The sequence below is a fragment of the Neophocaena asiaeorientalis genome, unplaced genomic scaffold (assembly GCF_003031525.2).
Source record: "Neophocaena asiaeorientalis asiaeorientalis breed wild unplaced genomic scaffold, Neophocaena_asiaeorientalis_V1.1 scaffold404, whole genome shotgun sequence".
Taxonomy (NCBI): Eukaryota; Metazoa; Chordata; class Mammalia; order Artiodactyla; family Phocoenidae; genus Neophocaena; species Neophocaena asiaeorientalis.
Genome location: NW_020172589.1, coordinates 1153831 through 1225919, shown reverse-complemented (window position 1 = coordinate 1225919; position 72089 = coordinate 1153831). Strand labels below are relative to the sequence as shown.

Below are 72089 nucleotides of genomic sequence, written 5' to 3'. Positions count from 1 at the left end.
ACACCTAGAATCAAAAGAAGTGCGATTAGGAGAGAAAAGCCAACACTACAATGCTCTGCTATTTCTCCTCCTTGACAGTGGACTGGAAAGTTCGCCTGCTGTTTCCTGAGACTTTGCACACAGTGATGCAAATCACTGCACTCTCATTCACTTTCAGATCTCCAGACAGCCCCACAGGGACTGAGTACACTGAATTCAGTCAAACCGAGCTGGAGAGAGAAAGGAACTTGAAGTTCATTTTGTGAAGCAGTTTTAGTTTTTGTTTTTGTTATTTTTATAATCCTCTTTTTGCCCCCCAAATGAGATCTTATGCAAAACCCTACCATATAAAAGTATAACTGCTCCATGTGAAATAGGGGCTCCTGAGCAATGCCTGCTCATGTTCCTTAATGCCCAGCCCTGTACCCCACTGCTTGGAGTGCTTTGAGTTGGCTCCAAGTAAAGGCGCCATATGATATATTGCCAAATCGGGACACTTGAGCATGAAAAGAGACTCCATTAATAACTATGCTGTGACAACCAATGTAAACTGAGACTGCCCTGGGCAAATCAGGAAGTATGGAACCCTAGTTTTAAGGGATATAGTCTCGAAACTGTTGGCTCAGTCCAACCTCTGCATGTAAGAGATGAGGATTCTAGCCCCCTGACTTGCTCCATCAGGGGAAATTACCCCCTGATGAGAACCAGGAAACTACAAAGCAAGCAATCCATCCACTCTGTCTAATCCACTTCAAAATAAACCAACTGGGAAATAATTGAAGTTTTTTTAATAAAAACAGTTAATGTTGGGCATGCCAAACCTCTGTGATCTCAGTGCCTCCTTTGTGCTTTCTGCCAAAACTGTACCTCCTGTGCTACTCTTTACTTCACATTGTTCTTCAAATCAACACACCTCTTATACTCAGATATGTACTTTAGCTTCACCCAAAGCAATAAGATTTGTGATATCATGGGGCTTTTGTGCTGGTCATATTTTTTCTAATACTCATTAAAACACACAAATAACTATTAAGATGTTCATCTATGTGCCTCTAAAATTATCCATATTCCACCACTAGTTTGCCTACTGTACTTTGCAAAGCACTTATATTTAGTAAACAGAACTTTCTGAATTTTATTAGTTATTTTATACTTGTTGTTTCCTACAATTCTGGTCTATACTAGAATCAAGTATAAGACGACATCTGATTTAGCACAGCTTGAATGCTTTTTTTAATTTTAAATTTAACATAGTAATATGCAATCTTGTTCTGTAAAAAGCACTGTGATTTCTAGGAACTTCATTGTTTACACAAGATGGTCACTTTGCTCCATTCAATTCAGCCTTCCTAATGTGAGACTGGTTCAATTTTAATATATGTTTATAGATGCATTTGTGTACAGTTTGGTCATGCAAAAGATTCCTACCAGTTATTTTTAAAAGGCACATCTATCTCATGCGTCAGCCATAAAGCCAGTGACATTAAATGATTCTCTAAATATTTATTGAGCACCTGCCATATGCCAAGTCCTATCCAAACTGGGGAAAGTGAACAGCATACAGTTATGGCCTCAGGTTCCTTCGTGTTAGTGGGGGAGACAGGCAAGTAAACAGGCATTCATACTAAAAGATGCTATGCACTATACTCATGAAGGGTTTGGATATCCTCCTCTTGCTGATCAGCTTAGGAGGAATGAAGTCCTATGCTTGGAGCAGGTATAAAAATTATACTCAAAAAATCAAATGGCCAGGAATGGATTTTTTTTTTTTTTTGGCCACACTGTGCAGTGTGTGGGATCTTAGTTCCCCGACCAGGGATCAAACACGTACCCCCTGCAGTGGAAGCTTGGAGTCTTAACCACTGGACCACCAGGGAATTCCCTATTTTTCTAACAGAATTTAATTTTCTTTCTAAATGCTCGTCCCCTCCAAAAAACTTTTTTCAGAAATTTAATTTTTTTTTTAAACTTAGGAGTTTTTTTTTTACCACCAAGGTATAAGTTGAAGCAATGCATATTTCAATTTCCGTATCAGGACTATTCTACCCCACTCAGGGTTCTCCACTCCCCTTCTGTCCTGCAGTGGCATCTGGGAGAAAGCGGGGTAGCTCCCAAGCATGGCATCTTTGGGTTAGGGAGTGAGGAATATCAAATCTGGAGGCTGGAATCCAGAACCTAACTGACCTTCTTAGCCCCAGACTCTGGGCACCCTCCACTGGTATCAGCTGGATATGATTCCCCAAACTGGATTTGAGGTCATGGCACTGGCCTCCACTATTGATGTCCATTGACTATGGACTCTGATCATAAGATGTCTGTAGTCTAGGACCTTCTCAGCCCAACCACAGTCCCTCTGGTCTGTCAAAACACTCAGCTCTTTCACACTTCTCTCTGGGGCCCCAGGAAACTCTCACCAAGCTGAAGTGATCAGGGTTCCTCCCGCACCCACCCCACTCACCCAGGCATCTCCCTTTGGCATTGCTTCTCTACACTGTCCTGCCACATGGACATAAATGCTATGCACCTTGCCAAATATGAAGTTACATCCTTCCCATGCCACTTCCTAGCATCTATTACCTGCTATCTCCTAAACCTTTTGGGGTATTTCCACATGCCTCCCACCCCTGCCCTGGTATGGCAGGAGTTGCTCTTATTTCTTACTTCCATCCTTCTAATCCATGGTCGATAAATAATCTTTGCTGGGACTTTTCTGGCTTGGCTCTTTACATGTAAAATCCAGATTCAAAAAATATTTTTTCCCTCTCATGTTTTTTTTTTTTTCTTTTTGCAAATTAACAGTGTTTTCCTATCAGATTATGTATTATTTAACCATGGGCTATAAAAACTGTAGAAACTGTTAGGGGTAACTTGAGATAAAAAAAAAAAACTAGCTTAGTACTTTTAAAAATATTCTTCCCACAAGACATTCAAAATTATCAAAGTAGTTTTTGTCAGAGATCTGACTCATTCAAACCATCCTCCAGACATTCTACATTTGAAAAATTAAGGGAAAATGCAGAGTTAAGAAAATTAATATTTGTTGAATGTCAACAATACTTAGGGGATTCCCTGGTGGCGCAGTGGTTGAGAGTCCGCCTGCCGATGCAGGGGACATGGGTTTGTGCCCCGGTCCGGGAAGATCCCACATGCCGCGGAGCGGCTGGGCCCATGAGCCATGGCCGCTAAGCCTGCACATCCGGAGCCTGTGTTCCGCAATGGGAGAGGCCACAACAGTGAGAGGCCTGCGTACCACAAAAAAAAAAAAAAAACAACAAAAAACAATACTTAGGCACTGTGCTAGATATTTTACATTCTTTACTTTCTTTAAATCTTCATAATATGCCCTTAGTGTAGAAATCATTCCCAGTTTACAGAGGAAGAAAAAAAGTCTCAGAAGAGATTTAACTTTCTTAAGTGATCTAGCTAGAAGTAATAAAGCCAAGATTCACACTTGATGCACCTGGTCCCAAAATTCATTTGCTTTCTCCCTTTCCACAGTAAGAAAAATATTGTCAGCCTAATGACATAGGTTAAATTTCATGTCCTGCATGTATTATTTACGGCATAAGATGCCCCTTGCAATAATCAATGGACACAATCTATTTATGATTGTTTTTCCAGATTTGGAAGTAAGCATAACGTATTAACCTCAAATTTTAATGGTGGTTGATAGCTGTACCTTTGCTTTTCAGACCTACTTTTGGTCCTCCTCTTGACTGGTTTGATGCAGAATCCTTGGTTACCAACAAAGAACCAATTAACATTATTGGGAAAATTAAACCTGCTGTTTGGCAATCTGCTTTTCAACTGCTTTTTCCAGAACAGCATTACAGTGAAGAGAAGGCACTGCCTGTACACGTAAACATGGATTTCCTGAGTGGCCCCAACTCAGAGGAGAGGCTGTAAATGCTAGAGAGCAGACCTCTTCACTGAGTATGAGGAGCCCCTGGCTGGCCTGCAGAGAGCGTCATAACTGACATCCTGGCAATGGAGCCATGAGAGTCACCAGGGGTGAGGGCTGTGCAAGTAAATAAAATTTTCTCACCATGAAAATCCTCTCCAGCCCTGCAGGGAAGCCTGGGACACAGATACCCCCAACAAAGGTAACAGCATCACTGGAGTATTTCCTAAAGGCTCAGGAGCTGAGAATCCCCAGGCCACAGATAAAATAACCACTCCATAATTAATGATGTATAACTCATCCATTTCTAGAAAGAACCTGGGTGGCCAATGACAATATAGGTAAAGAGACAGGATTATATACAATGTTTTCTTCATGTATGGGTGCAATCCAAAATTTAAACTGACTCATATTTCATAAAATATACTTTTTAATAATATAAGTGATACATCATATATGTGTATACAGAAATAGATATAGATGTGGATATAGATATAGGTAGAGATTCGTACTTGCGTGTGCGTGTGTTTGTGTGATTATGGGAGTTAGTATAGTTTAGAGAAGAACACGAAAGAGGACTAAGATTTAAATTATAATCCTGGCTTTTCTAACAACACACTGCAAGTCATCGAACTTTTCTGGGCCTAAGTTTCTTCAGCTTTAAAGCAAAAAGACTTCTTTTAGCATCAGTTGGTACATATTAAGCATAAGATATGCCGCATGCTCTCATGACAAGCTACTTCATTCAGTTCTCCCAGAAAATTAGGTAAGATTGGCCTTTCATATGTTCCCAATGCACTTTCCTTCATAACACTTGTTGCAGGTGAAATAAAATAATACTTTCCATAATTGTATTGGTTAATATTGTTTCTTTGAATGCACTTTAATCTCCAAGAGGGCAGGGACCATGCCCTCTTGTTCCTCATTGTACACCTGTACCTGGTGCAGTATTGGCCCATGTTTTGCGAGGGATGAATTGACAGATAATAAAAGACAACCTGTGAGGAAGATATTAGTTCTGAAATTCTGAAAAAATGGCACCTTAACACATTAACTCTGATTCTCAAGGCTCTCACCATTCTTATAAGTCATCTGTGACCTCAACGGTCTAATCCAAAAGGCTTCCCAACTCAAATGGCCCCCTCAGCAGTTTCCACCACCAACCATTCCCCTCTTGACCTCAGTGATAAAGCTCCTTCACAGTCTTCCATCTGTGTCCCCAACCACTTCTCTGTTTCCTTCCTCAACTCTTCCCTCAGGCTTGCTCTACTTATGGTATTTCCTAAGATTCACCATCTCATCTTTTTGCCCTTCTCAACCTAGGCATCCCAGGGTGTGAGCATATTGTAATAAATATATCTGATTCATCCCAGTATATACAAGATATGCACCAAAGAGGAGTTCAGATGTTTCGGGGGGTAAATATTTGTCAAATGAGTGAACCTATAAATTGCCATGATTTTAACCATCATCCCTCAGTATTCCCACACACTGCCAGCTCTCTGCCTTTTCCTATACTCCAGGTTAGTGTTTATTCATTTCCTTGGGCTGTCATAACAAGTTACCACAAACTGGGTGGCTTAAAGTAACAGAACTTTATTCTCTCACAGTTCAGGAGGCCAGAAGTCTAAAATACCAAGGTGTTGGCAGGGTTGATTTCTTCTGGGGTCTAAGGGCAGTGTTTCACACCTCGTTCCTAGCTGCTGGTGATTGTCAGCAATCTGTGGTGTCCCATGACTTATAAATGCATCACTCCAAGTTCTCCCTCCATCTTCACATCACTTTCTTCTCTGTGTCTCCTTTTCTGTCTCTTATAAGGAAACTCTCATTGGACTTTGGGCTTACCTTAATCCAGTACGATCTCATTTCAACCTTCACCTTAATTACATCTTAAAAGATCTTTATTCCAAATAAGGTCATATTCTGAGGTTGCAGGTGGACATGAATTTGGGGGAGACACTATTCAACCCACCACAGTCTATCCTCTGGCCCCTCAAAATTCATGTGCATCACACATGCAAGATACATTCATTCCACCCCAACATCACCTAAAGTCTTAATCAATTCTAGCATCAACTCTAAGTCTCAAATCTCATCAATTCAAAAAGTCCCAAACCTCATGATCTAAATTATTCAAATCAAGCCTGAATGAGATTCTGGGTTTCATCCACCCAGGGACAAAATTTCTCTCTATCTGTGGTCTTGTGAAACTAGAACATAGGTTATATGCTTGGATCCAAAATGCAGGGACGGGGATAGGATAGACATTCCCATTCCCACTGGGGGAAATGGGAAGGAATAAAGTGGTCTCTGGTCCCAAGTGAGTCTGAAACCCAAGAGGCAAATTCCACTGGGTTTCAAGGCCTGTAAAAAATCCTCTCTGGTTTGATGTTTGATTAATTTGGTTTGATGTTTGACTACATAAAAATTTAAAATGTCTACACAGCAAAATAAGCTATGAGCAAAATTAAAAGACAAATGACACACTGGGAAAAATGCAACTCATATGATCAACCACATGTTGTTTCCTTAACATATAAAGAGCCTCTGAAAAATGATAAAGGACAACACTCATTACAAAAGTGGGCAAAGAAAGAATAGATGAAATATTCACAGAAAAGGAAATTCAAGTGGCTTTGATTATATGAAAAGATGACCCACGTTACTCGTAATGAGAAAAATACACGTCAAAACTTTGCCAAAATGAACAATGTGAGTTATACAACTTATCTGGAGGGTAATTTAACAGACTAACAAAATGACAAATCGGTGTACTTTTGACCCAGCAACTGCACTTCTGGGAATTTATCCTACAAATCAATTAACAGACTTACAAAATGACAAAAAAACAAGGTTAATTACTGCAGCACTGGTCATGAGAGCAAAATATTAGAAAATATATGAGTGAACATTAACAGGGAACTGCTTAAATAAATCATGGTATATTATGTAGCCACTAAAAAATAAACTCTTTATATAAAGATAAAAAATGTTCTCCAAGACGTATTGCTAAGTGAGGGGAACAAAGCAGTGTGCAGAATTCTGTGTATAGAGGGACTAAATAACATTCATATATTTGCACATACATGCATAATGTATCTCTGGAAGGCTGTCCAAGAAACCACTGACATTAGTTGCAGAGAACTGTTCGGCCAGGGGCCATGGTAAAAGGAGTGTTTTCACTCTAAACCTTTTTATACCTTCTGAATTTTGAGCACGGAAATTAGTTTATTTATCATGATTAATTAACTGGATTCATTAAAAAGTTATTAGAGACTAGTAGTTAAGCATGGCAAGTGGTGAATATGCTTTATCTCTATATCCTCCTGACACCTACTAAATAGATAAGACAAGATATTTTTTTAAAGTAGTAAGTCAAAAAGAAGAGAAGACAGTCTCCAACATGGGATGCCCACAAAATCTTGGAAGGAGGGGGCAGCTGCAGAACCAACCACCCAGGAATTGGGGTCCCAGGATTTCTGAGAGTGAGAATAGAGCAGAACTAAGACACATGTAGATTACCTGAAAAACTAATGGCAGCATAAGTAGGTTACGCAGAAATACTGAAGTAGATAATAGAGGTTACAGTTAGAAGAGTTGAAAGTGGTTGGCTCTGGGAATTGGAGCTAAGATATGAATATGTAGGGCAGAGAATGGTTATTTTTCATTAAAAACTATATATTGAATTATTTAAATATATGCATGCATTACTACTTTACTTATTTCCTTAATTATTAAGGAAATTAATTATTAAAGGAAAAGTGCCTTAAGAAGTTAGTGTTTGTATTATTCACAGTGTCATGCTAATATATTTGAACTTACAGTGACATGGTTGAGCCTTTACAAAACTAAAAATGACCAAAAGTGACCAGAAAGAAATAAAGAGGTGTAAACTTACTAAAAAACCAAGAGAAAATTGGAAAATTTTTTAAAGAACTCTTAATGTTATTACAAAAAGATAATTGGTGTTACAGGAAATTTTTCTTTCAAATTTTCATTTGGAAAACTCCCTGTTCATAAATAACAAGAAAATTGTTATAAGCAATTAGTTTTATTATGAGACTATTCTAAACTGAATCTGTGCAAATAAAATTCATCCATATAGTAAGAAAATTATTCCCATTATCTGTGATTAAATATAGTTTATCCTATCATAACAAAACTGGAAAAATTCAAAGAAAACTAACACAGTAAAGGAAAGCAGAAACCATCAAAAAGAGTTTTGATCAAATTCCCTATCAAATTTTGACAGAAATCAGACTGGTATTGGGAATAAAAGGAAAAATAAGATATGTTTTCTGTCCTCCAGGAATTCACTGTGATATTTTTATATTTAAAAAGGTAAAATGGATTATTATTTAACATGAGAAAGAACATTTGATAAAAATAATATTAAAATCATCCATTCATTGAGCAAATAACTTTGTGATGGGATGATGTCTGTGCGTCAGACACTCTTGGGTAGTGAATTGGGTAACGATGAGTAAGACACTGACCCTGAATTCAATAATCATGATTATCATCACAGTCATTATCATAATAGCTGATATTTCTTGAGCAATCCTTATGTACTAAAGCTAAAAACCTTACATGACAATAGTGACCAGAGAGAATCTGTAGTCAGGGAAAGGAGCTTCAAAGTTAGGAATTCTGCAAGTGGGGCAGTTACAGGTGAGGACGGGTACCAGATGGTACATGGCAACGCAATGCACTGTGACAAAATGGAAACCACCCAAATGTATACTGACAAAATGAAACTACCCAAATACCCCAAATTACAGTAAGATAAAAGTCTACCATGGCATATTAAGGCAATGAAATACTACGTAGCCATAAAAGAAAGAACTACAAGAGCCATAAAGATGCATATATAAAATAATGCCAACTGGAAAAAATAAAACAACAGATTGCATAAACCCACGTAGAGCTGCATAAAATCTGTTTGCACCTTGATAATGACAGGAAGATATCAAAGACAAGGGGTTAACAGCTTAATAGTTTCAAAAGAGTTTTTTTTTTTTAAATTGCCTCATAGTATTATGCAAGCATGCATTTTTTTTAAAGAAGGAAAAATATCTTCGATCACTCCCAAATTATCTCCTCTGCTGAATCAGAAGAGACCGGTCATAATTCTAAAGTTTCCAAAGGTAACTCGCTTTTCTTTCTTTACTCCTGGGCCCACAATTAGTTGTGCCTTATGCAAGTCTGAGGAAACATTTACAAATAAGATAGATCTAATAAACCTCTTTTCACCAAGTAAGTCTCAGTTCAGAAATGCCCAAAATTATCCGAAACAGTAAAGAACAATGAACACAGTTATTGCTTTATTTTACCTGGAATATCCATGGGGTCAATGAGTTTTTAGAGCTAGTAGATAGTCTAAAATTTTAGTATAGTGGATTTTAAATTCTGTCCCATATAGATGGCTTAGATATCACCTTTATGAGAACGGGGTGACAGGGTGGACAAGCAAACTCAGTTCCTTTGTCTCTACCTGCCTCCTATACTTCCCTCTGGTGCTTCAAACAATTCAACAGAGCAGTTTTGTTAATATCTGCTTCATATTCTGGGATTTCCAAACCTGGTAGCTTATAAGAATCAAATAAGAGGATTTTAAAACATACAAGAGTCCTGGAATGGACTCTTCACCCTGGACCTACTGAATCAGAACTTCTCATAACAGAGCCCAGCAATCAGTATCGTTTTAAAGTTCTTCATTTAATTCTGATGTGATCCGAATATAGAAAATCTCTCTACGGAGTACTGGAAAGAGAGGCATATAGCCTTTGCTGGAATGTTTCTAGTTATGGAGCTTCTTCCCCACAGAAAGCTTTTTTTTTGGCCATGCTGCACAGCTTGTGGAATCTTAGTTCCCTGACCAGGGATTGAACCTGGGCCCTTGGCAGTGAAAGCATGGAGTCTTAACCACTGTACAGCCACGGAATTCCCTAGAAAGCATTTTTAATTACTAAAAGAGAATTAACTTTCCATGGAGCTGAACTCACTCTCTTTTTGCCTTCTAATGCTATGCAGGAGCCAATGAGCTCCCTCATTCTCAGGACAGGTAACATGACAAAAGCTGGCTGCTCCCCACAGTACTGCTATCACTCTTTCTTCTGCTAACCAGTTTCATCCACTTTGCCATAATGGTCAACCACATTCAAAATCAGTCAATCATAATTCCTCAACATCTGGCCAGAGTTCGTGCCCCAAGCCAACCCAGTCTTCTCCAAGACTTTTAAAAACTAAAGCCAGAATTGAGACTCTTTTTTCTCTGAAGTCATAGGGCTAGGAAAGTACAGATCTAGGGCTACTGGTAGCCATGTCTTTGGCCTCATTGCAGTGGATGCTGTGATGGGCCACCAGACGTGCCACCAGACTCAGGATTGATACATTGCATTTACTCCCCCAAATGCCATGAGTTTTGCTTGCTGGAGGCTCACAGCTGAGTCTTTCCTCTGAGCTAAGGGGACTGTCTTGAGCATGATTATGCCCTCTCCAGGTGCAGACAGCCCACATCCAGGGACTGGCTAATATAGAGTAGAAACACCTGGCTCCTGTGCCTCCATCCAGGACAATTCTGAAGAGCTCTCCCAGCTCCAGACCCCCACGTGGTAGGTGGGCTAAGGCCATTGTTGTGAGAGCACTGCAGCCTAACTTTTCCCTCGACCCCACCCCACTTCCTTCACTTCTCCACAGCTGATGTTCTGAATAACTCTCCAAACAGATCTCCATCTTACAGTCTGTTTTCCCAGAAAACCCGGCCTATGTCACTGTGGAGGAATCCCAACTGTAGAAGGAGGAAATGGGGCTGAGCGGTGACAGCTGAGATGGGAGACACCCAGAGGGAACCCTAATAAAACTCTGGTTCCCCAGTTCTCTTCTCCCTGACTTTCCTATCCTGCACAATCACACGTGGTTCCAAATATCTCGCCATCCTGATCACGTGATGCTCAGACAAGCATATAATTGCCCATATGTAGATCTGCTAGGTTACAGTATGGAGAAATTTTACACTTATTGTACGTCTATTAATTTAGCCGAAGATTAGCTCAGCTTTTTAGCAGCCCAAAAATTTAGTTGGTGTATTAGAGCTTGTGTTTACCAAAGACTCCTACCTCACTTTCTGTCACTCCAGCAACCCTTCTCTGCATCCAAACATCGTTTACTCTTCTCAAAAAGCTGCCTCAGCTTTATGACTGGCAATATTTCTTATGCCTTCTAAACACATGCCCCATACATGAGTCAAGATTTGAAAGGGGTTTCGGGGAAACGGAGGTGGGGAGGTTGTGTTCTGAAGTTTATAATATGAAAGCAGTAAGTATTAGGAACACACTTGTTTCTAAAACTGCACATGCTGTTCATCCATCCTACGTTCAGTGCCCTTGAAAATTGTAGAGGACATCTCTTTTATGATGACTTGAAGTCCTTATAGTTCTTAACTGGAATCTTATTCAGATCTAATGTGTGCTGTGCATGTAACAAAAGTCCCAGAAACATTCACTTTTCCAGGAATATAGCTATATTTGACAATTAGATACCCTGGTGATCAAGTCCCACTGACAAAATTGAAGTGGTGACAGATTTGGGACAAGTTTATTTCTTTAATTTCTAATTATGAAATGTTTGGAGCTAAACGGGACTTTAGAGATCATCTAATACCTGAATGGCTGACACCCCCTGACACTCTTGCCCCTAGAGCCAGTGGTGGACATTGCTAATTGAACCTAGCTCTGCACACAGAGTCCCAGTGCTGTCACTTTCCTAGAGGGTCTTCTTCCCTGGAGCCCAAATCATGCCCCATAATTCTCAGCATGCCACATCAGACAGCAACTACCAATTAATTGGTTCTGGCAAACTGGATGAACTTTATTTTCTTTATCTCTCCCCATCACCCTGCTCTCTTCAAGTAGTGAAATCATTGACCCAAATTTATATAATGGTTAATAATTGAGCTTAAACTCCTGGTTCCCAATTCAATGTTCTCTCCATTTTCCCCCTTCTGAAAATTCTCCAATCTTTTCAACTATTATAAGCCTGCAAACTGGTCGGGTATGCAGAAATCTGGCCTAACTTCAACAGGCATGTCTTTCATTACTGAATGTCTACGTAGCTGCTCCTCATCATGCTCGTGATGCATATGGGAACACGGAGGCCATCTGGAGGAGAAGAAGTGGTGGAGCTAGGGCTCAGTATCCACAGGGCCTCACACACTTCAATAATAGTAATAAAATGCTAAGACAAATAGGAACATGCCCTGTACCCAGTGACTCACAGCTCTAAGCTAATCCTACAATGGCCCCACCTCACTATTAAAAACTTGAGAGAGGGGAAAATACAATTCCATATATGTCCATCTGTTTGGTAACCACAACAACCAGCCATAAATGGGAAATGACCCCTGATGAATGGTTTTGTTTCAGGCTGAAGCCATCCCTCTGGCTCCTGAGCCATCACCTGGGGGCTTAAAGAAGCAAGCAGCCCTTGGGGTATTTTGTTCCCCTGAAAATTCTAAATCTCTCTAGCACCAGCACCATTTTCCTCATGCCAGGAGAATGGCAGAGCTGTAGGGAGGATGGAAAATAACTCTCTGGCATGAGGTGCCCTGGGAGCCAGTCAAAAATTACAGGATGATGTGTCAGGGACCAGGAAAAGCTGGGTGTGATGATCATGTCATGTTCTTTTCCTTGGCACAGAAAGAACACACCTGAGTCTCCATTCCCCATCCCAGAGGGTCTGAATGCCAAAGAAGAATGAACCTTAAGGATGTCAGACACAATCCCATCACTTAACAGATGAGAATGAGGCACAGAGAGGGGAAGAGACCTGGCCAGGGGCACACAGCAAGTACAACTGATGTTTCCAAGAGCAAGTTTTTGAGGAGTAAAAAGAAAGGAGCTGGTAGCATGTAAACAATGGAAGCAATGATAAACTGAAATAATTCATCCAGTAAAACACCACTTGGTCTTCACAGAGCTGCTCTCCATGGAAAGCAGAAGTCCCATCCTTAACCCCTACTCCACTGATGGGTCTCCCTTCTTCCCCAGCTGACTCTTGCTGAGGCAAAACGCTAGCTACAAAGTGACTCACTTTGGAAACAGACTTTGTGACTCAGACTCTGCTTTCTAACCACTAGACCAAGCTCCTAAAATCTTTAGGGGATTTTACTACATCTATGAGAAGCTGGCAAGGGAGGGGCCCTCCTTGCATTAAAGATAAATAGGTGGTTTGTGGACCAATGAGAGACTGTATGAAATAAAAGATGAAGGAATTCATAATTAACTCAGTGTATTTTAGGCTAGGATCAATCTCAGATGCACTATGCCTTTTAATCCTCATAACAACTCCATTAGTAAAAATGATTATTATATGTTTTCAGAAGCTAAGGGATTAGAGATGAAAAGTAACTGGAAATGGAATTTCAAAGAGGTTAGGTGACTTGCCCAAGTAGGCAGAGCCAGGATTCCAAGCCAAGTCATCCTGGTTTCCTCTGTCCTCCATCCTTGCTTCCCAAACCCCACAACCTACTATAGCACTTTTTATGTGGTCAAGGCATAATCACGTCTCTTATTTTATCAACACAGCCGTTTTTTGAGGGGTGTTGGCAGAGTAGTTTTCACATTAAAAAAAAAAAAAAGATTTTGGAGGTAGAAAATTCATGGGGCCTTGAGGAAGTCACCTTCTGTATGTGGGCCTCAGTCTTCCTCATCTATAAGATGGGAGTAATAAATGCATCTACTTGATAGGTTTGCTTTAAAAATGAAATGAGATAATATAAGTGAAAAGTACTTTGTGTAAACTGGTGTCATTCAGTGAAAAGTGAATAACAGAATGAGAGAGATGGCAAAAGGACAAGCAAAAGGCTAACCCAATGAGCTGGGTCTAGAAAAAAAATCATTACTTGGCTTACAGCAAGTAATAATAGTGATATATAATATCTGCATAATGCCTAAAGTTCAACAGCTTATATAGAGTTTTTGGAACATAATTCTCTTTAAACCAATAACCAATAGCCATGGTTTGAATCTTTTTTTCCCTTTATTTGGTATAGCCATTTATAGTTCTCAGGATGTAATGTATACATTAGGGAAGTTACAACAGCCTATGTTAGAAACGTTACTTAATTCTAACAACACTCTTCTGAAGTGGGTGCTGGGTAGTTACGGAAACCAAGGCACAAGGATTCCTGGCCCCTGGCTCTACAGCCAGTGGTGGAGGAGCTGAGTTTGAATCTTGGTCTGTTCTGCCTCTCAGACCCACAGAGAGCCACAACTTCACTGCACCCTAAGCAGATCCAGATCTCAGAGTTACCCACTCAGGAAAGAGCAATGTTCAGCCTACAGGAGAGATACTGAAAACTCCTTCCCTGAACTCTAAAAGGCTGCCCTGGTGATGAGGACGAAAGCCTTCCATGTGTCTCCAGGCTTCACCTCAAATGACTTTCTCTGCCCCACTGTGAACAGATCCCCATGCTGTTCTGAGTCAGGCCTCCTTTTTCCTTCTCATTTTTCTACCCAACATATTTTCCCACAGTGATTTTTCTGGATGACTTCTTTCCTTCAATCCTCAACTCACCCCGCAGGACTCTGGCCTCTCCTTTCTCTCCAACGCCACTTCCCAGTTTTTCTCTCAGCCTATCACTTACTCCTGAGTTAACCCCAGCCTCACTCCTGCATGCATCATAGCCCTCCCTGTCCTTGGACAACTGGCAGCAAAAGGTTTGGGGAGTGGATTCTAGAGTCTGACTCTGAATCTAAATCTGATCTCTGCTCTTAGGTTTTGTGTGACCCTGGACAAACAACCTTTATTACTTGGCCTTTATGTAATCCTCAAAGAATTTGTCTCATAGAACCACCATGAGCATTAAATGAGATAATACTTGACAAGGGCATGTTACATGATACCTATTATCAATGTACTTTTATGCACATCTGATTTAATCACTGGTATTACCTTCCCCCCATCCCTCCTCCAATCTCTGGGAAACATCTCTTTTTTTCCTTAAGCCAAATCCTCCATTTCCTCATTCCTTCCAACCTTCCCTAGGAACTTAATCTCAGAGCTACTCTCCGTCTTCACAGTGCCATTTACTTCCTCTTCTACCCTACACTCACTCCTCCTCTTGGACCTCCATCTAGTTACAGACAGCACCACCCCTTCTGGTAGCCCAAGCTGAAAACCTGATAGTCCGTCTTCTTCCTTTGCCTCTACTTTAATCATTCATAGTCACCAAGACCCATGATTCTTCCCATACTGCCTCCCTGGCTTTATCTCTCCTTGCTTGTCTCACTATCCTCCTGGCTATCAATCCCCCTTCCTTTGTCACCACACCTCTCCCTTTTGGATCTTGCCCCTTTCCTCTCTATGTTCTCCATCGTTGGAGAGCCCTTTCCTCTCCCTGTATGTCAGGTAGTATTTATCCTTCAGAGCATAACTTATCCAGGCGTCTCAGCATTTACAGTCCATTTTCAAGTCTTCCCAGTTTTCAAATGATATTATACATTTATGCTTTCTCCCTGACTTACAATCATCTCAAGTACATATCTCATATGTATACATACCCACTTACAATGCCTTGTAGAGTACCAAATACAGGAAAAACCTCTGAAAATATGCATCGATTGCTTGGTAAAGGATCAGTCTGCAAACTTTAGGAAAAAGGAGGTATCTGAGTTAATAATTATATTAGCTAACGTTTTCTCCATCCTTATTATGTGCTAGGCAATGGAGTCAGTGCAGGAAAAACAATAAAATGAAAGAATAATATCTATGTGCCCAACACCTTACATGCATTGTTCATTTAATTTTCATAATAGCCATATGCAGCAAGTACTATCATTATACCCGTTTTGCAAAAGTGGTCAAGTGACTTGCCCACTGCCATACCAGAAATGAATATTAGAGCTGGGCACATTTCTGTTTACCAACGAATTCAACTCAATGTTTATTAAGGCCTCTCATCTCCTTTTTTTTCCGAAGGAAGTCAAGTGAATGTGTAGTCCAAGGTTTTCCAGCCTCAGTACCTTTAACCCACTGCCTGCAAATCAGAAAATGCCTAAAATTCAATACAAACAACAAAGAACACCTACAACTGTATTTAGGAGCCATTCAGACTGTATAGATTCTTCATAAAGAACAAAGTTGGCATGCTGAAGGTTAAAATTGCATTTCGCCGTGAAAAATAATAAAAAACATAATAAAGCTTTCATTACTGTCAAACTGAAATACTCTAAAGAAAGCTACGTATCTCAGAGTTTTAGCGAGTTGTGCTAATCAGAACTAGAAGGAATCAAGTTTCAGTGCCTTTTATTCTTAAGGTCCTGTGCTTGTGTCAGTGGGCTATGGAATGATAAATAAAATACTATTTCCTTTCTTCTCAAATTTATAGTCTAGTAGTTGGGTTACTGAGCTGAGTATAATAATAAAAATAGTCAGTCAGTCCCATTTATTAAAACAGCCCTATGGGAGAGAAACATAAATAGAGGCCCAGTTATTTCACTAAATCATGCAAACAACCAGAATTTTAACCTTGACTAAGCATTTTTATTTATTCACTTATTCCACAAATATTTCTTGAACTCCTACTATGTGCCAACCATTCTTCCAGGCTCTGGGGATAGAGTGATGAAGAAGGCAACCAAATTCCCTTCCCTTTTGGGCCTTACATTCTTGTGGGAGATAAAGACAAGAAATAAATAAACTAATGATTGTATGGCATAAGGGAGGTAGTGGTAAGACTATGGAGAAAAAGCAGCAGAGCATGGGGTCAGAAAGTAGCCCATGCGGGGAGTGGGGCTTGAGGTGCATAGGTCCAGGATGACCTCACTGTGAAGGTGATCTGTGAGAGAATCCTAAGCAAAGAGAGGGAGTGATCCACATGGGTTCTGGACTGAGAGCATCCCAGGTGAAAGGGAGAGCAAGTGCAAAGATCCCAAAACAAGAGTAAGCTGGCACGGTTGAAGGAAAGCCAGTGTGACTGGAAAGATGTAAGAAGGGGATGAAAATCAGGTTGGAGAAGCAGATGGGGCAGATCATGGGGCTCTAGGGAGGCTGTATTTTCTTCTGCATGTTTTGGGAAACCACTGAAGGATTCTGAGCAGAGAAATAACATATACAATCTGTACTTCTAAAAGACTAATGTATAACTGATTGTTATACAGGGCTGTCCATGAAAGACCAGGTGATTTCTTAAATAAAAATAAAGTTTTGTGGCTTGTCATGGTCCATCTGGGATGATTTCATTAAGGGATGAACATGGATCCTAGTGAGGAAAAGACATAAGAAGGAGGAAGCCATTCTTGGTGATGGCAAATATATACGTGGTGATGTAGGCAGAAGTCAGTAAGCTGTGTAACTTAGTATTTCCCAAAGAATCTTATGCTAACAGTAGTTTCAAGGTGTGTGAATAAATGTTACACAATAAAGAGTCGAGTCAGCCTAGAAAATGTTCCTTTTCCCTCTCTACTAGGGCCTTCTCTGAACCTTCAGGGTGGTCATTTGCAAGTAGATTCCAACAGGGCTGAAGTTGGCAGGGCTCCTCAACCTTATTCAACTGCAGGACTCTTCACATAAAACACACCTTGAGAAACCCCAGTGTAACAGCTTAAAACCAGCTAAGACCTATTTGGAGGGATGTAATGAGTAATAGCCCTTGAATCCAGGGATCAGGCATTTTGGGTTAATATGAGGCCAGTGTAAACTTACCAAAGTTCGTAACTAAGTTTATAACAAATAAAAACATAAGAAGGTCACTTTTTGTGTCCTGTTTAGAACTATAGGTAGAGCAAAGGTCTCCAAACATTCCAGGGAGTTTACAAGATGATCCACTGGAGCATGGGAAGAAAATATCATACCTGTTTATATTGTTTCAAAAAATCATGAAGAAATGAATACTTACTAAATGGATTGAAAGTGGCACATATGATTTATAAATATATACATTGCGTTTGGGTGGTCAAAAATGTTATGGTTAAGGACGTATGTCTGATCACAAAAAGCTTGGAGGTTGCTAGATTAGATGACCTGGAGAAGGAAATGTACAGTGCTTGCATCAAGATATGGTTGTGAAAGTAAAGAGGAAGGAATTAAATCAGGAACTTGATGGGAGTGGCATTAGGGAGGAGAGGGTGTTGGGGAGCTAGAGGTAGTCAGCAGCAGCAACTATGACACAACTGATATGGAGTGGAATGAATGGTGATGCCAACTCTAGGAGCTCTGGAGATGGCTGAAGTTTCTGTTGAGGAAACTGAGACAGAATAGAACAAGGGGGCCAATCAATCATTATGCAACCATATTGCAGCACTGATTGTAGTATTTAGCCTACTGTCCAGGACATGATAAGTGTTCAACACGTGTTGGCAAGATGAATGAATGAATCAGTGAATGAATCAGTGAATAAGTATATGCAGAGGACTCAGCAAAAGAATATACAGCAGGAAAATTTGGGCAAAATGAATATAATTTTCTAGATCAAGATCCCACGCTAACATTTCCTAAAAAAAAATCATAAAAATCTCTGATATTTTTTAATTTTTTTAACATGTGATCAACACTATTTCCAGAACAATCTCTTGAATGTATCTCTGTTTTTAAGAAAGCCTTTAAAAATTTTATGTCATATATATTCACTGTAGAAAAATCAGGACATTTAGATAAAACCAAAAAAAGGGGGGAGGGATAAAGCTTATCATATCACCACCCAGAGATAACCCATGCCTATTTTTACAAAAATAGGCTTACACTATATAAACTACTTTGTAATTTTCACTCAACAATATGTTCTGAACATCTATGTATGTCAATAAATATGCTTCTACGAAGTCATTTTCAACACATTCCGCCAAATGCAGCTATTACAACATGCTCAACCAATCTTCTATTATTATTCCAGAAAGCTCATTTTTGCTAGTGTGTTTCCATTATAAAGGTGCTGCAATAAATGCACAGCAACTACATCTTTGTCTGTATTCTTTATTAGTTCCCCAGACATAATACCTGGAGGCTGAATTACTGAGTCATTTTAAATGTCTTTGATATGCATTTTCAAATTGCCCTCTGGTAATTTTGAATGAGATTTCATAACTTACGTGAACTCTTTAGCTTAAACTGCACTTCCATCTATACTCAGACCTTACTTGATTTCTGCAGCAACCCCACGAGCAGGTCTTGTTGTCCCTATCATTTTCTGTGGAAAAAGAATTCCACACAAGTCATGAGCCTTTCTCAAGGTTACACTCACACTGAGCTTCCATGAGGGCCCTCTCCACATCACTGGATGAAATGTCAACATGTCAATGAAAAATACAGTACCCTGATCCGTACTTTCGTCTTCAACAGCAAAACACGCTAACTCAAGTTTCTAATGAGGGTGTTTCAAAATTAAACAATACTTAGATATTGCCTGTTTGACACTGAATTCTCTTTCCCTGTAGAGAAGGCTTCCTGACATCTTGCCAAATAACTAACTTTGCTCTTAAGAAAGTCCCTTTGATAAAATATAGTTGCTTGCAACTGGTTCCTAGTTGCCAGTACTTTATGGTGTTTGGATATTCTTGTTTACATTTAAACAGAAAAAGGATCAGAGAAGTACAGAACTCAAAAGAGCCTTGCAGATCATTTCAATTGCACCCTAGCTAGTGGAGAGGAGAAAGTCTGTCTGTCTTAACTGGGAAGTCACTTGCCCAAAGTCACAGAGTCAGTGAATAGCACAGATAGGCTCAAAGAGGGGAGTCTCCCAACCCCCAGTCAGAACTCTGGTTAGCATCACAGAATCTTGTGATTAGTTTGTACCTTAAAATCATATTCTATCCACATAATTTAGCATTTGGAGAAACTGAGACCCACCAAGGGAAAGTAACTTACTCAATAATACACAGGTAATTAATAGTAGAACTCGATGAGACCCAGGTATCCTGACTTCCAGTTATGAGGCTGATCTCAGACTCCACTCTGACCCACAAGAATCCACACCTGGACAAAAGCCAGGACCAGGGTGTGTTGAGTGAGGCACTTACCTAAAGTGCAAATTTTAAAGGGATGCTAAGCTAATACTTTCACACAATATTTTTAAAAATCAGAAGACAAAACATCCATAATGAACAAAATATTTAAATTCTAAATAAAGATAGTATCTAACCCTGCTTTTGCATGATTCACCTCACTCACCTCACTCTAATTCTGGTCCTTATTTAAAATTTGTGTATTTTGCTCATCATGGATATATTTGCATTAATTTGTGCCTGAGGCAAGTGCCTCACTCACCTCATCCTCATTCCAGCCATATCTGGGGACCTCCAGCACCAGTGCCTGAGGAGACCTTACAAGTAAGTCTCCAGTGCTGGGATAGAATGCTTACAAGGAGCTACAGGCCTGTGACTAATGGGACCAATTGCTTGAACAAAATAGCCCTCTAACTGGATCCTGGGGTCATGGAGAAATGGCAACTAAAGAAATTATTTCTGGACCTAAAGTTGTTAATAACTTAAGTTCTCATGATACCAACTTGAGCCATTCAAAATTTAATTGTTTAGGAATCTGTGTAAAGTTTGGTACTTAGTTTCATAAATCAGCTGTTCAAGCACTGGGTATGATGAACTGGTTTGTCAACTAATATGAAAGAAATCTGGGCCTTTTAATTGACCACAAGCTTAATGAGCCCATGATGGGAGGTGACTGCCAGAAACACAAATGGAATCTTGGGTTGTACTAATGGTCTCATGGTATTCAGGAGCTCTGAGCCTAATTCCATGGGAAGTCAAAGCCAAGAGAACACATTTTGGACTCTCTGTAGGGAAGGCTCAGGGTTGCTATTTAAGGCTGGAAGAGTGCTTGTTATGGTTTGAATTGTGTCCCCAACAAAAGAAGTTGAAGTCCTAACCCGCAGTAGCTGTGAATGTGACCTTATCTGGAAACAGGGTCTTTGCCAATGAGCAAGTTAAGGTAATGAGGTATATCCTAATCCAGTAGGACTGGCATCCTTATGAAAAATGAAACTTGGACACAGGAACAGACACGCAGGGGGAACATCATATGATGATGAAGGCAGAGATCGGGGTGAAGTATCTATAAGCCAAGGAATGCCAAAGACTGCTGGAAAACCACCAAGCTGAGAGGAGAGAGAAGCGGATTCTCCCTCAAAGTCCTCAGAAGGAATTAACCCACTGGCATTTTGATCTTGGACTTCTAGCCTCCAGACTGTGAGACTATGAATTTTTGTTATTTTAAGCCACCCTGTTTATGACAGCCCAGGGAAACTAACACAGTGATCTACAGAGCATTTGGCCCAGGAGCACCCTTGACCTGAAGGAAGTTGGGAAAACCCCTCCATTCAGATTCTCATAGACAAAGCCATTCCCAGGTTCATCACAGGGTCCAGCATATAATAGACATGTGTTGACCTATTCATTAAGAAAGAAATGAATTTCAAAGCAATCCACTATTGTTAGGGGGGTAAAAAAAGAGGTTGACACACAAGATTACCTTCCTTCAACTTCTAAACTCATACTCAGCATGAACCATTTTAACTTCATTCTATTTTCAGGGGATGAATCATCAGATGCCAGACAGACAGTATCATAGAGATTATGGAGCTCAGCCTTCCACTCTACAGATGAGTAAAATCAGATTTAATGAGGAAGGGACTAGTTCTTTCCATACGCATGTCTCCCTCCCATGCAGGGGAACCCTTTCCCCTTTTTTTCCATCATACATTAACATATCTCCTAGTACTTTGCTGTCATCAACAGCTTAAAATTTAAATGAGAAATGATCCCAAGAGGAGGCAGGAGGCGATGGCCACACGGCTGCTGCTGCTGCTGCTCCTGCTGCTGCAGTGGGGCACGTGGGGGTGACTGGTGGCGACCAAGGTGGCAGCGAGAGATTTAACCCAGAGACTGACTTCACTATAGAAACACCCACAGTTGTATCAACAACTGGGGAAAGATAGTGGCAACAGGCGAAAGAAAAACAGCTCTGACATACTAAGTACAACGACTACGCTAAAAGCAAGTGGGCTTAAGGCCCCTACCAAGATCCTTAAGCCTGGAAGCACAGCCTTGAAGGCACCTGCTCCTGTTAACGCTTTATGTTTCTCCGTAATTGCAAGTTTTTAATCCTACGTGAAGACTTCTATCTAAAAAATTTTATAAGACAATCTTGGGTAGGGCAAAACAAAAAAGAATAAACAGAGACAAAAGAATAGGGACGGGACCTGCACCAGTGGGAGGGAGCCGTGAAGGAGGAAAGGTTTCCACACACTAGGAAGCCCCTTCCCTGGCGGAGATGGGGGGTGGTGGTGGGGGAGCTTTGGAGCCAGGGAGAAGAGCGCAGCAACAGGGGTGTGGAGGGCAAAGCAGAGAGGTTCCTGCACAGAGGATTGGTGCCGACCAGCACTCACCAGCCCGAGAGGCTTGTCTGCTCACCCGCCGGGGCGGGCAGGGGCTGGGAGCTGAGGCTCCGTCTTCGGAAGGAGTGCAGGCAGACAACTGGTGGCCTGAACACGGCCTGAAGGGGTTAGTGCACCACGGCTGGCCGGGAGAGAGTCCGGGAAAAAGTCTGGACCTGCCAAAGAGGCAAGAGACTTTTTCTTCCCTCTTTGTTTCCTGGTGCGCGAGGAGAGGGGATTAAGAGCGCTGCTTAAAGGAAGTCCAGAGACGGGCGCGAGCCGCGGCTATCAGTGCAGTCCCCAGAGATGGGCATGCGACGCTAAGGCCGCTGCTGCCGTGCAGCCCGCCACTGCCAGGGTCCCGTGATCCAGGGACAACTTCCCTGGCATGGCGGCCTCAGGCTGGTGCAACGTGCCGCTGGCCTCTGCCTCCGCAGGCTCGCCCCGCATCCTCACCCCTCCCTCCCCCCAGGCTGAGTGAGCCAGAGCCCCAGAAGCAGCTGCTCCTTTAACCCCATCCTGTCAGCGAAGAACAGATGCCCTCAGGCGACCTACACGCAGAGGCGGGGCCAGATCCAAAGCTGAGCCCCAGGAGCTGTGCGAACAAAGAAGAGAAAGGGAAATTTCTCCCGGCAGCCTCAGGAGCAGCGGATTAAATCTCCACAATCAACTTGATGTACCCTGCATTGGTGGAATACCAGAATAGATAACGAATCATCCCAAATTGAGGAGGTGGACTTTGAGAGCAAGATATATTATTTTTTCCCCATTTTCCTCTTTTTGTGAGAGTCTATGTGTATGCTTCTGTGGGAGATTTTGTCTGTATAGCTTTGCTTTCACCATTTGTCCCAGGTCTTATCTTTGATAAAGGAGGCAAGAATATACAATGGAGAAAAGACAACCTCCTCTATAAGTGGTGCTGGGAAAACTGGACAGCTACATGTAAAAGAATGAAAGTAGAACACTCCCTAACACCACACACAAAAATAAACTCAAAATGGATTAAAGACCAAAATGTAAGGCCAGACACTATAAAACTCTTAGAGGAAAACATAGGAAGAACACTCTTTGACGTAAATCACTGCAAGATCCTTTTTCACCCACCTCCAGGAGAAATGGAAATAAAAACAAAAATACACAAATGGGACCTAATGAAACTTCAAAGCTTTTGCACAGCAAAGGAAACCATAAAAAAGATGAAAAGACGACCCTCAGAATGGGAGAATATATTGCAAATGAAGTAACTGACAAAGGATTAATCTCCAAAATATATAAGCAGCTCATGCAGCTCAATATCAAAAAAACAAACTGAGTCCAAAAATGGGCAGAAGACCTAAATAGACATTTCTCCAAAGAAGATGTACAGATTGCCAACAAACACCTGAAAGGATGCTCAACACCGCTAATCATTAGAGAAATGCAAATCAAAACTACAATGAGGTATCACCTCACGCTGGTCAGAATGGCTATCATCAAAAAATCTACAAACAATAAATGCTGGAGAGGGTGTGGAGAAAGGGGAACCCTCTTGCACTGCTGGTGGGAATGTAAATTGATACAGCCACTATGGAGAACAGTATGGAGGTTCCTTAAAAAACTAAAAATTGAATTACCATATGACCCAGCAATCCCACTACTGGACATATACCCCGAGAAAACCATAATTCAAGAAGAGTCATGTAGCACAATGCTCATTGCAGCACTATTTACAATAACCAGGACATGGAAGCAACCTAAGTGCCCATCAACAGATGACAGGATAAAGAAGATGTGGCACATATATACAATGGAATATTACTCAGCCATAAAAGGAAACAAAATTGAGTTATTTGTAGTGAGGTGTATGGACCTAGAGTCTGTCATACAAAGTAAGTCAGAAAGAGAAAGACAAATACCGTATGCTAACACATACATATGGAATCTAAAAAAAAAAATGGTTCTGATGAACCTAGGGGCAGGACAAGAATAAAGACACAGATGTAGAGAATGGACTTGAGGACATGGGGAGGGGGAAGGGTAAGCTGAGATGAAGTGATAGAGTAACACTGACATATATACACTACCAAATGTAAAATAGATAGCTAGTTGGAAGCAGCTGCATAGCACAGGGAGATCAGCTTGGTGCTTTGCAACCACCTAGAGGGATGGCATAAGTGGGGGTGGAAGGGAGACACAAGAGGGAGGGGACATGGGGATATATGTATGCATATAGTTGATTCACTTTGTTATACAGCAGAAACTAACACAACAGTGTAAAGCAATTATACTCCAATAAAGATGTTAAAAAAAAAAAATAATGATTTCAGCCACTAGAAGTTAGGACAGATATAATGCCCACTCGTGGTTCTCATGAAAGAACAGCAATATCCAATATTTATGGGCAATTTATCTTGTGCCAGGCCCCCTGCTCAAAGTACTTTGACTGAATTATCAATTTAAGGTTCACAGCAATGCTACTAGATAGGTTTTATTTTATCCCTGACTTACAGGTGAGCGAGACAGAGCCAGAGATGTAAAGCAACACCTCTGCAAATGGTAGAGTTTAGATTTAAACCAAGGTCTGGTTTTTGAGGTCCATGTTCTTAACCCACTCTGCTGTGCTGGGACTGATAACAAGCCCTGACGTGTTGTCTTACCATCTTTGCCCATAGTATCTCTTCCAACAAACTAACACAGTCACCAATTTGTTTGGCGAACTCTTACTCATCCCTCAAGTTTCAGTTAGATATTGCTTTCTTGGATAATTCCTCCCTAACATTTCGCAAACCCACCAATTAGATTAGAGCCTTTTTCATATCTTCTAGTGTCCCTGTGCTTACACCTCCCACAACCCTTATCACTTGGCACCATACTTGCCTGTTTACTGCTTGTCTCCCCACAAGACTTCAAATACCTTTTCAACAAAGATTCCCTAAAATTATGTCTCAGAACCCAGATGGATTCTAAGTAAACGTTTGTTGAATTAATGAATGCTAACATCTCTTTCCAGATTCTGGCATCACCTATTTTGTTTCTATGGATGGTTAGAGGGAGAAAAAAGTAGAAAGCAAAATTTTTAGAAAAAACTTAGAAAGCAAAATTTTGTTAAGCAGCGTTATCAGTCGGAGTTTAGTTTGAAGATCAGTATCCATGCTAATTATTTCCAATAAAAGGTATTTAATACAGGGACTCAGTTACACAGTTGTTGGAAGGAAGGGAAGGCAAACAGAGAATGCTGAGAAAATCCAGGTATGAGTGACTACAGGAAGCAGCTCCCACTCCTAGGACTGAGGGAATAGAAGGGAAATGGAAATGTTACCAAAAACTAAGAGTTAGAGGAGGGTGTCAGGTATGGCTGAAGCTTAGATCTCAGACAGGCAGAAACCACATGGCTGTAGCTTAGACCTCTGATTTGGAGAACACCATAGGTGATTCAGGGTGTGCTGAAGGTTGCTGGAGATGGAGCCATGTCTGTCCTCTACTGTCAGAGGGAAACCTCAAGATACCCAGCATGGAAGTCTAGGCAATGTACAATAGTTTGCAGACTCCCAACCCCAGAATCACAGAGCAGGGATAGGAAGGTGGGATACAAGCTGAGAGGCAATGGACACATAACTAGCACAAACCAAGAATCTGATACAAAGGTATATATATTTCACATAATTATGAAAGATTCCTGCCAGTGAGTTTCAAACCCTGGCTCTGTCACAGGTTGACTATGTCCTTGGGCAAGGAGCTTCCCTCCTCTGAGCTTCAATTTCCCCATCCGTGGCAGGGGAGAAGAGCTAGATGATTTCTTAGGGCCTTTCTATGTATGAGCAGGAATTTGACTGCAGAAGCACCAGGGAGTTGCTAGGGATTTCTGAATGATGATGTCACTCTAGAGGATCCAATCTCAGGCTTTAGCCATCATATAAATAAGACATTTCCTTCTTCCCATTCTGCAGCTACTGTTTACACGCTCCAAAGGCGGCAGAGGAAGGAAGCTAGGGCTGCGTTTCTCCAATATGGTGACTGTCTCAGACAAACCAATCCCAAAATAGCCATTAAGGGTAATGTTTCACATTTAGTTATGTGACCGAATAACTGAACTGCAGAGGGTGGGGGGGTCAGGGGAGGCAGGAGCAAGCGGGAGGAGGCAAGTGAAAAGAAAAAATGTTTCGTGCGCACACAGGGCCTAAATCTACCGTGTGTCTGATGTACAGCAACAATATTTTCTCCAGTCCCCTTGGCCTGGCCTTGCTCTCTGCCCCCTGTGGCCTTGTTGGGAGTCCAACCATGCTGTAGAAGACTCAGTTCAAGTCTCAGCACAACCACGTGCCAGGCAGGAGACCTAAGGCAAGGTATTTATTTTTGCCTCCTATGAGCCTTATTTTCCTTGCCTGCAATTCTGCCTGCATCTCAACATCATAAGGATCAAATGAGCTAATATGTGTGGAAGTGCCTACTCATTCTGGGTGCTGTTTACAAAAGTGTATTCATTTAATAAAATAAATGAAGCATTAAAGTGCATTTATAAAAATGTACTAAGTATATGCTTAAGATTTTTACACTTACATGTATGCTTTTTACTTCAATAAAACAATTACCCAAAAAAAGTAAAACTGTAAGAAGTAAAAGGCGATTTAAATTTAGTTTAATTTATGGACTAAAAAGTATCATGTGATAAGAAGTGATCTACTTAGATAACAAAGCCAATAGTATAACTATATAAAGCAGAGCTAAGTACTCTAGATTTTATAGACATAGCTGAAATTCTGTAGGTATATCCCCTACTTAATTCTAGCTTTGCAAAAAACGATGCATGTTTAGTGCAGAAAATTTGGTAACTATAGGAAAGCACAGAGAAGAAAATAAAAATTAACTACAATTTCACCGCCACATACACAAAATTAAGATTCCTCTGTGAATTACAAATGCTACTGGACTACTAGGGTCTGACTGGTGACAATGTTCTTTATTCTTTTCCTTCTTTTCTACTTCTTAACAGATTCAGAAATTGAGAATTCTTATAAGCCAGGACCAGGTGGCAACGCAAGGGCCTACAGAAAACAGGAAGGTGGGATATCAAGTGAAACACCTGAGACGCACCACTGCAAGTTCAATGTAAATGGCAGCTGAACGCTGGCCTGAAAGGTGAGGACTGCTGCGGAGCGGTGCAGGCTGTGGCAAACTCAAGACCATGTGCTCCAAGGGCTACTTAGCCCCAACTCATTCTTCCATATTTCCAGTGTGGCTGGATCGCTTATATTTCTAAGACAAGCTGAGCATATAAATATGTGAAAGTCCCCAATTTTTAAATGTTAGTGCCTGATTAATGTTTTAACTCTCTCTAAGCCAAACCGAAGACATCTGTAGGCCAAACGTGGCCTATAGCTATCAATATGCAACCTCTGCTAAAGGCAAAGAAGGTAGGGGTGTGTTCATTGAAGGTCTTAGGCAGGGAAGTAACAGGAGCAGAAAATTCCTGAGAAAATTTCTGAGGCATCTGGTATGAAGGAGAGATTGAAGTGGGAAGAAACTAGAGGTAGCGGAAAGATAATATTCCAGGTGAGGAATGATTGGTGCCTTAACTGGGGCAGTGGAGAGGGAAGCGGGGCGGGGGGGGGGGGGGGGGGGGGGGGGGGGGGGGGGGGGGGGGGGGGGGGGGAGTGCTGGGAGAACTGATGATGTAGGGAGGGGCCAGGAGCCCAAGAGGGGTACCAATGTCACAGCTTTGCCTAGAGCCCTGGGGACCCACTGTTCAAGTTTGAGAAAGGAAGTGCCTTGTTTGATAACAGACAACTGGAGAGGAGGAACCACTTAGCATTAGAGAGCCCTCCTCCCAAAATAGCAAAAAGACTAAACAAGCCACCCATTACAGGGTTTGAGGTCAGAGCCAAGAAGGTAGCAGGGAGGGAAGGGCATGTGGGCTCAGTAGTCTGGACCAGAGGTCAAGAGAAGAGAGGAGGAATAAAGTCAGAACCAAGTCCTATACCTTGAAGGGACTGGGGATGCTTAGCCTGAAGAAAAGGCACAAAGGAAACAGGAGTTGGCTGGCTTGCTGGCAAAAATATTTATTGAGCATCTACATGTGGCAGGGTTCCAGCTGGTGCTGAGTTTTGGGGCGATAGTGATAAGCAAAAGCAAATAAAACTGATGTTGTACTTACCCCGAGGGAGTCTTCTGGAAAGATACGGATTGAATAATCTCAAAAACAAATGCAAAGGTGCAAAACTGAGATAAGTGATGGGAAGGAGAGGGGTATAGTGCTCTGAGGGTGTGTCCCAGAGGTGGGGACCTATACTTCCATAGGAAATGATGATTCATCTGAGAGCTAAGAGATGAGTGAGCACTCATGATGTAAACAGGGGGAAGGAAAGGCTTTTAGGCATCAGGAACAGCATGTGCAAATACCTGACTCACAGGAAGGACTGAGAAGGCCAGTGTGGTGGGAGCACCCCACGAGGGACTTGGGAGGCTATCCTGAGGCTTGTTCTGTGCAGTCTGCAAATGCATCCATTAGGGGTGCCACAGACACACTTTCCATAAGAGACTGATGGGAGTGTTTAGGATTTGTTATTTGCTTTTAGTTAAAATAAAGAGCTATCATTTATTCAGTTTCACATGTCCCAGGCCCTGTTCTAAATAATTGTCTCGTGAGTCTACACAATAGCCTCAGAAGGTACATGCTCCCTTTACCACTGCTGTGTAACAAACACCTGCCAAACTCAGTGGCTTTAACAACAATCATTTCATTATCCTGTCTCTTGATTGTGAAAGGGGCTCAGCTGGGTGGAGTTTGCTTGGGGCTCGTCGTGCATTTTCAGCCAGATGGTGGCTGGGGCTGAGCTATTTAGAGTGGCTGGAAGAGCAGGGGGCATCTCTTTCCAAGGGGCTTCTCCACCTCGTGGCTAGTTTGGGCTGCCTCTTCACATGAGGTCTCTGGGTAGTTATATAGCAGACGTCTTCCTCCAGAGCAAGTTATTCAGGTAGATAGGCAGAGGTTGCCAGTCTTCATAAGGACTAGCACCCAAAATGCCACAGTGTCACTTCTGTTGTATCCATTGGTCACAGCAGTCATAGTCAGACCAGATTCAAGGGGGTGGAAGAATAAAGCCCATCTTTTGATGGGGCAATGGCATGTGCATACGGGAGGGAAGGAGTCAATGATGACTGTGTTGGAGATAAGCCACCACAGTACCACCGTACAGATGAAGGAATAGAGGCTAAGAAAGAAAGTTATTAAGATCACAAAGCCAGCAACAAGTGGAAGAACTAGGATGCAGACCCCGGTCTATGTGACTCCAAAATACACTGCATTTAAGCTCTGTGATAGTCTCTTAGCAGGGAAGGATGGAGCAATAAGAAAAATCCTGGGTTCTGCTCCCAGCACGGCCTCCGACTTGCTGTGTGACAGAGCAAGCTCCTTCCCACCTGCAGGCCTCAGGTTCCTCCACTACGCAGAGAGAGATGGGTGGCTCTAGGATTCTAAGGGTCTGAGAGTCTATACTGCATCCTCTGAGCTGGGTGGTCACCAACTGGCTCCTTCACCCACTTAGCACATCACAGCATGTCAGCTCCACTGTCAGGCAGGAGCCTCTGTTGTCCCTCCTTCCCTTTCCTCTTAGCAACACTCTGCTTTGCTCCCCTGGCTGCTCTGTTTACCCAGCCTCTCCTCCACTTTCCTGTAACCATAACCAGTAAGCAATGCCTTACGTCTCTCCCCCTCAACAGCTGCCCTTGAAGGCTAGTTTCATTCTTGAGTAGGGGCTTTACAAAGGCTGAGGCCAACATCTTTTTTATGCCAAACAGCACAGTAGGCTGTGCAGCTCTTTGCAAATAATTAGTACGTCATGAGGGTATGTCAAATGAGAGCTTGTATAAATGAATCCATGGTCCTGTTTTGTGCAAACTGCCAAACTGTACACTAGACAGCAAATCCACTGAGGACAGGAATTGCAGCTCATTTATTCATCACTGTAACGGCTATAAAAAGTGTCTGGCCCACAGCGGGTAATCAAAACATATTTGTTGGTTGCACCAGCTAATATATATTTTAATCTCTGCTGTCCAGTTCTGTAAGTTTCCACTTTATGGTCCATTTCATCCTCAAACATATTTAGGCTTAACTTTCCTCCTTTGTCTACTCTCCTCTGTCATTCTGTCAATCTAATTTGTTTTTCCTCCTTTTTGGTCTTTGTGAGTCTAGTATTTTTTCCCTAGGAACATTCCTTTACAACTTAAGCCACTGAAATTTAAGCTTGCCTGCAGGCCTGTTCCTCTTCTGTTCAGTCTCAACTAAAACATAAGAATAAAAAGCCATAGAAAGATTGAGAGTCAGAAGCCCTGGCTTCTGACACATCCCTCCAACTATCTTTGCGACATTTCTCAACTTTCTTCCTCATTTTTCCTCAGTTTCCCCATTCCTACTGTGAGAGGGTTGGAATATCTTTTTAATGGGCATCTTTTTAGCGATGGAAGATTTGCACAAATCTAATTGTATGCAGAGGCAGGATATAAAAAGGCAACTACAAGGGGAGCAGCTCTGGTTGGAGTGGGAACCCAGGACCTCCACCCACCTCCCTGTGTCTGTGGCTGCCTCTGAGGGCCTTCTGCTGAAGTGGGGGCCCTTCTGAGCTAGGCAATCCTTAAGAGCACTCCAATTCCAAGGTGGAATGATTCACAACCCTGTTAATCCACTGGACTGTCAAAAAGGGCCGCATCAGCAGAGATACACACCCATGTACACTCTAAATAGAAAACAGGCCCCAGAAACTGCTTTAACAAGCTCTGTCTTCTCTCTTATAGCTTCCGCCTTTGCTCAAGTTTTTGCCATCTTTATTTTCATCTCCTGGTTTCTTCTCACATCCTTCCTCTTCTCCCTCCAAAGAAGTTACTGAAAAATTCTAATAATTTCTACTTTGATTTCTTTGCTGTTATCTACTGCACTTCCCTCCCCAAACCCACCCTCAGTCTCCATAATTACAGAGAATTCACTAACTTTTGCTTAAATTGCACCTCAATTTCTTCACCAAAAAAGAGTAGTCAAAGGAAAAGACTCTTGTGGCCATGACAGTATTTTCTAGAATTCTGTGTGCATTACTTTTTTTTTTTTTAAATTAAACTATGCTTTTTTTTTTCCTTTTTTTCTTTTTTTTTTTTTTGCAGTACTCGGGCCTCTCACTGTCGTGGCCTCTCCCGTTGCAGAGCACAGGTTCCGGACATGCAGGCTTAGCGGCCATGGCTCACGGGCCTAGCCGCTCCACGGCATGTGGGATCTATCCCAGACCAGGGCACGAACCCGTGTCCCCTGCATCGGCAGGCGGACTCTCAACCACTGCGCCACCAGGGAAGCCCTAAACTATGCTTTTTAATAGTACTCAGAGTGACAATTCAAGCAGAGCAGATGAGTAAAAAGTAAAAGTATACTGTCCTGCCTTCCCCACCAGCCCCATCTCCCAGTCCCTGGTCCCCTATATATCAAACACTGTTAATTATTTCTGAGTGTCTTTCCAAAATATGTTTGTGAAAATAGAAACATACGTTATACAAAAAGGTGATACACATACTGTTTTGCTTCAACCCTTTTCACTTAATATCTTAGAGAGCTTTATCTATCACATGTACTATCCCATTCTTTTGAACTGCAGCATAAAATTCCACATTCCACTGTACGGTTACACTAATTTGTTTAATCAATTTACACATCTCCTTACTGATGTGTATGTTGTTAGGAAGATGCCACATACAATGCTTTGTTTACACAAATGGGGACATGTTACACTGTTGTACAGTTAGCTTTTTTACTTTATGATATATTTTGGATATTGCTTCATATCAGCTGGTACAGAGCTACCTCTTTTTTTTTTTGATAAGAGATTTTATTTTTTAGAGCAGTTTTAGGTTCATAGCAAAATTGAGAGGAAAGCAGAGATTTCTCATATGCCCCCTGCCCCACATGTGCATAGCCTCCCCCACCAAAGTGCTACATTTTTTAACAGTTGATGAACCTACACTGATAAATCATCATCACCCAAATTCCACAGTTCAGAGTTCACTCTTGATGTACATTCTAAGGATTTTGACAAATGTAGAATGACATGTATCCACCACTGTAGTATCATATGGAGTAGTTCCACTGCCCTAAAAATCCTGTGCTGTGCCTATTCATCCTTCCCTCATCCTTAACCCCTGGTAACCACTGATCTTTTTACTGTCTCCACAATTTTGCCTTTTCCAGAATGTCATAGAGTTGGAGTCATACAGTATGCAGCCTTTTCAGACTGGCTTCTTTCACTTAGTAATATGCATTATGTTTCCTCCATGTCTTTTCATGGATTAATAGCTCATTTATTTTTACTGCGGAATAATATTCCTTTGTCGAAATGTACCACAGTTTATTTATCCATTCACCTACTGAAGGACATCTTGGTTGCTTCCAAGTTTGGCAAATATGAATACAGCTGCTACAAACATCCATGTTTACATAATAATCCACTGAATGTCAATACATAAATTTATTTAGCCATTTTCCTTTTACAAACATTTAGGTTATTTCCAGTTTGGGAGCTTTTAAATTATGCTAAACCACACTGCAAAGAATATCCTTTGCATATCCGTGTGCATATATCTCCAAGAGAAATTCCTAGATTCCTAGCAGTGCAATTGCCGAGTCAGAGAATATGTGCACTTTAAATTTCAATGAGACAATTACAGTGTCTATCCTAGTCTGGTTCCAACCCTGAGTTTTTGTAAAGCATTCGATTTTGCCAGTGTGGTAGAGAAAAAAATTTTTGCTGTTGTTTCTGGATTTTGTATGGCAATCTACTCCCTCCTTTCCTCCCTCAGTGCCCAGATGACCACGCCATATGCTCCCACAGCTTGTCACACATCCCTCTCCCTGTGTCAACCTGAGTTCCCTGCTTGTGAGGTCTGTCCTGTATTTTCTCGCAGCATTAATCACAATCCTCTATAGGAAATCAGCCCTTTGCCAGCATCCAGCCCTACAATTGCACGAACATAGTGCACTTGATCTCACCACCAGTCTGAGGGCAGGTAGGAGTGCAGTAACACTCTGCTTTACAAATGTGGAAACAAAGACCTGTCACCCAGCAAGGCCCACAGGAGCAGTGCCATATCACGGCCCTTGCCAAATTGGTTTCTTTCCTCATCTGCTCCTTTGGCACACGGCTGCTGGGCACATTTCTGTGAAATAGCCTCATTTATCCTACCACCAGTTTTTTTTCCAAATTTTAGCTTTTCATGGCCTGCCTGCCTCCTTCTGTAATTTCTCTTAAACCTCAACTGCTTATCCCAGCATTCAGGGACTTTCAAAATACATAGTGTGACTCACATCTTACTGTTATTCTCCTCATATATCAGGTGTTATAGCTCTCCTGCAATAGTTACTCAAACATAATTCAAGGTTTCCCACTTGCACATCTGTTCACATCATATCTCCTCTGTGGTATTCTCTTTCTGTTCCCTGACTACCCAAATCACATCCATCCTCAAGCCAAGCTCAATGGCCACCAAGTGAATGAAACTTTTTATAATTTCTCTTTGTCTTCGCCCACATAACTAACAAGACCAGCCCTCTGTTGAATGCAGGCCTCTTTTATACCTTTTTTACAGCCTTTATCACACATCCTGTCATATCATAATTTTCCTTCTTAACTTCACTGTGTTACAGTAAATCTTTGGGAGGCAGCTAACTGTGTCCCCCCAGAGCTTTCAGCAGGACCCAGAAGTAGTAGCTAAGGTGCCCCCCAAAACTCTCATATGTATGTTTTGAACATGACAAAAATGAAACCATTTCATACAATCTGGCATATAATTTGCTCTCATACCTTAGTGATAAAGCGTGGACAACTTCCTGAGTCTGCAAGCTTTGGTCTACTTCATTCTTTTTAATAACTACACATCACAATATATATTTCTTCTAATTTACTGAACCATTTCCCCTTTTTGAACAATTAGTTTTGTTTTAATCACAAGTGAAACAGTATCTTTACATAAACATCTGACATTTAAGAAACAAATTTCCAGGGCTTCCCTGGTGGCGCAGTGGTTGAGAGTCAACCTGCCGATGCAGGGGACACGGGTTCATGCCCCGGTCTGGGAAGATCCCCCATGCCGTGGAGCAGCTGGGCGCATGAGCCATGGCCGCTGAGCCTGCGCGTCTGGAGCCTGTGCTCCGCAACGGAAGAGGCCACAACAGTGAGAGGCCCATGTACCGCAAAAAAAAAAAAACAAATTTCCAGCAAGAGAATTGCTAGGTGAAAGGATATTTACATTTTAATAAATTCTACCAAATTACTCTCGAAACAGCTGTGCCAATTTATTTTCTTTTTTAAAATCCTGTTAATCTCTTAGCTAAAGACTCTTTATTATCCAATACTCCCTGCTCTTTTGGAAGTCTTCCCCATGCCTCCTCCCCAGTATTTATGTGGGGAGATTGGTTACTGAATCAGTCCTCTTTCGTGCATAAAATCAAGTTCCCAGCTCACAGTATTTACTTCATTATATGGAACCGAAGTTTATGTACTAACCTCCACTACTAGCCTGTGAGTTTCTTCAACGCAAGAGCCCTGCCTTGTTCATTTCTTTACATTCCTCAGCCGCATACTTTAAGGATATCTAAGTAAATACGTGTGTGTGTGTGTTTGTGTGTGTGTGTATACACGCACACATATACGTATAGTATCTGCCCTCTGTATTCTGGACCCTGAGTTGGGGTGTTAGGGATACAAAGATGAATAAATTAGTATTAGAAAGCAAAATGAGGAATAATACTAACATAGGGCAAGTGCTACTGTTTGGTGTGACACAACAGCACATACCAGAGGCATCTAACCTGGTTTCATAGTTAGCAAGTCTTCCTGGAGGAAGCTGACAAAACGTGAGTGTGTGTGAGTGTGAGAGAGTGTGTGTGTGTGTGTGTACGTGTGCACTGGGGATGGGGACCATGCAGGAGATGAGGGGAGAAGGAAAGGAGGTGGAATAGGGAGCTACTATGAGTAGAGGAAGGAGGCTGGATGAAGCCCAGAGGCTCATGGCCAATGCCTTCCAACCTCTCTCCCCACTGGTGACTGGACAGTGCTGCCACTACTCCAGCCTCCGGCAGTGTGGCGAAACGTAGCTCTGAGACCCTGACAACTGGGGCGCTTTCACCTCGGCAGCCTTAACACGCAGTACTTTCATTGAGTCTGAATCCTGACTAAGTGGTTCAGAGGCAGGCTTTTGATCAGACAGAGCTAGGTCTAAAGCCCTTCTCCTCTTCCTTTTACCTATGGTGTAACCTGCGGCAGGCTGCTTAATTTCCTTAGACCTCAGTTTTCTCATCTGTGAAATGGAAATAACTGTACCACCTCGTAGTGCTGTATGAGATGAGACAAAAGATGAGAGACTGCAGGTAAGGTGCTACACATAGCTCCTGGTATGTAGAATATGCACATAATAAATAAAACCTATGCCTGTTGTCTTTCAGACCCCTTAACAACCACCAACGAACTATGAAGGGATCACGTGATTCAACTTTCCCATTTTACAGTTGAGGAAACTGAGGCCCAGTGAGGGGCAGTCGCACAGCAGGGGTGAGGGCCAGGATGGACTCTCCTCCTCCAGGCCAGCACATGTTTCACCACCCCGCAGTGATTAGACTCAGCTGGGCATCTGTACCTTCTCACCTTGAGCCAGTGAGATCTTTCCCTCTGTGGCATCAGCAAAAGGCACCACTTTGGAGGGAGGCCAGCCCTGCTCCCTTTCAAGCACCTGGAAGGCATTTCTCCTCCTTTGTCCATCTTCCCCAGCCACAGTTGGCTTTACCTTCTCCCATTGTTTCCCTGTCAGCTCTGCTGCTTTTCTTCAAGCAGACACTTCTTGATCCCTACAATTGTTTCATCCCTACTTTCCTACAGGGCCCGCAACTGCAGTTCCTTTTCTTGGGCTCCGGCGCTGGGCAGTTAGCGCTTAGGGGCTCTTCAGCCCAAGAGGCTGCATGTACAATCTCTTCCCCGTGAGAGGTTTCCTCAGTTCCATGGCCAGCAGACCTTTCCATGGCTTCTCTAGGTTTAATATCAGTAATTAATTCAGCATTTACTATGTGTCAGGCCAGTTCTAACCATTTTGCAGATATTAACTCATTTGTTCCTCTGAACACCCCCAAGAGGTTGTGAGATATTATTATCAATAGCCCCAATTTACAGATGAGGAAGTCAAGACACAGGGAAATTAAGTAACTTGCTCAGGGTTTGACGGCTAAGAACTGGGGGAAGCAAGGCTTCAAACCAAGCAGTTGGCTCCAGAGACGCTCTAGAGCACCCGTTCAAAGGATCAGGTCATGCCCGGGTTTTTGTCTGAAACCACCACTGGCTTTGCTTCTCCCACTCTCTGACGGGTTTTTCTTGGGAGCTGTTCCTTCAACAATTACTGGCTCACAAACCCTCATCTCAGCAGCTGCTGCTAGAAAATCCAACCTAAGACTTCTTCCAACAATCCACCCCAAAGGTTATCACTGTTAGTAGTTTGATATATACAAAGGATTTTTTTTCCATGTTGGATAAATTTATTAATTCACTTAAAGGACTGCCCTCAGAGAAACAAATATAACGTTGTGAAATTGAAGCCGTGCTAGAAAGTCCAAGATGACGATGATGATGACAGTGATGATGATGACAACGATAAACACTTTCTTTCGGAAACACTGTGTTAAGTACCTCAAATGCATTATTTCATTTAACCATCAAAAGTGTCCTCTGAGAGTACTGCTATTCAGGGAATGCTTCCACTGTAATGGCAACCACCAACAGACACATCACCCCAAATCTGTTTATCTTCTAAACATTATGATATTTTAACTTCCATTTTGATGTCCAACCAAAACCTCCAACTTGATGTGGCTATATTGGAATTCATCACTCCTTCCTGTGCTACAGATGCTTAGGCCACTGCTCTCCTCACACCTGCTGAGCAACGGCCCCCACTCCTCTGACTCATCTCCTCAACCCCCAGCCAATCCAACTTAGGCTGATTTCTTCTGTTGCCTCATCTCTTGGTTTTCTCCCTCCCTTTCCAAACCCAGTTTTTTATACGTTCTTTCTAGTTCCTTAACAGTCATCCAAGAGATTTTATCCTCATTTTACATACAAACATTCTGAGGCCCAGAGGTCTCAAGTATATTACCTGCAGCGCTCAGTTGGTTAAGGGCATTATCAGGGTTGGAACCCAGATCCATTTGGCTCCAAAGCCGATGCTCTTTCCTTCACAGCAGTGTGTTCCATTAGCCCGAGCCTGGGGCTGAGATACCTTTAGATGTAATAAGAGATTATTTTAAACACTTCAGTAACACTACATTGAATAACAGTGTACTACTTTGAAGTTATTTTTATGCTTTTCAATTTTATTTCGATCTTTTAAAATAGATGGAGAAAGTCCCATTTATTACTAGAACACCGTTAATATCTCCCTGGCACTTCCTAATCTTCCTTTTCAATAAAATGAGAGCAGGCCCCAGGCTCAGAACTTTGGCAGGCAACAAAATCTAGCTAGAATTTATTAACATTGTTTCGTTTTCATGGTTACCTTCTCCTGCGGTAATGGCAGTAATACAAAATTTTCTTTAAAAATAAATGCATTTGAGGGCTTCCCTGGTGGCGCAATGGTTAAGAATCCGCCTGCCAATGCAGGGGACACGGGTTCAAGCCCTGGTCAGGGAAGATCCCACATGCCGTGGAGCAACTAAGCCCTTGCACCACGACTACTGAGCCTGCGCTCTAGAGCCCGTGAGCCACAACTACTGAGCCCGCGTGCTACAACTATTGAAGCCCACACGCCTAGAGCCCATGTTCCACAACGAGAAGCCACCACAAGAAGCCCATGCACCGCAATGAAGAGTAGCCCCAGCTCGCTGCAACTAGAGAAAGTCTGTGCACAGCAACGAAGACCCAATGCAACCAAAAATAAATAAATAAAATTTAAAAAACAAAAAAAAAATTGATTTTTAAAATATAAATAAATAAATGTATTTGAGTTTTAGAAGTCAGTGTCAAAAAGAAGTATTCAGTAAATAATAGTACACCTGCTACTCAGAATAGCAGGAATCACCATGGTGAAGTATGCCAAAAAGAAACCAAACAAACATAACCAAGTTGTTCTGTGGGATACTGACAGTTTTTGCTTGCCAACTCTTCAGTAGCTCTTCAGAGCAGGAACTCAGCTCCTCAATAGCCCTCAGTGTGCTTCCTTCCCACTACAGGCTTGCTCAGTTTAGAAAAGGAAGGCTCTTAGATGCCAACTATGGACCAAGACCGAGACTCTAAGAAAGAAGGTGACTTCTTTAAGGTTATGGATAACATTATAGCTGTTCTGGGACCAGAACCTAGGTCTCCTTATCCCCAATTCATGCTCTCTCCTCTGCATCAGATTGATGATGACTTGTATTTACCATCACACACTGTTCATTCCCACAGCTAAAGGAGACTCCAAGCAGTTCTACTCAGATTCAGTAAGAGAAATTAAGCCCTATTCCCTAAGGCATCTATTTTATTATATGTTCTTAGTAGAGTAATAGTTTTGTACCATCCTTGGGAGAATTGGGAAGAATGACCACTCAAATATCTTTCTGTAGGGTTTAATCCTCTTGCAAAACCCCAACCACAGAAAGCTGCTAGAGTTTAGCCCCTTTTGAAGATTAATTGTCCTCAGGACAAAGAGTCCTTCATATGACCATCTGAAGCTCCTCCTGCTTTAATTTAATGCCATCTTTCTTTGTTCAGTCCCCCTGAGACACAGAGAATTTATTAGCATGTCTCTCATAAAATGCTAGCATAGCAGGAAATTAAATTCATCTGGTATTGCTCTGAAAACGTTGCTGGTTGCTCTTACTTACTTTATGGTTGCCAAGGTAATTGTAAACTGATTGTTTGATGACTTGTTCTTGGATCATTCTAGGTACTGATGTTAAGTTTACACATTGACAAACCCAAGTATGACTAGTAAGAGACCTGCCATGATGGTAAAGAAGACTCTAGACCCAAGGGAACGGAAATATTTAACCTGAAGAGTCGAAGCCTCAAGAGAACTCTTAAGGGATTCTACCAAAATCTCAAGGACAATCTTGGGGAAGAGAGAGGAGACTTGTTTGAGTGGCCTCAAGGGGGCAGACTTAAGATCCATGGGTAGAAGCTATCAGAAGATGGATTTCAGTTCAATATCTGGAGTTGGAGAAATACACACTGATGAAAGGAACTGGTGAGCTTGCTGTCATTAGAGATGGCTGTCAAAGAGTTTTGGTGGATGCACTGTGGAAGGAGCTGACTAGGCTGTGAGATGCTTCATTCAAAAACCACTAACATCCCATCCAGCTATATAACTCAGCGATGATGGTCATTTTTAGGATCATTCTTCTAAGGAACCAAGTTTTATCCCTTTTTAAATTCATTTTCACAGAAATTCAAATTAAAAATGAATTACTCCTTATGTTCAAAGTCTTTTCACAACATGATCTGATTAAGACATGTATTGTTATATATACATTTTGATTCAAAAATAAGATTTCAGTAATAGCTATCTCTTTTCCAAGGCAGCATGCTAAGTTTTGCATGCATTTAGTCTCATTTAATGTAAGCTTAATGAGATGATACTGTACAGAGATAATACTAAAGACAAACATTTGAGACCATCATTTAGAAAAAAAATCTATACATGTTTCTCTGCTTAGAGGATTGTAGAGATGGAAGGACTCTTCATGGTTGATGTCAAGTAGCTTACCGCCTATGTTTTCTTCTAGGAAACATTCAAGTCTTTACTCCATTTTGAGTTAATTCTTGCGTATGGTGTTACGACGGTGGTCCAGTTTCATTCTTTTGCATGTGGCTGTCCAATTTTCCCAGCAATATTCATTGAAAAAGCTGTTCTTTCCCCCACTGTATACTCTTGCCTCCTTTAATTAACCATATATGCACAGGTTTATTTCTCAGTCCTCTATCCTGTCCCATTAATCTTTGTGTCTCCTTTGATTACTATAGCTTTGTAATATACCTTGAAATCAGGGAGCTTGATGACTCCAGATCTATTCTTCTTTCTCAAGACTACTTTGGCTATTTGGGGCCAAATTTTAGGATTGTTTTTTCTATTTCTGTGAAAAATGCCATTGCAATTTTGATAAGGATTGCACTCAATCTGTAGATTGCTTTGGGTAATAAGGATATTTTAACAATATGCATTCTTCCACTCCACGAGCACAGAATATTATTCTATTTCTTTGTGTCTTCTTGAATTTCTTTCATCAATGACATCATTTTCAGTGTACAGATCTTTCACCTCCTTGGTTAAATTTATTCCTAGGTATCTTATTCTTTTTGACAGTTGTGAATAGGATTGTTTTCTTAATTTCTCTTTCTGATAGTTTGCTGTTAAGTATATAGAAATGCAATCGATTTTTTTTTGTGTGTGTGTGTGGTACGTGGGCCTCTCACTGTGTGGCCTCTCCTGTTGAGGAGCACAGGCTCCGGACATGCAGGTTCAACGGCCATGGCTCACAGGCTCAGCCACTCCGCAGCATGTGGGATCTTCCCAGACCGGGGCACGAACCCATGTCCCCTGCATCGGCAGGCGGACTCTCAACCACTGCGCCGCCAGGGAAGCCCTCGATTTTATTTAATATTTATTTATTTATTTGGTTGGTTGCACTGGGTCTTAATTGCGGCATACATGCTCCTTAGTTGTGGCATGCAAACTCTTAGTTGCAGCATCTAACTGTGGGATCCAGTTCCCGGACCAGGAATCAAACCTGGGCCATTGGGAGCACAGAGTCTTATCCACTGCGCCACCAAGGAAGTCCCACAATCGATTTTTGTATATTATTTTATACCCTGCCACTTTACTAAATTCAATTATTCTAACAGTTTTGGGGTGGCGTCTTTAAGGTTTTCTATATAAAATCAATGTCATCCACAAATAGTAACAGCTTTACTTCTTCATTTCTGATTTGGATACCTTTTATTTCTTTTTCTTGCCTAATTGCTCTGGCAAAGACTTCCAATACTATGTTGAATAAAAGTGGGGAGAGTGAACATCCTTGTCGTCCTGTTCCTAATCTTAGAGGAAAAACTTTCAGCTTTTCACCATGGACTATGATGTTTGCTGTGAGCCTGTCATATATGGCCTTGATTAGGCTGAGGTACATTCCCTCTGTATCCACTTTGTATAAACCTCCTAGAAGAAGACATAGGTGGTAGGCTACTTGACATTGATCTTGGCAAAAAAATTTTGGATCTGAATCCAAAGCAGAGGCAACAAAATCAAAAACAAACAAGTGGGACTACATCAAACTAAAAAGTTTCTGCACAGCAAAGGAAACAATCAACAAAATGAAAAGACAACCTACTGAATGGGAGAAAATATTTTCAAATCATATATCTCATAAGTGGTTACTATCCAAAATATAGAACTCATAAAAACCCAATAGTAAACAAATAATTCAATTAAAAAAAATAAGCAGAGAATCTGAGTAGATATTTTTCCAAAGAAGGTATGCAGGTGGCCAACAGACACATGAAAAGATGCTCAACATCACTAGTCATCAGGGAAATGCAAATCAAAACCACAATGAGGTATCACCTTACATCTGTTAGAACAGCTATTATCAAAAGGATAAGAGATAACAAGTGTTGGTAAGGATGTGGAGAAAAGGGAACCCCTTGTGCACTGCTGGAGGAAATGTGCACTATGGAAAACAGTATGGGGGTTCAGTTGCTCAAAACATTAAAAATAGAACTACTGTATGATCCAGCTATTCCACTTCTGGGTATCTATCTGAAGAAAACAAAAACACTAATTCAAAAAGATATATGCACCCCCATGTCCATTGCAGCATTATTTACTATAGCCAAGATAAGAAAGCAACCTAAGTGTACACTGATAGATGAGTGGATAAGGGAGATATGAAATGATATGATATATAATAGAATATATATATATATATACACACACACATAAATGGACTACCACTCTACCATAAAAAAAGAATGAAATCTTGCCATTGGCAACAACATGGATGAACCTTAAGGGAATTATGCTAAGTGAAATGAGTCAGACAAAGAAAGGACAAATGCCGTATGATTTCACTTACATGTGAAATCTACAAAACAATACAAATGAACAAACAAAAGAAAACACAACAAAAATCATAGATACAGAGAACAAAATGGTATTTGCCAGAGGGGAGTGGTGATGGGGAGAGGGTGAAACAGGTGAAGAGGGTCAAGAGGTACAAACTTCCAATTATAAAATAAATAAGTCACGGGGATGTAATGTACAGCACAGTGACTGTAGTCAATAATATTGTAGAGCATACTTGAAAGTTGCCAAGAGAATAAATCCTAAAAGTTAACTATGATGCATGGTGACAGATGTTAACTAGACTTATTGAGGTGATCACTTCTCAATGAATACAAATATTGAATCATTACGTTGTACCCTTGAAACCGATATAATGTTATTTGTCAATTACACCTCAACAGCAACAAAAAAATGTTTTAAAAGATGGAAGGAATCTTGTCCAAGCCAAGACCAGGATAAGATTTTCCTAAAGCGTCCAGATATTCATGTGAGAGCGTTCCCTGGCTCACAGAGCCTTACTCCTACTCAAACATTTGTTTGGTAAATCAAAATGTGGGGTTTTTTTCCTGTTTGGCAGGCAGGAAATGACAAATCAGTGTCTTAAGGGATTGACAAAATACATGTAATTAGACACTATCAATCACCATAACAGAGCCTGCTTTTTCTTATATCAGATAAAAGTGCATTTAATCTACTGAGAACTTTCCAGTTCAACTAAAGCATTAGCTCTCTAAGACCACAAGCTCAATAAGCAGTGCTGGTCACATTCTTCCGCTGGGAAATGACGCCACAATGTTGGGCAGTGAAAACGTGTGAGACCAGTAACAGACCTGGACTCCCAATCTTCCCTGCCACCTGTGACTGGACACTTTCCTCATTTGCAAACTGGAGGACTGGGGGGAATAAAGTAAATGATCTGCTAAACACTTTCCCATTCTAACTCTCTTTAATCCTATAATTCTAAAAGGGAAGTCAGGAAAAAGACTCTTGGCGTGAAGACATTTTGAAATTCCTACCAGCCGCGGTGATGCAGGAAAAAGAAAGGGGAAGAGATTGAGGGAGAGGTATTGTCCGTTTGGCAAGGCTGATGAGACAATGGTCTGGAACTTTGTTGACATGAGCAGACCTCCCTTCTAGATTTAATGTTTGTGAGTTTTTTTAAAGGTGCTTACCAAAATAATCAAAGTTAAAGTTTTAAGTGACTTATGTGTATATCTAAATGATCAATTAGTGTTTGTCCTAAAAAGGCTTTCTTTGTTCCTTTTTTGTTATGAGAAGTTTAAACAATATGCTTATTTATTCCACAGCTTCACAAAGAGGAAGGAGGCTTTAAATGGCTCAGTTCCACAGTTTGGGGTAGATATATATTTAAAGAAATATTGCATAATGCACACTGCCTCTTCCTAAAATGCATCACACCAGAGCCAATTTTGGAAAACACAAATATGGGATGGGTATATTTTGAAAACTATGTGAACATAATACATTCTTAATTAATACACGTGGCTTCTATGGAAACTACTTGCTTTTTAAGGCATCTTTCATGCAAAAACAATTTCTGCTACTGAAGGAAGTTAAAAAGGGCATGTAGGTTAAATTTTGCTTCTGAGTTATACTTCTAGCGTAAATGCCCAAGTTACTTTGGTCCTAAAGTATCTTAGTTTTCTATTAGAGAACACTAACAACATATTCTAGACTACTAATTTATATAAATTTTATTTATAACTTATATTTGTGTGGCATTTATACGTGCAAAACACTATTATGTTTGTCATTATATCATTGGATTCTCACTCAGATCAATAGAAGTGACTTTATTCCCCATTTAGACATGGAGGAAATTAAGAGTCCACATTTTTAATTTGTCTAAGGAATGTGAGGTAGAAAGTTCTAAGATGGGGATTTGGAAGCTGATATTCCAATTCCAGTTGTGATCCTTCTTCCCCATCCTCCATTCCTTTCTGCATGTGGTGATACAGTACAGTGAAAGGATTAAAAGATGGATTTTAGAGTCAAACAGAACTGGGTTCAACTCCTCCTTCTGGCACTGCCTGGCCCTGTGCCCATGGGCAAACTATTTTCTTCTTTGAGACCCATTGGTAAATTAAGCTAAAAATAGTTACACCCTCCCCCCCACCAACAACACACACCATGGGACTGTGGGAAGGATTAAATGGAATAATGCATGAAAAGCGGATAGCAGAATGTTCCATAAATGTTACCCATAGTTAGGTTATTATGTAACCTAGAAAATGTTTGGTTACACTGCGTGAAATACTTTCCATTTTTCAAAAGCACAACTGATACATGTGAAATCAAATCCTGAAAAATATGTTTTCTTTTAACAGTAAAGTCATATGCCAGATGAGAAGGATAGTATTTCATGGCAAAGACCCTAGTTTGAAGGCTTGGTCTGACTCTTTTTTAAAGAGAAATTATCTTTTGCTTTCTGTGGTTTCAAAACATTCTTAATGTTATCACGTTCTTAATAATCTGAGCCATATAAAATTGCCATTTTTTTAAAGTCAGACACGACAGAACAGTGACAATTTCGTATGGCTCAGCCCAACAGATCAACCAACTACCCAGCAGACGATTTTTCTAGTTGCAAAGGGATTACTGAGGAAGTTGAACTTGAAAGGAAAATAATCTCATTTTCAACGCATTTTTATTTTAAGAGATAATGGAGTGATGCCACACTCCCTAGAATTAAAAATTAAAGCATACAACTTGCTCTTTCCATCTCCATGCACATACGTGTATACCCCAGCTCCGAATGAAATCCCAAGTGTAAAATTATGTCTCAATGCCTGCAAATTCCCAAGGAGGGCACCAAAAGTACTTGACAGCAAGCGTGCTGAGGAAATCGGCTGCTGTTGAAGTCACCTCCTGTGGTCTTGCCAAATGTTTGAAAGGGAATATGCCGCGTGTCCCCGTGTTAGGGAAGAGGGAGTGGATGTCCGGGATGCAGGACTGAGGAGTTTGGAGTACCTGGATGGGAAGTCCTTAGCTGTGGAGCACTGCTTGCCTCCAAGTGGGTGTCTGCATGTTGTTTACATACTTCTTTTTGTGTGTGTGCCCATGTCTTTGTGCTTCTGGGTCCTCCTGGTTTGCCCCCGGCCGTGTCTGTGTTGGACAGGGGTGACTTTGTGCCGGTCGGCTTCTGTGCCTGCGCGCGCACTTGTCGGTGCGCTGGACGGGTGTATGAGTGTCTGTGGCTCCAGTTCCGTGTAAGTCTGTTCATGACTGTTGGGGTACACCGTGCCTGTCCGGTGCGTGTCTCGGTGGGCGCTCTCATCTATCTCCGAACGGGAAGGAAGGCCCGCCTACCGCCCTCTGCTCCGAGATCTCAGGCCGCACAGGCGCCCCGCGCAGACAGGTAGCAGCCACGGAAGAACCAACACCTCCTGGGTTGGCTGGTAAGCACGCCAGCCCCAGCTTCAGCCCTCGGCACCAGCCAAGGGAGCCGGGAGGGAGCGGTGGCCGGCTCGCCCGCCCGCCGAGAGCGGCGGTGGGGGGTGGAGGTGCCCCGCCCAGGCCACCCCGAGGAGGGGGCGGGAGAGAGGAAGGAAGGGGCGGAGGGCCTTGCCCCTTCGGGGCTTCCCGCACACGCTATTGGTCAAAAGTTCCAGCACGTCACGGGGAGGGCAGTTCCCCTAAAGCCCTGTGCCCATAACGGGCAGCGCGCACTCCGAGGCTGTTTCTCCAGAGCGCAGGCTGGGACTGACTGGCACCGCGAGCCCAGAGCACCCCCGGAGCTGAGAACACCACGCGCCCCCACCACACCCACCCCACGGCCGCTGAATGAGGCTTCCAGGTGCCCGCTTGCTGCCCGCAGCGCCCCGCCGGAGGTCCGCTCGCTGAGGGGCGGCTGGTGCGCTGGCCGCCCGTGCGCTCACCTGCCAGCTTGCGCGCCATGGGGCAGCCCGGGAACCTCAGCGTCTTTTTGCTGGCGCCCAACGGAAGCCACGCACCGGACCAAGACGTCACACAGGAACGGGACGAGGCGTGGGTGGTAGGCATGGGCATCGTCATGTCGCTTATCGTCCTAGCCATCGTGTTTGGAAACGTGCTGGTCATCACAGCCATCGCCAAGTTCGAGCGTCTGCAGACGGTCACCAACTACTTCATCACCTCCCTGGCCTGTGCTGACCTGGTCATGGGCCTGGCGGTGGTGCCCTTTGGGGCCTGCCACATCCTCATGAAAATGTGGGCTTTTGGCAACTTCTGGTGTGAGTTTTGGACTTCCATTGACGTGTTGTGCGTCACAGCCAGCATTGAGACCCTGTGCGTGATCGCCGTGGATCGCTACCTTGCCATCACATCACCCTTCAAGTATCAGTGCCTGCTGACCAAGAATAAGGCCCGGGTGGTCGTTTTGATTGTGTGGGTCGTGTCCGGCCTTACCTCCTTCTTGCCCATTCAGATGCACTGGTACCGGGCCACCCACCAGGAAGCCATCAACTGCTATGCCAAGGAGACCTGCTGTGACTTCTTCACGAACCAAGCCTATGCCATTGCCTCCTCCATTGTGTCCTTCTACTTGCCCCTGGTGGTCATGGTCTTCGTCTACTCCAAGGTCTTCCAGGTAGCCAAAAGGCAGCTCCAGAAGATCGACAAATCTGAGGGCCGCTTCCATGCCCAGAACATCAGCCAAGTGGAGCAGGATGGGCGGAGTGGGCCTGGACAACGCAGGGCCTCCAAGTTCTGCTTGAAGGAACACAAAGCCCTCAAGACTTTAGGCATTATCATGGGCACTTTCACCCTGTGCTGGCTGCCCTTCTTCATTGTCAACATTGTGCACGTGATCCAGGATAACCTCATCCCTAAGGAAGTTTACATCCTTCTAAACTGGGTGGGCTATGTCAACTCTGCTTTCAATCCCCTTATCTACTGCCGGAGCCCAGATTTCAGGATTGCCTTCCAGGAGCTCCTGTGCTGGCGCAAGTCTTCCTTGAAGGCCTCTGGGGATGGCTACTCCAGCAACAGTAATGGCAGAACTGACTACCCAGGGGAACAGAGTGGATATCACCTGGGGGAGGAGAAAGACAATGAACTGCTGTGTGAGGATCTCCCAGGCACGGAAGACTTTGTGAACCGGCAAGGTACTGTGCCCAATGATAACACTGATTCGCAAGGGAGGAACTGTAGTACAAATGACTCACTGCTGTAATGCACTTTTTCTACTTTTTAAGACCCCTTCTCCCCCCACCCAACAAAACACTAAACAGACTATTTAACTTGAGTGTAATAAATTTAGAATAAACTTATATAGAGATGTGCAGGAGGAAGGATATCCTTCTGCCTTTTTATTTTTTTAAGTTGTAAAAAAGAGAAAACGTATTTGAGTGATTGTTTCTTGTACAGTTCAGTTCCTCTTTGCATGGAACTTGTAAGTTTATGTCTGAAGGGCTTCAGTCTCAGAGGACCTGGGGCTGCTATGTTTTAATGACTTTTCCCGCATATCTACCTCATTGATCAAGTATTAGGGGTAATATATTGCTGCTGGTAATTTGTATCTGAAGGAGACCTTCCTTCCTGCACCCTTGGACTGGACAAACTCGAGTCTCTTGGACCTTTTGCTGTGAACATGGACTCTCCCCGCCCCTCTTATTTGCTCAAACGGGGTGTTGTAGGCAGGGATTTGAGGGGCAGCTTTGGTGGTTTTCCTGAGCAAAGTCTAAAGTTTACAGTAAATAAATTGTTTGACCATGACTTAATTGCACCTGTTTCTCCAAAACCCCTTGACTGGAGTGTGGCTGCCTCCCCCACTGAAAACCGCAGGTAACTATTTGCAATAACTTCCCAGTGACTTAATGTGGAATGACACGCACTGATTGCTTAACCTGTTCATTTGCCTTTGAATCTGCTGTTGTAAATCTGTATCTCTCCTGACGCTGGTGCCCCCACATCAGTTCTGCCTGCCCTGAGCACAGCTCATCTTGCTCTTCCTACGGGTATTATCCTTGTGTTGTAACATCAGAAACACTGACTCATGGAAACGGAGTTAAGGGCATCTGTTGTGTCCCTTCATGTGCCCCCACCGCCCACCTTCCAGTTCTACTTGTTTTGTAGCTGCTTATATTTTTATCTTTGCTGTGTCTTACAGTAGAGATCTTTGTACTGCATCAGGGCTTGGCATTTTAAGGATAAGAAAGTTCTTGTGAAAAAGCTACTCAAACATAGCCCGGTAGGTAATTCCAAGGGAAATGAAAAGGTCGTGGGTTATAGGGAGAAAAGCTGGGAAACACTTAACTGGTGAATACCTCATGACCTAGAAACAGGGTTTGACCCCTCCTCCTTTGAACTGCTGTCCCTTTTTTCCCCTCTCCCTGTGACTCTAGTCACTTCAGTACAAATCGAAATTTCTCAACCTCGCACTATTAACATTTTTAACCAGATAATTCTCCATTGTGAAGGGCTGTCCTATACATTGTCAGATGTTCAGCAGCATCCCTGGTCTCTACTCACTAGATGCCAGTGCATCCCCTGAGTTGTGACAACCAAAAATGTCTCCAGTCATTGCCAAGTACCCTTCCCTTGAGGAATGAAATTACCCCTGGCTGAGAACTACAGTTAGAAACTTCAAAAATCTAAACAGATTTTTAGATTTTGCCTAATGTAACCACTTCATTGTGCAGAGTGTCAGAGAGGAATTTCTCACGGTTCACCCAGTTAGTGACAGACCCTGGGCCAGTGCTCTTTCTACTCCATCACGCTGCCTGCCAAGCTGATTCTCCAGCTGCCCACATACTGCCTGTGAGACATGAATTGTTTTGGAGGGTTTATCAATGAAGGCGAGGACTGTGAGCAGTTACTGCCTGTTTGTGGAGAGATTATAATAGTGTTAAGAGGCACGTAAGGGAAAAATCACAAAAGTAAACACATATCTTCTACCACCCCCTTTCTATTTTTGCCTGTGTGTCTGAGCCACAGCTTGGCCCAGGTTTGACCAAGTGGATCATCCTCCTTGGCAACGGCAGCCTGGAGAGGATCAGCCTGCAGGGTTCATTGCCATTTCACTCGCTCATGAAGCTGACTCCACTCCTTTCTTCCCTCTGTCCCAGCCATGGTCCCCAACCAGAAAAGCATTAGTCTCCTCTGCTTCCTGTCAGCTCAGTGATGGGGTGTTTCTGGGTGAGTCTTGAGCTCTCAAGAGAAAGTTAGCTGCCCGTGTTTCTAGAATGTGCCATCGAGCTTTGGAGAGCGTGTGCCCTTTAGCACTCTGCTTTTTCTCCAAGGGCTTTCATACCTATTATCACACTCTTCTCCTGCTCTGGGCCCTGCACTCAGAGATGCAGGCAGCTTCTCCAGCTAATCTTCACACTCCTCATAGCCTCATGGGATATCAGACTTGCAAGAGAAAGCACAGAAAGCATTTGACATCCGAAGAGACCAAAAGCCTGTGAGGGGGGATGACCTGCCCAAAGTAAGAAGCCAAGGATGTGAGAGATGGGGCTAAAGCCAGCAAACCTGGCTGTCATACCAGGAATTGGTGTATGCTCTCCACCACACTGTCATTGAATTCTGCCCTCACCCTCAATTGCGGAAGCTTTTCCCTGGGGTTGTCACATTAACAAATTCATTTCAGCAGATATTTTTAGTTCTTTCGCGTCCTTAATACAAAACGCAGGCAATAAACAAATAATCTGCAATAGGGACAAAAGAAAGAATTATTCCTTTTTCTCGGCAAGAGTTCACTAGGATATCCTCAGCATTTAGGGAAATTGGGAGATTCCTTAACTCTTTATGACCTGAAGGGATTTCAAGCCACTCCAGGTAGAAATTTCCCACAGTCTTATTTAAAAGAAAAAAAGTTGGAAACTTTTCCGTCGTCATTTGTTTAGTCCCATGGACAATAAATATTATTAATAAACAATGTTGTATATATACTCTTTTGGTTAGAGATGCATTTTAATGTAATTTCAGTTTAGAACTCTGCTATGAATGTTAGTTCACAGACTCTCAGCTAAAAGGGAGTTTAGCCTAATTCATGTTCATTTGGGAATACTTTAAATATAAGAACATTGAGCAGTTTTAAGGGTTTTGACAAGCAAGAGCATTTTAGGCCTATCTCAACTCCTTGCTTTCTCTCTCCTTTTGTTCTGCTTTGTTTCTTTTGGAGGTGGGCATTTGTCAGTGTCTCCCTGTCCCTCTGTTTGCTGACAGGTTGCTTACATAAGGTTTGTGTTGGATTCATCATCATAAAGTTGTCTTTGCCTGGACAGCAAGTTCTCAGAGTCTGTCAAATGAGAACCTTATGCTGAGATGCAAGCTGACAGGTGTGCAAAGTGGCAGGACAGGGTGGGCCTCCCCACTGAGATCATTATTGAGAGAGGGAATCTGGGGAAAAGGGAGCTGGGAAACAGGAACTGTCATTACACGATGCTTAGAATGTTTCTGATGTATCTACTGCCAAAAGAAGACTAGACCAGGATCAATCGGGGTATTTACAACTACTGAGTGCAGCAGGAGAAAAATACAGGTCTCTGTCTCTGAAGTCTGGAGCATAATATTAATAATACTACATAGATATCTTTTCTAAAGTCTCACTAAATGTTAGGGACTGTGCTTTTAGGCATTATGTGACCTTGACAGTCTTATGAGGTAGGTAGCAAAACTGTCCTCATCTAACAAATGAGGGAACTGAGTTTCAGAAAGGTTGTCACCTTCCAAAACCACACAGCCAGCTAGTTGCAGAGTCAGGACTGGAACCCAGGTGCAGTGATTCCTGCACACATGGAAACCAGGGAGCAGCGTGAGGCAATTTATAATCCATGCCAGAACAAGTGTAACAACTGGAAATGCAATATCTTGTTGAGAGAAGAGGGAGACTGCTGTGGATCGGGGCAGGGAGGAATGTTCCCCTGGAAGCATGTGACTGCAGAGTTTGCTGTGGACTGGGAAAGGAAACCAATCACTGAAGTGTCTAGTTTGCTTCTCTGAGTCTTTGCTTTGTCTTTTCATCAGAGAATCAGCCCAGACTGAAAAGAGGATACGAAACTTTAAAACAAGCACAGGGTAAAGCAGAAACACAGCCTGCTTCACGTCCTGGCAAATTCATTTTCTGGTTCCAGAGTTGGGAAGGTCTCCTACATTGAGCAGGTATCTGGACCTTACGGAAAATTTGGCAGGCCTAGGTGGCCCTATACATGTGCTGGCCATTTTGAGCTAGCATTTAGGGCAATGGAGATGAACTTCTGACAGCAGAGAGCAATGAGAGTTAACACACTTTGAAGGATGCTTTCCATTGACAGTATAACCGCCACTAAATTCAGCCTTATGCTAATCCCTACTTCACAGACAGCGCAAATATAATTTTAAGGAGGGATTTTTGAAATACCTAAGAGAACAAACTTCCCAGCCACTTTCAAGAACTTGAGAAATTCTTGCGTCTCACGAATAATGCGAGGCCGGGTGAGGCGAAAAGAGGCCTGGACTGGGATTCATGCAACTAGATTTCAGGTCTCAACTCTGTCTCTCCTCTCTCTCTAGTTGGGTAAGGCAGTTTTCCTGTTTTCTCAGTGGACCTCAGTTTGCTCATCTGTAGAATGAGGCTAGTGCAGGTGGTCTCTAAACTCTGCTTAGCTCTGAACTTATATCGCTGTTAATTAAGAGGCTAATTAGAGACAACAGTTTGTTTCTAATTAGAGTTGATGATATTTGTCATATAAATAATGGTTTAAGGTACTGGGGGTGGTCAGCTTGCAGAAGAGAATGCTGTGAAGGACTACTTGGTACATGATAACTGCCTTCAAATATTTAAAGACCATCTGGGAAAAAGGAGCATATCTGTTTTAGATGAATACCAGAAGGCAAGTAGAACATTACAGGAAGACAGATTCCAGCTCAGGGGAAAGAAAACTTTTCTGAGAGTGAAACAGGTTCTCTATCAGAGTCGTGAGTCTCCTTTCATTGGAAGCATTCAAGAGAAGTCCAAATAAAGCTCTGTGTGGGATGAAGCACAAGGGGTCCCTACACTGAGCAGGGCCTGGACTAACCTTCCAAATCTGTGATTCTATGTCCTTGAAAACAACAGACCTAAATGTTCTTAAAAAGTATTCAGACCATTCCCTAACTCCAGCTGGCCTTCTCCCCAATTCCTTGGGATTTCAGAGGTTTCACTATATTCCTAACCAGGAAACCTCTGGGGAAAATCAGGATCTCAACAGTCCTTGGCCATGGGGGGAAATCCAGAAATAGAGCAATACGGTTAAGCAGTTTTCCAAACTATTAGACCTTTTCATCAGCTGCTCTTCCCATGCCTTTTGCAAATGACCTACTAACTCCCACAGAGAAAATAATGAGAGCTGAAAAGTCCTCTCTGCAAAGTCTATTACATCCTTCTCCACACTCAGAATCACTGCACTTCCTGTGGTCTTTCCGTCACCCTCACAGGATGGAAAGGAAGGGAGGCAGGTCCCTGGCCAGCACAGGGAGCACTTCAAAGCCCTCTGGCCTAAGGTCCTGAAGACTTGGGAACTGTATAGCCTACCCCTAATCACTGGGCAACCTCAGGCAGGTCACTTCCCTTCTCTAGACCTGTTTAATCATCTCTGAGCAGAGATGGTTTGGTTTACGTAAGTCCTGCATTTCCTTCTTTCTCCAAAACTCTGTAAGATTTCAGGAAGTCTTCAGTGCTGCACATTTGGCTGGATGGCTCTTATTTTAAAAGCACATTTTTACCTTGTTCAAAAGGTAATAGAGGTGGCACAGTGGTTGAGAGTCCACCTGCCGATGCAGGCGACACGGGTTCATACCCTGGTCCAGGAAGATCCCACATGCCGCGGAGCAGCTGGGCCCGTGAGCCATGGCCGCTGAGCCTGCGTATCCGGAGCCTGTGCTCCGCAATGGGAGAGGCCAAAACAGGGAGAGGCCCGCATAGCGCAGAAAAAAAAAAAAAAGGTAACAGAACTCATTGTAAAACACTTAAAAATATATGAAAGCACAAAATGAGATAAATCACATATAACATTACCACCTAGAGACAGCCATTGTTAAATGTGATGTATATACTTTCAGCCTTTGTCCTAAGCATGGCTATGGGTAGAAATATATTTTTAAATAAAAACAGAATTAGACTATTCATACATGATTATTATTCATACAATTTTGTACCCACTGATAACACTTTAACAAATGCCTCCTTGAATATGTTTTATATATAATATGATCCAAATATCGTAATTGCTACTAGCCTGGCAGAGTATTTAGCAGTTTTTAGACTTTAGGAGTACAAAAGAGTCATCATTTCCAGAGCATCTGGATTGGGAAATCTGAGCTGGGGCCTAAGAATCTGCATTTTAGCATGTTCCCATGGATTTTTCCAAGGACCACATTTTGAGGAACAAGGTTACAGAGATAAATTTTGTAAATTAAACAGAATGCTCCCTCTCCTGTTACTGGTGGTTGAAAAAGATGTTTCTATGCTGTACTTGTCTCTTTGAAAGCTCCTTTCACGGGCTCTGATCTGCTTTCAGAGCACGAGAAACTAACCACCAAACTTCCAGGGCAGGGTTCTTTCTGCATTGTTAAGTGCCTCTGACCCAGCCTGTCGACTTGTGTTAAAATAAGTCTAATCAAGTTTTATAGTGACCAATACCTACCATTTGAAAAGTGCAACAGCAGGTTTCCATTCCATAGAGCACTTGCTGTGATCATGATGGCTAATAAACACAGTGTACTTACCATGAACTAGGCCTTGTACTTGGCAATTCTCATGCATGATCTCATTTAGTACTCACAGCAACCCTACAAAATAGGTACTATTATGTTTGTCCCTTTTCTTAGAAATCAAGAAACTGAGACTCGAAGGGATCAACTAAGTTGCTGAAGATTACAGACCATACTTCAGTAAAACCCATGCATTCTGAGCCAGAGCCCATGTGCTTTACCATTAAGATAGGCAATATTTCCTCCTGTTGGGGATCAGGTAAGAAAGTAGGAGGGAGACAATGATGAGAGGACATTTTTAATGGGTGCATTTTATTTTATTCTCCAGGGACTTTTTTCAGAGAGGTCTGATGGATTTCTGAGCCTTGGAACTAAGGGGCAAGCCTATGCCCTCTAGGTAGGCGGTGGCTAAGTATCAGCTAGGAAACCAGACTGAGAGTTGGGAGAATCGCATTTAGAATCTGTGCTGAGAGTTGGAAGCACACTCTTTCACCATTATTCAGGCACAGTTTGAGTGATCTTCCCCCGCCAAGGCCAGGAAGGAGGCAGAGGGAGGCGCCTGCTAACGGCACATGGGTTTGTGCTGAGTCAAGTCACTGCTTTAGAGTCAGGAGGCTCCTGACAGCTGGAAATGGGGTGCTCTTTCCATTTCTCTGCCCAGGTCTGTGTCTGCATCCGAGTCTCCACAATAGAGAATATCAGGGTAGGAGGGGCACTGAGAGAGTGCATACACCCTTAGTGTACTAAGAGACCCCAGATTCCAAGAGGCAACGTCAGTGGCAAGGTAACACAGGGACCTGGAGATGACCATCTCTCGTGGCTTGTTTTATTATTATTTTTCTAGTGCTGTGAGGGAAAGACTGGAGTTTCTGCATGTATTCATTTCTCCAGGAAGAGAAAACAGTTTTTGAAATCATAACGGCAACATCCATGACGAAGCAGAATTGGAGTCCTAGGTAATCCCTGCTTGCTTTCTTTTCTACCACACCATATTGGCGTTGCAGCCTCAGGCCTTGTGCCCAGAAGCCACAACTGCTGTTGGGGAGATTCCTTCATTTTTAGACAATTCTGTCTCTATGCGACTGCCTAGTGTTTATCTTTATAAAAGTTCTACTAGATGTCTCTAAATACTACAGTCAACCCTGACAATCTGCTGGGTTTTTATTGTTTTGTTTGAGAGAGATTCACAGTTCTCACAATATGTATTGCAACAATAAGCCTGTCAGACTTCCTTTCTTGTTTTAGTTCCCACAGTGTCTTTCTATAAATCCAGATGCTCACCTAGCCTCCTCAACCTAAGAGGACCAAGGGTCAATCTCGAGGGCCTGAGGTGGGCAGCCTTAGAAATTTCTTTCTATAAAATTGTGTTGTTGGTTTAGGTAGTGAGTCTTTTGACATTATGTTGTTATTGCAGTGGGTCCCAAACCTTACAAAGGCCAAAAATGATCTGCGCTGAGAAAATACACATTCCTGACCCCCTTCCCTGAGATTCTAACAGGACTGTGGTTGGGGGCCAGCAATCTGCATTTTGTCACTACTTCCCCCAGAGGACTGTGATGCAGGTGCTCCTAGGATGGCAATTTGGGGACCTAGGGACCTCACTGTCTTCCCCTGCCCACTCTTCCTGCCCAAGAGCACAAAATGTAGGCTTGTAAAAATTGATCCTGTACATCTGCATACATTCACAAAAATAACCATTCTGTCAAATAAACAGAATCCTAATTTCCCTGTGTTATCAAATAAAACAATGTAGATGAATATAATTTATAAATGATAAAAAGTTACTATGAAAGACGAAGGTGATAGTAAAGTGCATTGAGCAATTAGGCACTTGATTTAAAATGTGTTTTGTGACAACATGGCATCTACACAGTGGTACCTCCACAACAGCATCATTGTCTCATTGTCCTGAACCCTCTGCATGTAGACCAAGAAATGGCAGCACAGGAAGAAAAAAGGATTCTGCTGCAGGGATGGACTCTTAGTCCAGTGCTCCTTCCTCCTGGACACTCTGCTATGATTAAGTCAAATCATACTAAAGTCTATCTGAATCAATTTGCCTAATTTACATAAACCCTCCTACTTAGAAATCTGAAGGAGGACCCACCCAGCTGCAGGATGATTCATACATATACATACACTTCCATATATGCACATACCCAAATAAACACACATAACACACACAGACTTTTACATTGATGCCTACACCTATATCAACACAAGTATATACACATACATTTTCACTTAGATGTACGGACACATCTATGTTCTTTTGTGTATACTCCCATATGAATATGTTCACACGTACAGGACACAGGTATACTCAACCTAAACATTCTCCCTTAGATAAATACACATGGGTATTCCTAAGCACACTTTCGTGTTCTCCAAATGAGAAAATATGCCATGTCACGTAATCATGGTCCCACTGCTACCTAAGTACACACAGGCACACAAGATCCTATACTGGCCCTTCTTCCTAGGTAAATGTATACACCCCTGATTCAATACATGTCTGTTGAGTTCTTATTAAGTGGCAGGAATTGTTACGTGCTGAAGATCAGTGAGTGAACAAAAACAGTTTATCTCTGCCCTTACTGAGTTTGTGTAATGGGAGGGATAAGTTTCTTTTTTAATGAAGACAGATTTTTAACTGTGGCAATTTCTACGTAGAGATTCAGAGTGTTTTGAGGGAATCTGACTAATTCTGAGAGGTTTGTAAAGGTTCCCCCATAGAAGTAAGGTTTCACCTGAGAGCTGAAGGATGACTAAGTAATTTCTAGAAAAGGAGAGAAGGGAAAAACATACCATTCAGGGAGAAAAGCATGTATAAAGGTCCTGTGGTGAAAGGAAACCTCATGCATAAGAAGGACTAAGCAAAGATCAGTGTAGAGAAGGTGTGCAGAGAGAGGGAGCATAGCAGGGCCACACATAAAGGGCCTTATAAGCTGCATTAGGTTTTGGCTCTTTATCCTAAAAGCATTTAAAAGCCATTGATATGTTTACAGCAGAGATCAGATGTGTATTTTAAAAGACCCTCTGAAGATATGCTTGTCCATACAAAAGCATTCTCACACAGGTAAGTGCACACATATGTGTTCCTATGTACACTTGTGTATGTTTTCCTAAAATGCACACTTACATATAAGTATTCACTTGCAAACTCTGCCTCTGTGAACATACTCTTATGTGTCTATATTCATGGTACATATAAATCCAGTGGGCATTAGGAGGCAGGGAAACACCTTCCTTGCCAGGTACCATCAGGCCTAACTAAGCCAGTCCATGGTGCAGGGACAAGGCAAATGGTGTATCAGATCTGAACCCTCTGACTTTGGAGCTTTGGGCTTTGTGGCTTGGCCTCATGCCTGTGCCTCCAGCTCTGCTCCCCCTTCTCTTGGCTCAGAGCACTCAGTGGCAAGGTGGGGTTTCTTCCAGAACAGGATCAATCAAGATTCTTGGCCCAGGCAAGGAGTGGAGGGTGGGCAGGTCAGGTTGCATAAGGATTGCCTTGTGCTCCCCCCAGAACTTTATAAGCAGAGCCTCTGCCCAGCTCCAGGCCTGAAGTAATTTTTGCACAGAGTCAGCTATACCAAGATATTAACATAAGGATCCACAATCAGAGGTCTGTGGGTCCTGATGGGGATTGCGATGGGACTCGAAGTAATGTGCTCCATAACTAACCACTGTGTGAAACGTGACACTGGAGGAAGAAAAAGAGAAAGCCAGGAAAGAAAGCCTTTTCAAGGCAAGATGTCTGACGAGGTGTCCCTTATTGCCCTGGCACAGAAAACACATGTACATACATATCTACACATACAAATTTTCCCCCAGTGGGTGTACCATCCCACAGCAGAGGAAGTAGCAAGTAATTATCAGCCACAATACCCTGCATTATTTTCCCTCAAATGAACTAGAACGACACTTGTAGTTTTGCTCCTGTTTACCAGCAAAGGCAGCAAAGGCCTTGACCAGAGGCAGTGACAGGCTCCAGGGAGATCAATAGAAACATTCATGCAGAATTAAAGGCTCACCTAGAACCTTACATCTTAGGGTCTTAAGGATGTTCCCAAGTGATTTTTTATGTATATATTCTAAAGACTCCTACCCACTGACATTTTATGTTTTCAAATATGTGCTTGCAAAATGTTTTCCTCCATAATTAAAAGGAATTATATAATGTAATTTGAAGCTCTTTTTATTTTGCTTCAGGCTGTGTAAGGAACATCCTTCTTTTCTTTCAGTTGGGCGGTTCTTTTATGCTATCACAGCAGCAAAGTACCAGATGCATCAAGGACTGAAGGCCACAGCACTGTGCCCATGGGGCTACTGTTGCAGCAAATCCCTCACATTGATCCAGCACTTAGCAGTTTACAAAGGGCTTTTTTATATGCCATCTTCTCTAATCCTCACAACTCTGAGGTCAACATGGTTGTTCGCATTTCACAGATTAAAAGATTGAGGTTCAAAACCTGCTTAAGGGCATGGCACTAAGACATGGCAGGGCTGGGACTTAAACTTCGGTCTTCATACTCATATGAAATATGAAGAAAAAAAAAGTTTGTTCACACTCTGCCACCCTCCTAGGACCCAGGACTCTTCTCACTGTATTTTCCTGCTTTCTGCTGCATTTTAACTTAAAATTTTACTGTTAACACTCCCCAGCACAGAAGCCACAGCTGCCAAGCAGCAGATAAGTGACTGCCAGCTCCAGGGACAGTCCCCAGGATGCTTTCAATACTGACAAGCCCCAAGATTGTGTGAGCTTAAGCTCGGAGTAGGCAGGGCCCAGATCTATCAACTATGGCTTAGAGCAGAAGCTCCAAGCCTTCTGGGTTCCTCATGACAGTCACCAGATGCACTTTCACCAAGTGAGAGCTATGGAATCACAAGTCCGGCTTCCCATACATGCCCTGCTGGCAACTTAGGGCTCCACTGAGGCTGTCCTTGTTCACTCTGCCCAATTCCTCTTGGATCAGGACGTTCCTGTGGGAAGACCCAGGGGGATTTGCTGCCCCAATCCCACACACATTGGGCCACAGCCCAGCCTTCTTTTAAGGGCCAAGTTCCACACCTCGATAAAAATTGCAGGCTCCAGGAAATATTTCCATTTCTTGAAAATGGCTTGTGCTGGGTTGAAATTATTTTAGTCAGAGCAATTAGGTGTTCTTGTTTTACACACATATCTTCCAAGAGAGGTGCCTTCAGCACAGGTTAACTATATTTAATGGATCTGGGAAAGCTTGGAGTGGATGACAAATCCAACCACAAGGAAAGCTCCTGTTGGCCATCTCTTCTCAGAGTGTAAGCTTATCTGGTTTACTTAGCTTTCTAAGCAATGTGTGACTAATCTGCTCATTCATTCATTCAAAAGATGTTTGAAGACTTCTATATGCCAGAACCTGTACTAACTACCAGGGATACAGCCATGACTGAGGTAGACATGGTTGGTCACTGTTGTTTTAGTTTCTTACGGTCTAATGGAGAAGACAGACAACGAAAAGGGAATTATAAATGGTATTTGGATCGAGTTCCCTAATACTCACACCAGAGAAACTTAAGTATACTTATGAACAGGAGTGAGGGATGGGAAATCGGCTTCTGCATTTTGCCAGTAGATCCAGAAAGATATCTGGATCAGTCTCAGATTGGCCTCTAATCATCTACAAAAAATATTTCTATCATCCCTTTAAAAATGTCTCTGGGAAAATCGGAGTTGATGGTGGCTCACAAAGTTATCAATTGTCTCTGTCTTGGTCCACATCTGAAATAATGTGCCCAGCTCTGAGGGCCACATTTTTCAAGGGAAGAAGGGCATTCGGGTCCCTTCTAGGTTTGCCAGATTCAGCAGATAAAAATACAGGACATCCAGTTTCAGATAAGCAACGAATTCTTTTTCATATAAGTATGTCCCAAATTTTGCATAGAACATGCTCATACCAAAAAATTATTCATTGTTTATCTGAAATTCAAGTTTAACTGGGCATCCTGTATTTTAAACTGACAGCCCTAGTAGAGAACCAGAGGGAAGACTGTGAGGAAACCCAACACTTTGTCTGAAAATGAATAGTTGAAGGAGCCTGGCTTTTTAGCTTGGAGAAAAGAGTAAGAACCTAGACTTGTGTAGGGAAGCATTTTCCAAACAGAGTTTCTAAAAGTATATATGGAAAATAATAAAAGGTATACTGGGGGAAAAAAAGGGTTTTGAGATTAAAAAATCTGGGAGGTTGAAAGTTTGGGAAACACTGCACGCCCAGTATTTCCACTTTGGAACCCATACTCTGCATCAGCGTAGTAAACGTCCTGAGCAGCCTTGCAGGAAACATATCTGGTTGACCTGATTTAACCTAGCATGCCCACAGAGTGCTATTTATGGGCTTTTGTCTGTTTGTTTTGATATGTTTGTTTTATAGAGGACACCTATTAACACTGTGAAAACTTACTACTCTGCTCAGCGTACTTTGGGGAATGCTGATATAAAAAATAAATGTTGTCTTCAAATATCCAAAGTCTTGCTGAGTAGGAAGGAAGCAGATTTAGTCTTTGTAAACCGAAGGGCAGATCTGGACCCAATGCATGAACACATCTGGGAGACAGATTTTTGACCTAATTTGAAGACTAGAACTTTCTAACAATTACAAGAGTCTGAAAGGTAATGAGCTCCCTGTTCCTGGAGACATTAAAGCAGAAACAAAAATGCCATCAGGGACGTTAGAGGAAATTCTTGTTATGTGTAGGAAATTCTCCGGGTCTGTTATGAAAGTTTTATTTACATAAAACACAGAACAGCAAACCTTTCTTTAAAACTTTGTCCCAAAGGGCTTCTCTGGTAGCACAGTGGTTGAGAATCTGCCTGCCAATGCAAGGGACACGGGTTCAAGCCCTGGTCTGGGAAGATCCCACATGCCGAGGAGCAACTAGGCCCGTGAGCCACAACTACTGAGCCTGCGAGTCTGGAGCTTGGCCTCCGCAACAAGGGAGGCTGCGACAGTGAGAGGCCCGCGCACCGCGATGAAGAGTGGCCCCCGCTCGCCGCAACTAGAGAAAGCCTACGTACAGAAACGAAGACCCAACACACCAAAAATAAATAAATAAATAAATTTTTTTTAAAAAACAAACACTTTGTCCCATGATCTATATATGCTTTCTGCCGTCTGAGTCCATCCATCCTGGAGTCACTGTTACTATGTTCCTTTCACATCTATAAGCCAAATCCTTCTAGGAGATTAGTCCTCACAAGTTAATGATCTTTGCTCTGGTCTGGGCCTCTTCATAGCCCAGCCCAGCTACCTTGGGTCCTGGCTGTCGGAAACCCCACTCAGCCTCTGGGAGTGGCTTATAAACCTGAGATGTAGCATAGAGCTCACAGCTGAACTTAGCAGCCCAGAAAAACATGGGATCTGGAGAAACCCAGCCTCATACACCTCTAGGACTATGAGACTGCCCCATTCAGTATCCACAGTGTAGTACAGATCACTTCATATCTAAGGTGCTCAGCATAATAAAAGACAACAGAGGGTCAAATCCCAGCTCTGTGCTTCCTGAGTCTATGACCTGGACAAAATGTTTAAACTTTCCAAACTGTATTCCCCACTGTGGGGGAAAAAAAAAAACAAAACAGGAATGATGACACCTGTATCATAGTACTATGAAAATTAAGAGATTAAAAGTACATAAATGACCCAGCAGAGTGACTGGTACATAGTGGACATTCAATAAATGTTTATTTAATGGAAGACTGTGATTGTTATCATCATGGTAAAAACTTCTAAAGAAGTTAAAAGCCTTCTCCTGGAATTCACTAATCAGTGTGCCAAGATTTCAGGCCCCAGTCAAAGTAATACACTGGAAATTGTCTCCAACACCTTCCTTTTGAGAATCCATGCTGAAGAACATAAAGTAATGCATGTGTATTAAAGGTTACACTTTTCCTGCCTGTGGTGCTAGGGCCAGGGCTAGAAAGAGCACTGAACGCAGGGGCAGCGTGCCCTGGTTCTTGGTTTAAGTGACTGCAACTTCATCCATTCTGGATTCCAGTTCTTGTCTATAAAATAAAAGGGCTGGACTAGGATAGCTTCTAGGTCCCATGAGCTGTGCCTTTGATTTGGGGCAGTGAATGCAGATATTTAATTAGTCCATAGCACTTAAAGAAAGATTTCGCCAAACTAAAGCTCTGTGCGTTTGTGTGTGTGCGCATGGCCCCACACTATACACAGGGTGCTTTGAAATCACTTTAACTGCCTCCTGCTCTTTTGCCTATCAGTAGGTTTGGCAAATAAAACGTTAGACCCATAATTAGTTTTGAAGGAGTGATGTGAGCTCTGACCTCAGAATGGGGAGAGCTGGGTTCGAGTCCCAGTCCTGGCTCTGCCAGCAAAGTTCATCTCCTTCTCCAGGGTGTGATGCTAACCTCCCTTCCCTCCTTTGCCTCCCCATCTTTCGCGTGATGGGTTTGTTTCCAGAATCTCCAAGTTCTGTGTCTCTTGGGAAGATGTCTCTGATCTACTTTCGCTTGGATTTGCATGCTCACCACAAGGATTATCATCCGGCTGACTCAAGTTTTGCTTATTTCTTTTGTTTGACCTGCTCTGGTTTCGTAATACAAGCTCTACAGCCAATTTTAGCCCTTCTTGGATTATGGGAGTGTCAAAATGAAGGTATTGGAACATTTGTCACCGCTTCTGCCCAGGATTCGTGTCTTCCCCCTTCCCTACCCTGCCCCAGCCCCTGATGCTCCCTTCTGTCCTGGCACAAGCAAAAGCCCTCCCGCCCCATGACATGCTAAGTGCAGCCTGGCTTCACATTAGCTGAGTAGAGGCCCTGAAGCCAGAAATCCTTGGCATATGAGCCACTTGTCTCTTTGTGCCTCATTGCCCCCAACTATAAATAGGCGGAATCTCGCACTTTCTCCCAGTGTGTGAGGGCCCCCTGTCGAGGTGCTTTTGTGCAGGTGAGGTGTCCTTTTCCCACTGGCAGGTCTCAGTATCACAGCCCAGGGGGATTCTCAAGGAAGCAACGTGTCTCTCTGTCTCTGTGCTTCTTCTGCTTGTGGACCACTCCAGACCTCCTTCATCACTGTCAGTGTGAATTTTCTAACACACAGAACTCAACCTTTGCTGAAAAGCCTTCAGTGGCTCCCTGTTACTTTCAGGATAAAGGCTTCAGCAGGTGAGCCCACAGAAGCACAGTGGAAACTCAGGTTGGGAAGTAATGATGCACCTCAAGTGATACCAGCCCACAGCATGTCCCTTCATTCAGTCCTGTGAGGTGCCAGGCAGCATGCAGGGAATCAAAAGAGGAGTAGAGTAAGACTTAGGCCCTGGGTTTAAGAAGCTTACACACTTTTTAAAAAGGTGTGCAAAATAATAATGCTTTTATTTTTTAAATACTGAAGGGCTCTTAGATATCACTGACCTTGCCCTACTGCCTTATTTTACAGTAGTGGAAACTGATGTCACAGAATTGGCAAATTATAAGAAAACATGTCTCGTAGTAGGTCTCTTTGCTTTACTCTGCCTCTATCAGCAGGAGCCTCTCTCCACTCTGCAGCCAGAGTCATCTGTCTGAGGGGCGTGCAATCTTGTCACTCCCCGTGGGAAAGCTCTCTGTGGCTTCCGCTGCAGCTAAAGTAGGAAGTCAAACTTCTTCCCAAGCCTATGTGTGGACAGGTCCCTGCAACCTTGCTGTTGCCTCTGACTGGAATGCTCTTCTCCCAGATCAGACTTCTTTGTGCTGTTCAGTCTCAAGTTTAAAGACACCACCTCAGGGTTGCCTTCCCTGACCAAGGCTGATGCAGGACCCCACGCATCCCCTTGGTTGGAGGCACTGACAGCATGGACCACCATCTGCATCATCTTGCACATTTACTTATTTTTCTTTATTATCTGTGTCCACTCACTAGAGGGTATGCTGCGGGAGAGCTGAGATTTGCTTCTGTCTTTAGTCTCGACAACACAGCTGGCTCATAGTTGATATATAAGAAATATTTGCTGAATATTTCTAAATACTCAGCAAACTAAACAAACAAATGAGTACATACGGAAGGAAATTTGAATATGCAGAATAGTATAAAGAAGCAAATAAAAATCACTCATACTTCCCCCTTCTGGATTTTACTTCTGTTAATATTTTGGATTATTTCTTTTTTCAGGTTTTTTTTTCTATGTGTATACATATATATGATATATAGTACATATTTAAAAATTAAGATCATTCTAAGTTATGGTTTATATCCTGCTTTTTAATTTATCTCTATACTGTATTTCCTCGTTATAAAACAATCTTTTTTTTTAAGATTTTTAGAAATTTCATGTAATGTCTGAAACATTTATGTTAACATATTTCCATACAAATTAAAACAATCTTTTTAAACACTATTTTCTGTGCTGCATAAAGTTTCATATGGATGTATCAAAAGTAGTTTAAGCAACTCCCTATTGTTGGACAATGACAATTTAATTTTTTTCTAATTGATCTATTTTCTGTGCAAACCATTCTGATAGAACCTGGCTTTTAAGGTACCTGGAGTAACTGTTTCTCACTGCGAGTAGTTGGAAAAAAGACATTACTTCCTTTCCACGAAATATCTATAGACCAACCCTTAGTTTTGTATGTTTTTTGTGACCTCTTTCAGTGTGGATTGACTTAGTTGATGATCTAGTTATTAAGATTTGTGGTTAGTAAAGAGTTGTGTTTCTAAAACTTCCTGTTTGAAAGATAAGCCAATGTAAGTGTTCACAACTGAATGGAGTGCACAGGGAAACAGAGGCCGTCAGGGTTACCTTCGATGCACACTCTTAACCCAAGGGTGTTTTCCTGTTGAAATTAATGCTCAGGGAAGATTCAAGAATTCCAAATACTCACAGACTTATAAAATCTTCATGAACTGAAAGGAATATTAAATGTAAATAACTTCCTCACTTTAAGAAAAAGGAAACTGAGGTTCAGATCAGGGGCAACCTCTTGCCCAGGGTCCCGTAGCAAATAATGGTGGAGCTTCTTTCCGCTTCTCCCTCCCCCATCCCTGCCTCCCTCTGTCCTTTCCTTCCTCTTTTCAGTACTAGTCTTATATGAACTAGATTTCAGAAAAGATTTCACAGAGCTGAACTACTCCAGCCCAGCCTCATCATTGCTGAAGATGAGGAAACGGAGGTCTAGACAAGGGCATTGTAGTAGGTCCCCACACCACCAGCTTGTGGCAGGGCTGAGATGAGAACAACTTCCTCATCCTTCTCATCCATCAGTCCTTCTACTGCCCCAGCTTCGTGGGGCCCTATAAACTGTCACACTTGGCAGCATCTGCCTGTGGGCTCTCTTTCCTTGAGTGCTAAAAATTCTCGTTATTCCACGTAGAGAATTGAGAGATTGTAGCCTTCAACAAAAGCCAACTAAGATTTACAGTTATCAGCTGTGAGCACAGCACTGCAGCAACTGTGCTGAGGATAAAACAGTACATTCAACTAAGCAGCCCTCTCTTACCATCCCCCACCCCCATCCAGCATCACGCACCCTCAGAGCACAGCAACCTCTCCCTCATTCTTACCACACTACTCATGTGATCTTTTGATTGTCCATCTCTCCCACTAGGCTATAAGTTTCCTGAGAGCAGAAGCTCTTTTCCTTTCCTTGTTTTCTCAGCACTCTATACCCTATTTCACAGATCAGTGCCTGGCACGTAATAGACGCTCCATAAATATCTGTTGAATGAATGAATAAAAACATAGTCTCTGTATTAGTTTTCTAGGGCTGCCATCACAAATACCACAGACTAGGTGCTTTAAACAACAGATATTTTCTCTCAGTTTTAGAAACTGGCCATCCATGATCAAGGTGCCGGCAGAGTTGACTTCCTCCAAGGCCACCTTCCTGCTTTGCCACATATTTCCTCTGTATACCCACATCCCTGGTGTCTATCTGTGTGTCCTAATCTCTTCTTAGAAGGACACCAGTCAGACTGGATTAGGTTCTACCCTAATGGACTAATTTTAACTTAATTACCTCATCAAAGGCTTCACCTCCAAACATAGCCACATTCTGAGATAGTGAGGGTTTAGACTTCAGCATATCAATTTGGGGGGTACACAATGCATATGAATTTGGGGGGTACACAATTCAGTCAATAACAGTCTTGACTAGCTCACAGTTTAATGAAAGGGATGGACGTGCCCAAAAATGGAATGATAAGACAATGTAATAACTGCTGCAATACAGGAAAGTAAAAACCTTGTGGAGAACAGATAGTGGTTAATATTCATAATAGCTGTATCACCAAGCATCTCTGTGTGCCACATACACTGCCAAGCACAGAATATATTATCTAACTTAATCCTTGTCAGGATTAAATTCAGCAAACCTTCATTAGTGCCTGCCATGTCAATCACTATGCTTAAGCCCAGAGGTCCAAAAATATATAAGCTTAGATCAGAGTGGAAATACTTGTTCTGCCTAATAAGGAAATGCACACACTCATATATCTAATATACTGTCTTAGTCCATTTCTGCCATGTTTATGGCTCCCATCCTAGTTATTATTCCCCAGCCAGGTAATTTAGTCTGTGCCCAGCCAGGAAGATGGGAATCACTTTAGGTCTTTCCACATAAGAAATTTCATGTGGGTACTATTATGATCAGGACTTTGCAGATGAAAACACTGAGGCTTAGTCAGCAAGTAGCTTTCCAAATGTCACAGCTAGTAAATTGCAGGCCCAGAGCTTAAACACACTCATTCCGGCCCCAAAGTCCACTCTCTTAACCAGCACCCCACATTGCCTCTTCAGGACAAGGAATCTTATTCTTTTTATCCCATAAGGAAGGGGAACATGAGACCACTGTGAAAAGGAAGGAAATTTTAGCTGAGTCATATCATGTAGTGAGGTGAAGAGAGCAGAGAAGAGAATTGCAAGTAGAGAAAACAGGATTAAAGGTCAAGGTCTGTAAGGAGCTGGCTAAGCAGGCAGCATAGAGGGTTGGTGAATGAGGTGAGGCTAGAAAGGTAAGTTAGGGTCAGACTAAGTGAGCTCTTATTTTATATGACAATAAATTTGGGCTCGATTCTCTAGTCACTGATGAGCTATTGGATATTTTAGCAAGAGATCATTTAATCTTACTTCATTTTACCAAGAAGGAAACCAAGGCCCAGAGAGAAATGACTTGCCCAAGGCCACACAATTGGTTAGTGGCAGAGCTGACACAAACACCCAATCTTCCAATCCCAGTCCAGCATTATACTCAGTTAAACTCTGCCTATATAAGCATATGAAAACTAACATAATTAGAAAAAACTTTTTTCCTGTTTTCCCATGGTTTTCATCCACTTTCTTTTTTGGTCAATTGTATATTTTTCCAAGTTTCAACTCATTAATATCTTCCCATCTGAAATAACTACTATGGTTCAAAGTCAGAAATATCCCATAGAAATTGCAAATGATGCAGTTCCCTGTGTGGCTTTGTAGAGTGTGGCCGAATGGCTCACTGGGGTACAATGTATAGACTGGAAGGACCTGTATTCTTATGTCTAAATAGACACGTAGAGATATAGAGATATACTAAACAGCCACTCTGGCTGGGTTTGTTTTACCAAACAAATATATAAGGTCAACAAACATTTACTGTACTGGTGTCTGCTGAGTGCCAGGCGCTGTGCTAGAATCTTAAGACCTAAAGCTGTATAAACTCGGTTCCTGGGTGAAAAGGCTCTCACCATTTAATAATGAAATGCACACACATACACTAGTATGATATGCTATCTCAAGCTATTTCTGCCATGCTTATAGCTCCTCATAGTAGTGACTACCCAGTCAGGGGATTTGCACTGGGTCCAACCAGGAAATGGAAACCACTCTAGATCTTTCAAAATAAGAAATTTAATATAAGGAATTGGATGCACAGGTGATAGAAGAGCTGCAAAGCCAAACAGGGGATAGTGAGGAACCAGAGATTAGCAACAGCAGGAAGACGCTGCTGCTCCTGGGTCTGGAGGGACAGAGGAGAAGGTGGTGTTACAAGACCCCAGAAGCCAGGGCGCTTACTTGGCAGGAGCCTGAGGCACAGAACACACAAAGCCATTTGCCGAAGACACCACAGGAGACAGAAAGAGAGGAGAAACAGCCACTTCTCCCCTCCTCACCTCCAGTCTTCTATCATAGATTCCCATTAGCCAAACTTTCCCTGAAGCAACAGGGTGGGTAACCTACAGGGTGGAGGTCCCCACGATGCAGAGCAGAGCAGAGGAAGTAAGCAGAAAGGAGAAGAAAACAAACACGGGCTGATGGGCACCCCAGGTGACCTTCGGCAAATCACTTCATCCCTCAGAGTCTTAGTTTCCTCACTGGCAATTTGAGAAGAATAATAACTCTCACATTTGTTTGTTAGACTTACATGAAATAAAATCAGAAAAAGCACTTTATAAGCTTCAAAAGGCACATATACAAATGTAAGGGCTTTTATTATTGGTTTTTTAATCCAAAGTGTTTTGGACTTGAGGCTCTGGTGGGAAAAAAATGGGATGGTGTTCAGGTGTCATCAGGAACTTTATATGCAGAGCTAACTGCCTAAGTAAAAAGAAGCAGCTCTGCTTTTTACTGGTTGTTATTTCAGTCTGTCACTCTGGGCCATCAGGCTTCAAAATCCCCAACTGATTTTGAATAAACTGGCACATAACTGAAAGGATGTCAGAGCCCGCTCTCAGCTCTATTTAGGGATCTGTCTGTGGGTTTGAATCAAAAAGCGACAAATAAACAGGACTCTAGAAATTACTTCAAGACCATTTGCTCCACCGTTTTCATTTTACAGAGGACCAGACAGAGGATGGAGTTTGCACGTTGTCACATACCAAATTCTTGGCAGAGAGAGGCATGGAGCCCAAGAGGAAACTCTCTCTTCCTTGGACCTTGGGGTTTCAAATTAATCTCAGATAGCAGCTTGTACTTTCAACTTTTCCTTCTTCCTTTTCTTTTAGTCTTTTATCTCTTCTTCCTAATAATCTTTGACAACTCAGTTTCACAGACTTTTTCCTCTATACTCTGCTGATGGACAACGAAAGCTGAGCACTAAGCTTTCTATTTTGAGTGGGTGTAAACTTTTCTAAATAACTCAGTTTCCCTTTGCTATCAGGTGTAAGACAGTATCATCAAAAATTCTTTGAGATCAGCCTTTCTGCCAACCTCAAGGCTTCCGGTGAAAATCATAAGGTATGATCCCTTCCCTTCTACTTCTTTTGTACCAGAAAGTACAGGTCATGGCCAGAACATTTGACCAAGCATCAGGGCACTCACACCAGGCCCAAGAGAAAGGCAATATTTTTTACCAGTGGAACAAGGTGGTTTGACTCTCTCAGCAAGAATGGTCCTGTGTTCTGTAACTTTTAATGTATCTCAGTAGCAAGGGACAGTGGCCAGTGGATGATAAAATTTAAGGGTTTATATCTTACTTGACAAATGAAGAGACTGTGCTTTCATTGTCTGTAAGTTCCTTTCTGGCACTGACATTTAAGAAATCAGTGTCCCTCTACCAAAGAAGGCCTATTATGGTCCCAGAGGCACTAAGATAGTAATAATCCCCTGACTTAGTCATTCCCAGTGGCCCACTGTGAATTGACATTTTAATGGTGCAGAGTCTGTGGCATCTTAAAATGTCAGAGCTGGAAGGGCATCTGTCATCATCATCCACTATGGGTACACTGAGGAGTCTGGGACCTGAAGATTACAGGTATCCATTCGCTGGTTCCTTCAGCAGAAATTTACTGTGCCTGCGCCACGTGCCAAGCACTGTGCTAGGGCCTGGGGTACAGACATCAATAAGACAGATGAGATGTCTGCCCTCACATACGTTAGTGGGGCAAGATGAGTAATAACAGGAAACTAAGAAACAAGCAAGATAATTACAGTTTGTAATAACTGCTTGAAAGGTAATAAAAAATATATAATGGATTAATTCACTTTACTGAATGGATATTGACTAACTTGGGATGGGGGAGTGACTCTCTGCAGTAGCAGCACTTAAGGCGAAATCTGAAACTTGAGAAGGAAGCAGCTGTGGACACCAGGATGTAAAGAAGTTACAGGTAGAGGGAATAGTGTGTGCAAAGACCCTTAGGCAGGAAAGCATTTGGTAGATTTAAGGAGTGGAAAGGGGACCAGTATGGCTTGGAATGTAATAAGGGAAAAGTAGCATGAGAAGTGGCTGGAGGAGTAGGCTGGGACCAGATTGGCCTCATGGGCCCTAGTAAGGAGTTTGGGTTTTATTTGAAGAATGGGAAGCCATTGAAGGCTCTTAAGCAGGTAAGCAACTAGATCTACAGTTTATATTTCTTAAAGACCCCTCTGACTGCAGGAAGGAGAATGGATTGTAGAAGACAGAATGATGCCATTGAAATAGCCCTGACCAAAAAAAAAAAAAAAAAAAAAAAAAAAGATAGACAAAATTAGAGTAACAATGGAGATGGAAAGAAGTGGAAGGATTTGGGATATGTCTAAACATAGATCCTATTAAGAGTTGTTGATGGTGACTTCCCTGGTGGCACAGTGGTTGAGAATCTGCCTGCCAGTGCAGGGGACACGGGTTTGATCCCTGGTCTGGGAAGATCCCACATGCCACAGAGCAACTAAGCCCGTGCACCACAACTACTGGGCCTGCGCTCTAGAGCCCACAAGCCACAACTACTGAAGCCCGCATGCCTAGAGCCCGTGTTCCGCAACAAGACTAGCCACCGCAATGAGAGGCCCGCGCACCGCAATGAAGAGTAGCCCCCTCTCGCCACAACTAGAGAAAGCACGCGCACGGCAACAAAGATCCAATGCAGCCAAAAATAAAATAAATAAAATTTATTAAAAAAAAGATTTGCTCATGACCTGGTTATGGAAACTGAGAATCAGAGGACTCAAAGAAAACTTCTAGGCTTTTAAGCAGCAGGGTGAATTGATGTGCTATTATTGAAGTGGTAAAGGAACATTAGAGGTGGATGGGACTAGAGAGAACTATTTACTATAAAGGGAAACGGGGTTCTAGGGGACACGGGCTGGAGAGTGTACAGGTAAGTGGATGGCATAAGAAGTGGAATATTAGCAAATATTACCTACCCCTTAAGAGAAAGTGAGAACTTGAATTACTTTACAGCAGTGGTATTCAATGGATGTGATCTTTGCCCCTAAGGGACATTTAGTAATGTCTGGAGACTCTTTGTTTTCATGACTTGCAGGGGCAGGGGGAGCAGGGGATTGAGGTCCTTCTGGCATCTAGTGGGTAGAGGCCAGGGATACTACTAAACACCCTTCAATGCACAAAGACAGCCCCCATAACAAAGATTTATCTGGCCCAAAGTATCAAAATGCTGAGGCTGAGAACCCTGCTTTACAAGTTGCTTTTCTGTGTTTATGCAAATGAAGGCCCAGAGAAGAGGGTCCTGTAGGTGTGAGTCCAGAAGGACTAGTATTAGGAAGGAACCTGGACTTGCTTCTGTGGTAGAGGCTGACAGGAGCTGGTTCTGCCATTTGGACAGTGGCACACATTCTGGTGAATTTCTACACAGCCTCTAAGGAGCAGAGGCAGGCGAGGGAGGGGCGGTGTTGAGTGGCCCACGTGACACCGGGTCCAGCTCCCCTCCTGGGCCTGTGCTGCAGGGGGGGGGGGGGGGGGGGGGCTGGGGCCCCAAGAAAGGGCACTGAGCCCTGGGGGCCTTGGTAAGAACAGAGCAGTGACTGGATCCAACCGGAAAGCACTCAACCCAGGGGAGGCCAGGTGGACAATCTGCCAAGTGAGAACGCACTAATCAAGCAAGGAGATTGATGGGCTGAGTCTGGGGCAGATCAAGGGTTTCCAGAGGAAGAGTAGGAGGCTGGGGAGCCTAAGGGGTAGAAAGGTAGGGATCAGGAGCCCTGCCATGAATCTGGACTTCTTGGAGCTGGTTTCCAAACTAGAGATCCTCTAGAGTCTGCTGGTTCTCATGACTGCCTGGACAGTAAAATCACCTCATACCTAGGCCCCTCGCCCAGAGACAGTTATTAAATTAGTCTGGCTTAGGGTCCTAGTACTGGAATTTTAAAAGCTCCTCCAGGTATTCTGGGTTGAGAACCATGG

The 72089-nt window shown here is 42.5% G+C and overlaps 1 protein-coding gene across 3 annotated transcripts; it reads left to right on the top strand.

Moving 5' to 3' along the window:
* Positions 1–46042: 46042 nt before the first annotated feature.
* Positions 46043–60894, top strand: ADRB2 (adrenoceptor beta 2). 3 transcript variants are annotated; one of them, XM_024738267.1, is made up of 3 exons: positions 46043–47449; positions 54862–54973; positions 60837–60891. In XM_024738267.1, exons 1-2 carry the CDS (start codon positions 46261–46263, stop codon positions 54867–54869), a joined length of 1197 nt encoding a protein of 398 aa, XP_024594035.1. In that variant the 5' UTR covers positions 46043–46260; the 3' UTR covers positions 54870–54973; positions 60837–60891. The 3 variants fall into 3 exon arrangements, with proteins under 3 accessions (XP_024594035.1, XP_024594033.1, XP_024594036.1); XM_024738268.1 differs by having other exon boundaries at positions 46212–48128; XM_024738265.1 differs by lacking the exon at positions 54862–54973 and having other exon boundaries at positions 60837–60894.
* Positions 60895–72089: the final 11195 nt, after the last annotated feature.

Excerpts from the sequence above, each read along its gene's own strand:
- ADRB2 (XM_024738268.1), top strand. The coding sequence starts at position 46,261 with ATGGGGCAGCCCGGGAACCTCAGCGTCTTTTTGCTGGCGCCCAACGGA.